General features: G+C 39.1%; 1 protein-coding gene across 1 annotated transcript; it reads left to right on the plus strand.

Moving 5' to 3' along the window:
* The first annotated feature begins 37150 nt into the window (after positions 1 to 37150).
* Positions 37151 to 49770, plus strand: LOC140821477 (uncharacterized). The gene is made up of 3 exons (XM_073181971.1): positions 37151 to 37562; positions 48600 to 49049; positions 49289 to 49770. Exons 1-3 carry the CDS (start codon positions 37151 to 37153, stop codon positions 49768 to 49770), a joined length of 1344 nt encoding a protein of 447 aa, XP_073038072.1.
* Positions 49771 to 72089: the final 22319 nt, after the last annotated feature.

The raw sequence follows: 72089 nt of genomic DNA on the forward strand, positions 1-72089 counted from the left end.
GCTAAAATCAAGCACTACAACTCTCATCATATCTTCCAATGTCTGAATAGTCCGCTCCGACTGTCCGTCAGTCTGTGGATAATATGCGGCGCTCAGATGTAATTTCGTACCTAGAGCCTGCTGCAAACTCTGCCAGAAGTGCAAAGTAAACCGAGGATCACGGTCTGAAACAATCGACTTCGGCACTCTGTGCAATCTAACCACTTTTCTAACATAAATATCGACCATCTGATCATGTCGGTACGTCATTTTGTATGGAATAAAGCATGCAGATTTTGTTAATCGATCAATCACGACCCAAATTGCATCACAAACTCTGGAGGATCTCGGCAATTGCGTCACAAAATCCATGGAAATGTGATCCCATTTCCATTCAGGAATAGAAAAACTCTGTAACAATCCTCCTAGTTTCTTTCTTTCAGCTCTCACCTGTTGGCAATTCAGATACTTTGCTACAAATTCAGTAACATCTGATTTCATCTGTTTCCACCAATACTGTGTCTTCAAAACAGTATACATTTTCTGCCACCAGGATGAATGCTAAAACAACTGTTGCGCGTTAATCCACATAAAGAACCGAGTTCTCATCATTCATAGAAGCCTGCATATAACACTTGGCTTTCAAGTCATGGTCACACCATTCCTTGTAAGTCTGCAATTTCTCAAGAGTGCAGTCAGTCGGAGCCTCAACAGGGGGCGACTCAATAAGTGTATACGCTATCCTTTCCGAATTCAAGACGATTTTCAGATTTCTTAGCCAATTGAGGTAATTAGGCCTGGTTAATACGTATTTGTCGAGTATTACAGATATCAGATAGCGAATCGAAGACATTGTCAAAAAGTATTGAAAAGTAAACAGATAAATGTTAATGACTATTTTAAAATATTTAGTAAGATATAAAGTATGGACTTTTACTTTATAAATATTTACTCCCACTGTTTTGACAACTTTCACTACACTCTAGTGAAAACAGAAAACTCCTTTCCTCAGTAGGTACGCAAGGTTCAATTAACGAATTATGATCCCGAATAATAAAAGGTAGTTTCCAATTGCATCTCCATGCAACCCTCTACGTAAACTTTTGTCTCTCGTTTGATTAGGACCCAATAATATGACTTCGTTCATCTTTACGCGTCAAGCCTTACCCATCGATGTTGAACCTTAATGGACGGTCACCATGAGTTCCCTCAAAATATGAGCCGAATTCATGGGAGTTCCATGTAGTTCACATCACCATGTCAATAGATGTCACAGCTTTCCGGCACCCAGGGCCCCCCCAATAATATGAGCCGAGCCCCGAGCACGGGTAGCGTTCATCATGCACCCATTGTCGATGGAAGACATGGAAATTATAAACAAATATATAATTCCCCTTTTCGGGCTTGATATTAATTTTGAAATCTTATTCAAAATGAGGGTTTTTAATTTTGAAAGGTCTCATCATTAATTTTATTTAAAAGCTCGCCATGTTTGATCATATGTTTTCCGGATTCATGCAACTTTGTTATTATCATAATAATAACGCACATACTCATTATTTATAACATATCATGCATATATTATAAACAGTAAACAAAACAAGGATGATCAATCGCCCCAAAACAAATGGCCCATGTTAGCTAAACACGGACCTAGGTCCAATCCTAGGGAAATGCATGGGATGCAAATGCAGCTATTACATTAGCTTCCAATATTTACATGTCTTTGGTCTTCATAATCATCATGGCCACCATCTTCCAATCTTGATCATCCACTATACTAATATTTACAAATAAATATCCATGGAAAATAGGGATACATCTCATGGGGGTGGGAACGGACCATAAACCAAGCCCACTTTAAATTTGATAATTATTACAATCATTCAACACAAAATATCCTAGCATACACCTAGCAAATTGGGCTTGGGCTTTTGATCATCCTTCATGCATAATATCACATATCATACACCATCAATTAATTATCACAATAATTAAATGATCCAACATTATATATCTTGATCCAATCACTAACCGCCACGATTATAAACTAAATTAACAAAGTATACAAATACCTTTGTCTACTTTCTAATTAATTTATTTATAACCGAATTTCTTGTAAATCGTCATTTACTATAAATAATTAAAGTCCAACTTAAATTATTTATTTCATGAGAAAATATTTGCAACTTTTGTAAATTTAAACTTAAGGGCCCAAAAAATAATTTTTCACCAAAAACATTTTGGCTCATTTAAATTTCACAAATATGTTAGCCATCTCATGGCCCAAAAACTTCAAGGCCCATGATACTTTGATAATCCAAAACACTTTTAGAAACCCTAGTCGTCATCACCGTCACCGGATTCCGGCCAAAAAATTTTTTGTTTATTTTAAATAAAGGGCTTCAGGCAGCCTCTCGGGCCGCCCTTGCTGCCCGAAATGGGCAGCCCCTCAGGCAGCCCGAGCTGCCCGAAATGCCCGATGTGTTGGCCTTGATTTTGTTGCAAAATTACATCTCATGCGGTTAGAAATCAACCTCAATATAATATCATGTATATGCTACAAAAACTAGTACCCTTAGCTCATGATACCACTTGAAAGGGATCGATTTTAGGTGCCCGAATGCACAACGGAAGTTCAAAATTTTCGATTTTTACAAGAAAAATTCGAGCACCTCTTGTACTAGCATGTAACATATACAAAACACAAAAATGACATTCATAGTGTGTTTAGAAATGTACCTATCAATCACAAAGGATTGATGTTGGCTCCAACCAAGTTGTAAACAACTTGGCTCTTGAAAGGATGAACATCTACAAGCTTTCCTTCTTTCTTTCAAAATCAAGCCCACCACCAAACTTAAAAGATCCACCTTACAATTGCACTAGAAAATGTAGGGTATTTTTCTTTGAGAAGAGAATTGTGTCTCCAACAATTGCAGACAAAAAATGAGGGAATAATGCTCTAGGAAATTTCGGTCATCTCAATGGGAATGGGGAGAGGGATGACTAGTCTTGGTAGTGTAAAAAGCTTAAACATCTTTTAGCATGCCAAGCCTTGAAAAGTAGTCTCCAACCCTTCACCTCCCATGCATGCAATGTTATTTGATTTTTAACAATTAAAAATCCATGGACTTAATTTAATTATCTCAAAAAAATTTGAGACTAATTAAGCATTACTTGAATTATTCAAGTTACTATTTGAATAATTATTTTACGATTGGGCTCTACAAGACCCAATATGATTTAATTAATTCAATACTTGAATTAATTAAATTATTTGGACTCTACTAAGCCCACTAGTGTTTAATTAATTCAACACTTGAATTAATTTAATTTAGTCCATAATAATGTTTATGAAAACCATAATTTTCAAATACATTATTTATTTGGCCAACTTTTAATTTAGGAACACTTCCACAAATTAAATTTACATTTCCCTCATAGAAGTCATGCTTCTATTTTTCCTTACGCTTATAAACTCCTTTATAAGCCGTTCAACACATGGAACTATTTTACTTCTCAACGAAATCTAGAAAGCTAGTACTTGTGTGGCCTCAATGGTTCATTGATACAACAAGCCGTGGATTCACATCTCTATGTGATTCGGACTAAACATGTCCTTATACGAGCATACCCCAATTGCTCCATTCTTAATTATCAACTCCTTGATAACAAGAACATCAGAACTCCAGTCTGATGGTACCCAACCAATCATGTTAAACTCCTAGCAGCATCGCTTACATGATTCCCTAGATTGTCTACAACAACCATTCAATTATGCTTAGCGTATAGTACGGTCACTTCAACTCATATATCCCGACCGATTCGACAACCATTGGTATATCGAGAGTTGTGAATGAATCGATACTATGTGTCATGTTGTAGTTGCATCGATGGTGTAATCTATGAAACCCCTTTCATAATTACCACCATAATACTCTGATCAGAGATTTGATACTACATACACATAGGATATCCATACCCAAAGGTAAGCGGTTAATCCCCGACTACAATGCATCGACTCCTGTATGTTTCGACAAAACACCCAACCTTGCCACCTGATGACCACTTGAGATTCGGTAAACAAGTCAAAGTGTAATGCTAGCACATAGAGTCTCAATGTTGTCCCGGGTCATAAGGACTAATGGTGTACAACCATAAACTAGTACGTTTCCACTCGATAAGTGAGAACCACTTGGAAAGTCCTTTATGGAGGGTTGTTCAGTGCACTCTACAAGGATCACCTATCTGCATGCTCGAACATCACAATGTCCCCTACCAATGAAACATGGTACTCACATCGCAGATACTAGTCTCGAACTAGAGCGGCCTATATCCTTCTTAGCGGCGGCTGAATCGACTAGGAACTGTTTAGAATATACAGTATTCCAAATATGAGTTTCATGATACTCATCATATGAGCATCTCATATTCTTTCTATTATTTGTATATTCAAGGACTTTATCTATGCAACTAGCATGGGTATACAGATAAAGATGTGCCAAAATAATAATTTCAAATATTATTAAAATAAAGATTGTTTATACATAGAGTTTCATTGTGAACACTCGGCCGACACTTGGCTCGACGTGCACCTACTCTAACATAAAGTAGCAGCGGAATAAAAGCTTTAAATGTCGAGATAGCAGCGGAAGTAAATATTTGTTTTAAAGCAACAACTTAAAATAATTCATCGCGATAAAATGAGTTTGCATAAAATAATAAATAAACTGATAAATGAGGTCCTCGGGTTCCTACTACTGCCGACCCAAGATGGCTCACTGGTCCCCGCCCTCGGTCCCGACCTCATCAGCACCTACAACAATAAAGTCTAGTGAGTCTAAAGACTCAACATGAATATATCGTGAATAAGGAGTAAAATATATCATAAAGTTTCATGCCGGGTAAAAATATCATGTCGTAAAGCATAACGTGAAAATATCTTTTCATTAGTAATTATAAATACGTGCATAACTTAACTAAAAATCGTAAGTGAAATGCTTGCTCGATAGAGCCTTGTCATGAAATATCATATAATAATTTTCTGTTGAGAATATGTTCTATGCAAGTGGCCCATAACGTGAAATGAATCGTCTAATCAGATTAAACCACAGTATACTGGGCGGTAGAGATCATCACATCCCTTGGACTAGATATTCGTACCCATACATGAACATGAACCGGTCAGTAGCCACCAGATGAAGTAATAATCCCATGATAAGCTGCAATCCCATGAACGTGAGGTGGCCACAAGCAATATCGCATATATCTCAAAAATGAACATTTTATATTTTTATGCACGTAATATAATTAAATATCCTGTTTTATTTTACCGAATGGGTTGGATCGTTCCCAGGCTCGCTGCGACCTAACTTTAACATGAAAAATATGCAAATGATTTAACTTGACTGCAACTTTGTAATTGAACCCAAAACGTGACGATTACGCCCAATGACTTAGTGTTTAATCATGACTCCGTGCCAACCCGAACCAACACCGAACCATCGTTTGGTCATGATTAAAATACACATAAAATGATGAAATAATGCTCCTAAAATTTCAGTGCTTCGAAATTTATGGAATGGAGGCCAAAAACATGAAACGCTCTTTCAAGAGTCATTTTGGCACATTGCACCGTAAATTCTCATACGACCTCTAAACTTAACCGAATCACAAACGGCCAAAAACACGACCTTCCTAACTCGATGTGGAACTGTCCAGTCCAAGGACATAGGCTAAAAGCCAACCAAGAACTCAAGTGAGCCTCTGAACCAAAGCACCAACTTGCTGTAAAAAAAATGCAGCAGCAGCGCTTTCGCTTGCATGCGTGGTTTGCAAGGCTAATGGCCATTGGGGCTTAAACCACTGACGAGAGCCTCTTCCCAACATCCTAGGATGTTTTTTGAAGCATGTATAAGGGCCCTAGGCCAGCCACAATTCAAACAACACCAGAAACGTGACCACGCTTCCGACCGAGAGCAAAAACTGCATGCGTGGGACGTTGCTATTGTTTGCTGTCGTGGATCATTCCAGTGGCCATTTAATTGACCATGACATGATCTAGACATCATGAGGTATTGTGTGAACCATGGCTAAGGGCCAAAAATCCAACCAAGATCAACACCACCCCTTAAATCGAAAGCTACACATGCAGGAAAAATAAAAGGGATCGAAGGGCACTTGTCTTGTTTTATTTAAAAACCGAGGGCACCATGGACCAAGCCTTGAAAGACCGACTTGGTCACGTCTTAGACATACCAAGGAGAGGTTATAACCATGGCTACAGCCTATAGGCCAGCCAAGATCAGAATCTTCACGTTAGACAATAATCATGCAAATCGAGACACAAAATGACATGCTGGGGAATTGTTGTCCAAAACGTGATGCAAGGGGGGGAAAGGGCTGAAACCAATGGACAAATCCCTACCTAACACACCATATATCATGTCTAATAGCACCCTTTTGTCCCTGGAAGTCGAGCCAACCCTGTAACCACAAAAACAACAAAGAACGTGAAGTGCATGTGGGAAGAGCCGAAAATTCTGTACAATGTTTTTCGAAATTTCTTGATATGATTTCGGTTTTGTCATAGATCAAGCACATGTAATGGTTTAAAATTAGATATATAACTTGATTTGTGACACCCTCACCCGTAACATTAAAAATACAGCGGAAATAAAATTTTCTTTTAAAATATGGAAGGAGTTTCAAAATACATTTCATAAAAATGTTTACAAAATAATCACATGATCATTCAAATGACATACAAAATACAAAACAATCATTCTTATGATCATGTCCCAAAATGGTACAAAACAATCTTCCTTCCAACGGTGTATGCATATGACTCCCATCCACGATCACTGTCCTGGTCGGTCACTCTTATCTGCATCACATGAATAAACTGAAATGAGAATAAATCTCAGCAAGTGGAACTCTAACATAGCAATGATACATAGTATACTCTGTAAAACATGACTTTGAAATCATAAATACCATCAACTCTGAAACATGAATACTGTAGCAATAACTGTAGCAATAGCATAGCAATAAGATAGCAATAAGATGGTATTTCTCTTTTCTCTGGTTGGATTGATATCAATAGTATCTCTGCTCTGGTGCTAATATCCCTATCGATATAAACCGATAACTCTGAGGGATAAAAGCCTATGGTCGATGATAATCTAATTGCATGCAATGCTCTGACTATGATTAATCAATCCAATAAAACATTTGAACTCTGAATATCATTTAAAGCCGTCGTTTCACAATCTCATATTTTCTCTTGTATTCCCTTTTTAACAATAGTGAGACATACAATGCCTCCAATAGGTAATCAATGAAATCAATACATAACAATGGATCAATGGAAGGGAATAACACTTTGAAACCTTTAAAACACAATACATATAATATCATGTGAGCAAAAAGGATGAAATTCCACTTACAAACCAATAGAACACCTCAAACTTAGCTCTTGGTCACCACCTACAACAATAATCCATAAACAACACCAAAATCAACTCTATATCCACAAATACAAGTCAAATAATCCATTAACCAACTCAAACATCAAGCCCAAGTCAACCCTTAACTCAAAACCTTAATAGAATCGCACCAAAAACTTACCTAAGCTTCCTTATACCACGGAGAACGACAATCTCAAGCCGGAATTCCAAATAACTCCAAGAATCAAAGGTAGGAAGCTAAAGAAATGGATGAAACCCTTAAGAAATGAGAGAATCTCGAAATGAAGAGGAAAGGATAAGATAAAGTATGGCCAACCACTCCCAAAAGCAACTAAATATCTCGCCCATACTTACACCTCGGGTGCGGTCTCACAAGCACCGCGGGTGCGCTAAGCTCACGGCATTCCAACAAAAATCCCATGCACGATCACCGCGGGTGCGGTGCTACAATTACCGCGGGTGCGGTCTCACCGCGGGTGCGGTGCTTACACTGCCGCGGGTGCGGTGATGCCACGGCCTTCAAATTCTAAAATGATGAATAGTACACCGCGGGGGCACTCCTCTAAGAGCGCGGGTGCACTCTTGCTTCGGCAATGAACAGTACACAACCAAATAAAATCGAACCGAAACACTGAAACGAACAACCAACAACATCTAATACATCAAGATAACATTAACCAACAATACTATAGCCCAAAACACAACTCTAAACATCCAAATCATAACCCAAATAACAAGTAAAGCTTAAACCGTACCGTACACCGGGCTCGGCTATTACATGATTGAAGAGAGAAGATAGACATGCCTTCGATTTGTTTGAAATGAAAACAAATCGATTACGACGAACGCGGCGCGGTGGAGATGGAGTTCTCTTTTCTTGCTTGTTTTCTCTCTTTTCTCTCTTGATGGCTCACGATTATTGGATGAGTTTTCTTCTGAATTTTCTTGCTAGGTGGAGTGAAGAATGTGGTGAAGGCTTGTGGTCAAATAAGGTGGTGCATGGAGGAGTAAATGATGTCAAGTTGGGGGGGAAACATGCATGATGAATGTGTGGCCTTTGTTTTGTTGTTGGGGGAGTTAAATGGTGTCAAGTTAGAATTGTGTGGTGTAGAATATGACCGAGAGTAGGCTTCCAATTAGTGTAGGATTTTGTTTAAGTTTTGCTAAGTAGAATCCTATGTTAGATAAGCTTGATTAAAAGGTTAATTAAGCATGATCTTGATGAATTAAGAAGCCTACAATTAAATTGGTGATTAATTAATTAAAGTACACTTAAATACACTTGATTTCATTAAAATAAATTATTTTTTAGCTCGTAATAAATTTAATAATATTTTTGGATCATAAAATTCATCTCTGATTTCCTATCTCCAGTCCGGTCTCTCCTATATATCTAAAAAGTTAAAATTTGAAATACGCGATTTAAAATCCGTAAAAATAACCTAAATGATTTAAATGAAATTTAATCAAAAAATTCCTAAAATAATAATTATTTAAAATTAAATAATAGATATTATGCACCTATTTACGAATATTGGTTTTTCGGCTACTACAACTAACATGCACAAATTTCCATGAATATTCTAAAGGAGTCTAGAATTAAATTAACCAAGCAGTTAGTGTATAAATTAAATAATGGTTATTTAATTTAATATACATATACATATATATATTTTATATGGTGATATAAAATATGTGTATATAATATTATTATATATTATATTATTAAAGGTTAATAAATACATTATATATTATTCATGCGGGAGTTTAAATATAATGAAATTATTAAAGTTCTTGTGGGAGATGGACTCCTAATTAGATTAGGAATCTCATTCTATAAATACAACATTAGGGCTCATTAATTGATAATGAAATTTTTGCACCCAAAACTCAAAAAAATCATCCCTTCCTTGATGGAAAAACCCACGGCCACTTTTCAAGATTGTTGGAGGAATTTTTTGTTTTTTTTTTGGCCACAAAAGCAAATTAGATTTGCTTGATTATTTGTATGATTATTGATTCAGAATCATTAATTATAACAAATCATGATTTAGAATCATGACTCACGGCCAACAAGAAATAAAAATTGAACAAGGATTTCGGCCAAGTTCTTTCTTCCATCGTCGCGCCTCCGTCGCCGCACCGTTTCTGGATTTTGGAAATTCAGAGGCTACAATTTCAACGCATAACTCGCTTTGATTTCTAGCGCAAACCAAACGAAGAAAACAGTCTTCGATCGTGGACATAGTTAGGCGATCGAAGGAGAAGAGCCTTTCGTAGGGATTTACAAGAAGGGCTATATCCGCCTAAATATCGGAATAGTTTGGAGTCCAAGGTTAAGAAGACAAAGGTATAATCCTAAATGTCCTATGAATCTTTTAAACAAACGACACTCAAGAAAAAAATTTTAAACTTCGTTGCATCTTGGGTGGGAGAATACCATGTCCCAACAGTGGTATCAGAGCCAGTAATTCTCAATCGTGTGTTTTAATTAAATTGTTTTGAGTTTATTATTTTAACCGCGTAAGATTTTTTATGAAAAACGCCCCTAAAAATTAATTTTGAAAAATCTTTTTTTGAATAAAAAAATTAAAAAACAAAATATTGTTCAGGGCAGCGTGAAAAGTGCCCTCAAATTACTGTTCAAAGGCAGCCGGTACTGTTCACAGGCAGTGTGAACAGTACCGCAGTGTAATGCCCGGAATTTGCTACATTATTAATCTGAAATTATTTGTTAATTAATTGAGGTGATTATGAGAGGATTAATCGGGACACGGTTTGAATTCAGCATGAAAAGATATTTCTGCGAGGATGAACTCTCGCGCATATGCGCGACTCAGCCGGACGCATATGCGCGAAATGTCCAGAGAACCTCGCGCATATGCGCGACATGAATCGGCGCATATGCGCGAGGGTACCCAAGAGTTGGGCAAACAGAACAATGGCCTCGCGCATATGCGCCCGTGGCGATCTTGCCACTATCAGGCACTTCTGTCACAAGATTACTCATCTAATACTCATCTAATACATGCACCCTACAAATCAATAGAACAAAATATAATAATCAATCAATGTATATAATAACAGTGATATTGGGAGATCGACTCAAGTAGGATATACTTGGGTTTCCCTAAATCACATACTTACTGTTATTATATGCATTGATTTGATTATTATATGTTGTTCTATTGATTTGTAGGGAGCATGTATTAGATGAGTATTAGATGATTAATCTTGTGACAGAAGTGCCTGATAGTGGCGGGATCGCCACGAGCACATTGCACGATGTCACAAGATAGTGTATTGGCGATAGTGCCAAAATCTGTCACCGGATGATTGGCTATCGATGTGGATAGAATTGGAGTTTCTTTTATTACTGGTGATCTTTACCATATCGATGTGGTTAGAATCAGAGTTTCTTCTATTACTAGTGATCGATATGGAATGCCAACGTCTGGAAACCGGGATCCCTAGGCTAGGATTGAGTCTAGTCTAAGTCGTGGAGTCACGAGCATTGTCGACAGTTTTATAATGATTATGTTTCCAAGTTTGATACGTATTGCTGTTACCTGTTCATGCTTTTATGTTTATCATATGATTGCATGTTTCATTGATTTATACTGGGATTATATTCTTACCGGAATTATCCGGCTGTTGTCATGTTTGTATGTGTGCATGACAACAGGTGGGACATGATCAGGGTTGAGAAGATGACGAGAGGTCAGGATTAGAGTGGAGACCGCGGACTTTGATGTTGCTGTAAATAGGGTTTGAACACTTGATAGCTAGTTGTTGAACCTTAGTTTTTATTGAATGTATGCTGTACAGGACTTGTACCTTATGTTATACGGATATGTATAATAGTATGTTTTCCATTGCGTTCTGCATTTAAAAAAAAATATTAAGACCCTGTTTATTATAATTGATTGAATTGTCCTAATAATTGATTAAGAGTATAATTAGTGTCAGGGTCCCCACAACAGGTGGTATCAGAGCGATAGATCCTTTAGATTGAGATAAGAGCTAGTGAGCGGGGTAGATTGAGTTTTCTTTCCTGCTTTGAATGCTATCATGTCTTACTGCTTTAATACATGTTACTTGCTTATCTGATTTGATATAGTAATATGTTTGATTGAGAATGAATCAGCACCAATTCTGGATCAGCAGTAAGATGATTGAAGGATGACTGAAATAAAATAGTGGTATTTTTTACTATCCCATTTGATTATCAGATATGCCTCCGAGAAGAATACTAGAACAGGGTAGCACGTCAAATCCTCCAATGGATGTTACAGCCACTCCGATGGAGACATTGTTAAAAATATTTCAGTCATTTCATCCACCGACTCTGAAAGATACCGAGAATGCAGTGGACTGCGACAGTTGGCTAGACGATATCGAGATGCTATTTGAGTCCCTGGATTATACTGATGAGCGGTGGGTGAAATTAATTGGACACCAGTTACACGATGTAGCAAAGAACTGGTGGATCACCACTAAGCGAGCGCTAGAACATCGAGGTACGACTATTACCAGGAATGTGTTTAGAACTGAATTTTATCAGAGGTTCTTTCCAGTGTCGTACAGGAAATACAAGGGAGCCAAGTTTGCTAACTTGAGACAGGGCCAGTTAAACATTGAGGAATATGTGGCCAAGTTCTCTACATTGTTGTGATTTGCTCCCCATGTGGCTGAACATGATGAGGCCGTTGCGGACCAATTTATTAATGGCCTAAAATCCTGAAATTTTTACATTGGTGAATAACGGGAGGCCAAACAATTTAACTGATGCCTTGAATCGGGCTAAGGGAGCTGAAGTCGGTCTGATGAGACAGAGAGGAGCTTCGTTTTTACCTCCAGCACCGGGACCACAGCAACCAGCTCCCCGGTTTGAGACTGGCAGCAGTAGTGGCGGAAAGAAGGACTTCTTGAAGGCTAGAGGGAAGCAGTTCAAGAAGTCAGGCAGCAGAGTCATCTGGATCAGTGGCTCAGACAGGGAGACGACCATCTGTTGTCCATTCTTTTCAGCCAGCACCATCTACTCAGTCACAGCCAAGGCTAGGAGGAAGCCAGACAGTGAGCTAGCCTCCGAGACAGCAGGCTAGAGTGTTCGCTCTGACTGTGGAGCAGGCACAGGATGAACCTGATGATGTCGTTGCAAGTAACTGTTCTATTTCTGGTTATCCTGCATATGTATTGATTGATACTGGTGCATAACATATATTTATATCTGAGCGATTTGCATTGAGTCATTGTCAACTGTAGTGTCTGTCTCTTCTCCGTTGGGGACATGATTGATATCAGTTAAGTCTGTTAGATCGTGTATACTGCAGTATGATGTGCATGAGATTGAATTAGATTGTATTGTGCTTGGGATATCTGACTTTGATTATATTATCGGTATCGATATGTTGACCAAGTACATGGCTACAGTCAATTGTTTCCACGAGATTGTAAGATTCAGACCTGAGATGGATGATGAGTGGAAATTTTATGGTAAGGGTTCTCGAGCTAGAATTCCTTTGATATCTGCAATAAATATGACTCGATTATTGCAGAAAGGGGCGGATGGATTCCTTGTTTATTCAGTGGATTTACTGAAATCGAGTCCATCATTGGCGGATTTGCCAGTGGTGTGTGAGTTTGCTGATGTCTTTCCAGATGAGATTCCTGGTCTGCCTCTGATTCGAGATATAGACTTCAGCATTGAGTTGATGCCAGGTACAGTTCCGATATCTAGAGCTCCATACCGAATGGCACCAATTGAGTTGAAAGAGTTGAAAGAACAGTTGGAGGATTTACTGGCCAAGGGGTATATCAGACAGAGTGTATATCCTTGGGGTTCTACCGTACTGTTCGCGAGGAAGAAAGACGGTTCAATGTGACTCTGCATTGACTACCGACAACTGAACAAGGCAACGGTAAAGAATAAATATCCCTTGCCTCGCATTGATGATCTGTTTGATCAGTTGCAGGGTTCATCTGTATATTCCAAGATCGATCTGAGATCTGGATATCATCAGTTGAGAGTCAAGGATTCTGATATCTGAAAGACAGCATTCAGAACCGGGTATGGACACTATGAATTTATTGTCATGCCATTTGGTTTGACGAATGCACCGGCCGTATTTATGGGATTGATGAACCGTGTTTTCCAGAAATATCTGGATGATTTTGTAATCATATTCATTGATGATATATTGATTTATTCGAAGAATATGATTGAGCATTTAGAGCATTTAAGAACTGTGTTGCGAATACTGAAGGCTGAGAAATTGTATGCCAAACTGTCCAAATGTGAGTTCAGGTTAGGACAGGTGGTATTTCTAGGCCATATTATATCCGGAGACGGTATGTCTGTAGATCCCATTAAGGTGGAGGAAGTGATTTCTTGTCCAAGACCGACTTCTGTACCAGAGATTCGCAGTTTTATGGGCTTGGCAGGATACTACCGTCGATATAACAAAGAATTCTCCAGTATTGCTAAACCTATTACACAGTTGACTCAGAAGAATGCTCCATTTGTTTGGTCAGAAAACTGTGAGTCCGGTTTTCTGGAATTGAAGAAGAGGTTAACCAGTGCTCCGGTGTTGACTATCCCGTCAGGTACTGGTGATTTTGTGGTTTATTGTGATGCATCTCACTGCAGATTGGGTTGTGTTTTGATGCAGCGAGGGCATGTTACTGCTTATGCCTCAAGACAGCTGAAACCCCATGAATCTCGTTATCCAATTCATGATCTTGAATTGGCAGCCATCGTCTTTGCGTTAAAGATATGGCGACATTACCTATACGGTGAGAAATTCGAAATATATTCTGATCATAAGAGCCTGAAATATCTGTTTTCACAATCAGAATTGAATATGAGGCAACGAAGATAGCTTGATTTATTAAAGGATTTTGATTGTGAAATCAAATATTATCCAGGAAAATCCAATGCAGCAGCTGATGCACTAAGTCGAAAGGTATGTTCTTTGTCCTTATCGACTATGGGTGTTTTCAATTTGATTGAAGATTGTTGTTTGTCTGGATTAGTATTTGAAATATATCGTCAGACTTTGAGATTATGTGCTATTCGGGCTGAACCAGAGTTGATCTTAAAGATTAAAGCGGCTCAGAAAGTTGATCAGAATTTTCAGAATTTGATTGCGATAGTCAGAGCAGGTAATCAATCAGAGTATCGGGTACGTGACAGTGTACTGTATGTGAATAATCGTCTAGTTGTGCCAAATGTTTCAGAGTTGAAACAACAGATACTGACTGAAGCGTACAATAGTCGATTCAGTATTCATCCTGATGGCAGAAAGATGTATAATTATTTGAAAGGACAGTTTTGGTGGAAACAAATGAAGACTGATATTGCAGATCGTTTCCAGATGTCTGGATTGCCAAAAGGTGAAGGCTGAAAGAAAGAAACCAAGAGGATTATTACAGAGTTTGTCGATTCCTGAATGGAAATGGGATCAAAGGACAGTTTTGGTGGAAACAAATGAAGACTGATATTGCAGAATTCGTTTCCAGATGTCTGAATTTCCAACAGGTGAAGGCTAAAAGAAAGAAACCAAGAGGATTGTTACAGAGTTTGTCAATTCCTGAATGGAAATGGGATCACATTTCCATTGATTCTGTGACACAGTTGCCGCGATCCTCCCGAGGTTGTGATGCGATTTGGGTTGTGATTGATCGATTAACCAAATCGGAATGCTTTATTCCATACAAAATGACGTACCGATATGATCAAATGGCAGATATTTACGTAAGAGAGGTAGTCAGATTGCACGGAGTGCCGAAGTCGATTGTTTAAGACCGTGATTCTCAGTTCACTTCGCACTTCTTGCAGAGTTTACAACAGGCTCTCGGTACGAAGTTACATCTGAGTTCCGCATATCATCCACAGACTGCCGGACAGTCAGAACGGACGATACAGACATTGGAAGATATGCTGAGAGCTGTAGTGCTTGATTTTAGCACTAGTTGGCAAGATGCATTGCCTCTCTTTGAATTTTCGTACAACAATAGCTATCAATCGAGTATTGAGATGGAACCTTTTTGAAGCGTTGTATGGAAAGAAGTGTCGATCCCCTCTTTATTGGGATGATATCTCTGAAGTTCCGGAGACTGGACCTGACATGATCGGAGATATGACGGAGAAAGTAAAATTAATTCAGAAGAAGATGAAGGCAGCTCAGGACCGACAGGCCAAAAACATCAGAAGACGACTGTTGGTATTTGAGACTGGTGAACGTGTATTCCTAAAGATTTCACCTTTCCGAGGAGTTGTTAGATTTGGCAAGAAAGGGAAATTGTCTCCATGATACGTTGGTCTATATGAGATTCTCGAGAAGATAGGAAATCGTGCCTATCGACTCGACTTGGCGTCTTCATTATCAAGAATACATGACGTCTTTCATGTATCGATGCTGAGAAAGTATCTCCCTGATGACTCTCATATTATCAAGCCAAACGAGGCTGAACTTGATGAATCTCTGAGTTATGTTGAAAATCCGATCCAGATTATCGATCGTAAAGAAAAGAGACTCAGAACGAACACGATTCCTCTTGTGAAAGTTCAATGGACCTGTCATGGCGTTGAGGAAGCCACCTGGGAGACTGAATCGGATATGAGACAGGAATTTCCAGCATTATTTCATTGATCTAAGTTTCTATTCAGTTTCTATTACATTCCTTCTTATTGATATGATTGATTGCCTGTGATTTTGGGGACAAAATCATATCTTAGGGGGGGAAAAATGTAATGCCCGGAATTTGCTACGTTATTAATCTGAAATGATGTGTTAATTAATTGAGGTGATTATGAGAGGATTAATCGGGACACGGTTTGAATTGAGCATGAAAAGATATTTGTGCTAGGATGAACTATCGCGCATATGCGCGACATGAATCCGCGCATATGCGCGAAAGTACCCGAGAGTTGGGCAAATAGAACAATGGCCTCGCGCATATGCGCGAAGAGCTGTGCGAGCTACGCACCGAGACATATTGTCTCGCGCATATGCGCATATATATATATTCAGCCTTCGACGGAAACAAAAAGGAAAAAGGGAAAACGAGGCCAACTTTACGATTTTGATTTTAGAATTCGAATTGTGAGAAATCTGTTTGTCTGATTTTGAATCCGACTTCGGTACTGTGTTTCTGTCAACGAAAGCTACAACTGGGCAAAAGTTTTGTTATGTTCTGACATGTTTTGAGATTATGATATTGTTGGAATCAAATACACTTCATATATGATGTTCTTGGCATGTTAGACATTGTAGAATTGAAATCATATTGAGAAACGAATTGATTATGAAATTGTTATGATTTTTCAGAATATATCGATTGAAATTGGACAGATTTGTATTATGGGTTGATTACTGATGGTATCGGATATGAGTTATGATTTGTAATTGATGTCAGTTGATATGGTATTGACGAGGATACTGAGATTGTGTCGTTATGCCGTGATTTGAATTAAATCCTGATTAATCAGATTCAGTGTTGAATTGAGAATGGAATATTGATATTATGATTCTCGATATGTCGTTTCAGATTTACAGAGACAGTCTTGAGTTCAGAACGGTTATTGCTTCAGACCGAGACTACAAACGAAAGGTATAAGTGTAGTGCCCAAATTCAGTACGCGTATAACCCATGAGTTCATTTAATTATTAAATCATTTTATTAAATTTTAAATGAGTCTTAGCTATGCATAATTTAATTAAATGCATTTTTTTTAATTATTTATGTTTATGTGATGCACGTTAAAATATTTTTCAAGTTTCATGTTTCAGGCGATTATTCGAGGCGGGATTGAGGAAAAGACCCGGTGACGATTTTGGAAATTTTATGCGATATTTTATTTAAAGTTGAGGATGGGGCGTTTTAAGTGACTTATCAAGTTTTAGTATTTTTAAAAGTCTAAATTTTATCACTAGGTGATTTAATGATTTTAAATTGTTAAGGGATTTGTTTGGGAGCATCTCATTTTAAAATTTGGAGATTTTATAAAAAGTTACAAGGAGCTAGCATTTTATTAGCATTCTAAATAACATGTTGAGGGGTATTTTAATTGGCCATTTTAATTACCATTTTAAAGGTTAATTAAGTATAATTTATTTCCTAATTACTAAAACACACGCAAACACACCTTTTTACTCACACTAATAACGTAAAACACAACACACACATACACAATTCTTTATACTCTTTCCCTTTCATTTTTTTAAGAAGAAAATCTTAGGGTTCTTGACACCATAGCAGCCGCCCCAACCCCTTCAAAACTTTTCAGAATTTTCGTGTGAATTCTTCAAGGATTTTGTGCCACGGTCGTCCCGGATCAAGCCTCGCACCGTTTCCGCTTTGATATCGCCGGTTCGGTAACGTTTATTATCAAAAGGAACGTATATTCTGTTCTTGATGCATCGATCAAGTCATATTATGCGTGCGTTGTTATTTATGTGTAAAACCATGTGTATGTTGTGTAGAAGTTTGAGCAATCAGGTTTAAATCGCTTTTGAAGCCCTTCTTAGATCTAAAATCCCGTTTTTACTGTTCCTCCTTAAACTGCGAATTTTCAGTCGAGATTTTGAGAAAACTTCAACTACAAAATTTTAGAAGTTTTCGATACCTTCTATTCGATATAAAATTCGAGATTTTTGGATGAAAATTGAGTGAGTTATGGCGTTTTTCGTGGGACTACTTAAACTGCGACTTTTACGAAAATTTGTGTTCTTGATGTTTAATGGTTGCAGGCTTCATTGGAGATCGACGGGCGATCCTAGTTGCACCTAGGTATGATTATTATGATGTTGGGTTGGTATATTGTATGTCGTTTAGTGTCGATAGGTACTCGAGCACTTTAGTAGTCGTAGGAATCGAGTTGGTGTTAATTACCACGTTTTTGACTTTTATGTACCATAGGGTGAACATCGTTGCTTGGGATGTTGTACGGAAGTGATTTGATGTTATAGTATGCTAGGAAGGGTCTCGGGGTGTCGATTCATAGTCCGTGCAACCGAGTCTAGAAAGTTGAGCAAAGCATGTACAAAATTTTCGTAAGTTCGCGATCACAGTAGGTACACGGACCCTGACACGGGGTCCGTGCCTTTGTTTCTCCTCGGTGTCTTTTTCCAGAGTCTACACGGACCCCCACACGGACCCTGACACGGGGTCCGTGTCCACCCTTCTTTCCGAACCTTTTCACCCTAGCCTACACGGACCCCTACACGGATGTAGGCACGGGGTCCGTGTCTTTCATATTTTGGGAAAAATACGATAACATGTTTGAGGTTTGATGTCAGGGTTTAGTACAAGGATTCACAAGGTCGAGTCATGGGAATTTTAGAAACGTCCTAAGGAATTGAACGAACTCGTAAGTAAGCATGATTATCTACGTCTAAGTTATGCAATTTAAGAAAGTGAATTCAAGTTAGTATGTGCAGCAGCGACGGACCCGATCGAAGTCTAATGAATCCCTCAATCCCAAGTAAGTATGTATGACGTGCAAGAAAATATTTTAAGTTTTTGAGGTATGCTAAATGTCTTGTGACCAAATTATGTTTAGGATTGGAAATCGTTAAATTATGAACGGGGACCAATCCGCCCGTTAAATTATGAACGGGGATCTCATGTATGTGGCAGTGAATACGTCCCTGTCAGCCCAGTACTGTGGTTTGTGTGATCAGGCATTTATTATGTTATGGGTCACTTGCTTTGAAACATGCCTCTACGCAAAATGATGAAGCTATGTATGTTCAAGTATGGAGTATGTTTATGAATGTTTATGTTGATGGCACGTCTAGTTATGTATGTACGTATGTTCAAGTTTATTATGCAAGTTCAAGTTATGTACGACCTATTTTAAAGTTGCATGCGATTTTATTACGTAGTACTCGTTATTCCAGTTTTTACGTGTTGAGTCTTTAGACTCACTAAACTTGATCGATGCAGGTGAGTATGTTGGTGAGGAGACAGGAGGTGGCGACCAAGGGGCAGGCTTGGACTGAGCGGGAGGCTAACCCGAGGACCGCAATGTTTAAGTTTTATGCAAAAGTTAAATTACTCTGATTTTATGTTTGATGCGAGATGTTTTGAGAAAACTTTTCTGTTAACAAAATCTTTATTGTGAATGGATGATGTAGTGACGACCGTATTGATTTATTTTCGTATTTAAGAAAATTTTTAATTTTTCCGCAAATTTTGAGTATGAAAAGTACGGTACGTTACAGTTGGTATCAGAGTGGTGTTCTTGTAAAGGGTTACGCCTACCGCCAGCCGCAAGATGCTCGCAAAGTCACACCTCAAGTCTGTAAGTTTTAAAGTTTCAAAACTTTATGCTATGTAATAAGCATTAAGCCATGATTTCAACATGTCCATGTTTAAGTTCAAATTTCGTGCATCGTATGTCATTTCTATCATGTTCATGCATGTTTGGTTTACTTGTTGGGAAATTTATTGGAACAGTATGCCTCCTAGACGGGTGATTAACCGGGAAGCCAGAGAGGAGGACAGAGAGCTTCGAGTTGAGGAGAGGGCCAATCCTCCGCCACCACCACCTCTAGACATGCAGGCACAGATGCTTGCAGGCATGACGCAGTTCTTCGCACAGTTTGCGGGGAACCAAGCTACAGCAGCAGGTGCAGGGGCGAGACTCCAACCGGAAGCAGTGTACGAAAGGTTTAGGAGGATGAGTCCTAAGGAGTTTTCGGGTACCACTGACCCGATGGTAGCCGAGGGATGGATTAAGTCCATGGAGGTAATCTTTGACTTTATGGAACTGACCGATGCAGATAGGGTCAGATGCACCACGTTCCTTCTGACAGGTGACGCCAGGTTATGGTGGGAGAGCGCATCAGTGGCAGTCAATCTGCAAGTATTGCCAAGGAATGGTTTCAAGGAGGTCTTTTACTCCAAGTACTTCACTGAGGAAGTACGATCCAGACTCACCAATGAGTTTATGACGCTGCGACAGGGAGACAGTAGCGTGGCAGAATTCGTGAGGAAGTTTGAAAGAGGGTGTCACTTCGTGCCCATCATTGCGAATGATGTACACGCAAAGTTGAGGCATTTTCTGAATGGTCTGCGGCCGATCCTGCGCCGCGATGTGAGAGTAGCTGGCCCTACTAGCTATGCGGTCGCCATATCTAGAGCATTGGCGGCAGAACAGGATCTGAAGAATATAGAGGCGGACATACAGGGCAAGAGGCCTTACCAGGCTCCACCGCATCATCAGTAGCAGCAGCATCAGAGGCCCCAGTTTAAGAAGTAGTATCAGGGGCCGCTAGGGAAGAAGCCGTATAATGGACCACCAAAGGGCAAGGGTCCAATTAAGCAGCAGGGGGCGCCTCAGAAGCCCGTTGCTTACCTAGTGTGTCCTAAATGCAACCGCCAGCACCCGGAGCAGTGCTTATATGGATCAGGCAAGTGCTTCAAGTGTGGAGCTAGCGACCACATGCTGAAAGAGTGCCCGCAGTGGAAGCAGCCAACCCAGGGCAGGGTATTCACCATGCATGCGCAGGAGGCGGACCCTGACACCACTTTACTGACTGGTAACCTTTTCTACCTAACCTCAGTATTATTTTGCCTTGCATGTGGAATTTTTACTTTGGATTATTAGCGTGCTAGTAATAGTTTGTGTGCCTTGGGATATTGAGTTCTATTATGCTTGAGGTATGTTAGTAAGTTTGGGGATATAAGTTTTTTGTTGTGCTAACGCATCTCAGGAAACATTTTTATTAAGAGATTATCCACAACTGCACTGATAGACTCAGGAGCCACTCACTCCTTCATATCGGAGACGTTTGCTAATCATTTGGACCTCAAGTCCATTGGTCTAGACTTGAACTTTTCAGTGACAGTCCCATCAGGGGAAGAGCTGTTAGCTACCAGGGTGGTCAGAGATATCGATCTAGAACTGAATGCCCACCTAGTATATGCAGATTTAATCCTATTGCCGATGCCAGAATTCGACATCATATTGGGAATGGACTGGCTGACTAAGAACAGAGTTCTTACTGACTTTCAAAAGAGATCAGTTCTAGTCAGACCATCGGGCATGGAGCAGTTTCTTTTTGAGCCAGCCAGATAGAGGAGTTTCCCGCGTATGATCTCTTGCATGCAGGCATGGAGACTCATTTCGAAGGGGTGTCAGGCCTTCTTGGCCAGCGTTATCGCAGCACCTGACATGCCCACTCCATTGCTATCAGATGTGCCAGTAGTCAGAGAATTCCCAGACGTCTTTCCTGAAGACGTAACAGGCCTTCCACCAGAGAGAGAGGTGGAGTTTGCAATCGATCTCATGCCAGGCACAGTGCCAATCTCTAAGTCACCGTACAGATTAGCCCCAGCAGAGATGTTAGAACTTAAGCAGCAGATTCAGGAGCTCTTAGACAAGGAGTTTATTCGCCCGAGTTTCTCACCGTGGGGCGCACCAGTACTGTTTGTAAAGAACAAGGATGGGAGCATGAGACTGTGCATCGATTACCGTGAGCTGAACAAGGTAACGATAAAGAATAAGTACTCGTTGTCTAGAATCGAAGACTTGTTTGATCAGTTGCAGGGAGCTATCGTGTTCTCTAAGATAGATCTTCGATCAAGGTACCATCAGCTGAAAGTGAAGGATGCAGATGTCCACAAGACAGCTTTCAGGACCAGATATGGGCATTACACGTTCTTGGTGATGCCATTTGGATTTACAAATGCTCCAGCAATTTTCATGGACCTCATGAGCCTAGTATTTCAGCCCTACCTTGACCAATTCGTCATAGTATTCATTGACGACATCCTTATATACTCGAAGAGCCATGAGGAGCATAACCAACACTTGAGGACAGTTTTACAGGTTCTGCAGAGTCGCAAGTTGTTTGCGAAGTTTAGTAAGTGCGAGTTTTGGCTGCAGAAAGTTGCATTTTTTGGGCATATAGTATCTAGCCGTGGAATCGAGGTGGATCCAGCGAAAGTAGCAGCTGTCAAGGAATGGGTTGAACCGAAGAATGCATCAGAGATCCTCTTGGGTTTAGCTGGTTACTACCGTAAGTTTATTAAGGGATTTTCGTCCATAGCAGTGCCACTTACTTCACTAACCAAGAAAAATGCCCAATTTCTGGGGAGTGATGAATGTCAGAAGAGCTTCGATACTTTGAAGCAAGCTCTTATTTCAGCGCCAGTCCTAGCCATGCCATCAGGGCAAGGAGACTTTGTGCTATATACCGATGCATCTAAGCTCGGGTTAGGCGCAGTATTGATGCAGCAGGGTCGGGTCATAGCTTATGCTTCCAGGCAGTTGAAAGTGTGCGAGAAGAACTACCCAATGCACGACCTTGAGTTAGCCGCCGTTGTCTTCGCACTGAAAATTTGGAGACACCACCTATACGGCGAGAAATGCCAGATTTTCACCGATCATAAGAGTCTCAAATATTTCTTCATGCAGAAATAGCTGAATATGAGACAGAGACGGTGGTTGGAACTTGTGAAAGATTACGACTGCGAAATTAGCTACCATCCGTGGAAGGCTAATGTTGTCGCGGACGCTTTGAGCAGAAAAGTGGCAGTTGTCGCTCAGTTGTCAGCACAGAGACCGCTTCAGTCTGAGATTCAGAAGTTTGGTCTAGAGATTTATCGTGAGGGCAAAGCTCCTAGGCTCTCTAATCTGACAGTCAAATCTGATTTGCTAGACCGTATTCGGGCAGGACAGTCTTCAGATGAGCAGCTACAGAAATGGAGACTGAAAGATGAAGCCAAGGGCAGTGTTTTGTACACAGTTTCAGACGGCATTGTGAGAAATAGAGGTAGAATGTGGGTGCCTAGTGGTAGTTCAATCAGACATGATATTTTGACAGAGGAACACGCATCTCCGTATTCTATCCACCCAGGAGGTACCAAGATGTATAAGGACTTGCAGATTCTGTATTGGTGGCCAGGGATGAAGAGAGACATCCGCAGGTTTGTGTCTGAATGCCTCACTTGTCAACAGGTGAAGGCAGAACATCAGAGGCCAGCGGGATTGGTTAAGCCACTCCCCATCCCAGAGTGGAAATGGGAGAACATCACGATGGACTTCGTCATTAGATTGCCTAGGTCAGTCAGAGGATTTAATGCCATTTGGGTTGTTGTAGACCGACTCACGAAGTCAACGCACTTTTTGCCAGTGAAGACGACTTTCTCCATAACGCAGTATGCAGAGTTTTATATCAAGGAGATATTCCGTTTGCATGGATTCCCAGTTTCAATTGTGTCCGACATGGACCCGAGATTCACATCGTCCTTCTGGAAGAGCTTACATGCAGCCATGGGGACGAAGTTGCTGTTCAGTACAGCCTTTCACCCGCAGACAGACGGCCAGTCTGAGCGAGTGATTCAGATTTTGGAGGATTTGCTAAGGGCCTGTATGATTGATTTTCAAGGAAGTTGGGAGTCTAAGCTACCTCTAGTGGAGTTCACATACAACAACAGTTTCCAAGCATCCATAGGTATGGCTCCCTATGAGGCGTTGTATGGAAGGAAGTGCAGGTCACCAGTTCATTGGGATGAAGTTGGTGAGAGAGCAGAACTTGGTCCAGAAATAATCAGCAGACCGCAGCCGTAGTAGCCAAGATTCGGGACAGAATGAAGACCGCCGAAAGCCGTCAGAAGAGCTATGCTGATAAGAGAAGGATAGATCTCGAGTTTGCCGTCGGAGATCACGTATTCGTCAAGATAGCACCCATGAAGGGTGTGATGAGATTTGGGAAAAAGGTCAAGCTGAGTCCGAGGTTCATTGGGCCGTTTGAGATTTTGGAAGCCTATCGTGTTGCCCTTCCGCCGAATCTGGCCGGGGTGCACAATGTGTTCCATTTCTCGATGCTAAGGAAATACCTAGCTAATCCTTCGCATATTCTGAGTTATGAGCCGTTGCAGCTTGCTTCAGTCCAAATCCTAGACAGGCAAGAGCGCACACTCCGGAACAAGGTGACTAAGCTAGTCAAAGTTCGGTGGTTAAACCAATCAGTGGAAGAGGCTACTTGAAAGTCAGAGGCAGATATGAGACTTCGCTACCCGGAGTTATTCGGTAAGACTTAATTTCGAGGACGAAATTTTTATAAGTAGGGGAGGAACTGTAGTGCCCAAATTCAGTACGTGTATAACCAATGAATTCATTTAATTATTAAATCATTTAATTAATTTTAAATGAGTCTTAGCTATGCTTAATTTAATTAAATGCATTTTTTTAAATTATTTATGTTTATGTGATGTACGTTAAAATATTTTTCAAGTTTCATGTTTCAGGCGATTATTCGAGGCGGGATTAAGGAAAAGACCCGGTGACGATTTTGGAAATTTTATGCGATATTTTATTTAAAGTTGAGGATGGGGTGTTTTAAGTGACTTATCAAGTTTTAGTATTTTTAAAAGTCTAAATTTTATCACTAGGTGATTTAATGATTTTAAATTGTTAAGGGATATGTTTGGGAGCATCTCATTTTAAAATTTGGAGATTTTATAAAAAGTTACAAGGAGCTAGCATTTTATTAGCATTCTAAATAACATGTTGAGGGGTATTTTAATTGGCCTTTTTAATTACCATGTTAAAGGTTAATTAAGTTTAATTTATTTCTTAATTACTAAAACACACGCAAACACACCTTTTTACACACACTAATAACGTAAAACACAACACACACATACACAATTCTTTATACTCTTTCCCTTTCATTTTTTTAAGAAGAAAATCTTAGGGTTCTTGACACCATAGCAGCCGCCCCAACCCCTTCAAAACTTTTCAGAATTTTCGTGTGAATTCTTCAAGGATTTTGTGCCACGGTCGTCCCGGATCAAGCCTCGCACCGTTTCCGCTTCGATATCGCCGGTTCGGTAACGTTTATTATCAAAAAGCACGTATATTATGTTCTTGATGCATCGATCATGTCATATTATGCGTGCATTGTTATTTATGCATAAAACCATGTGTATGTTTTGTAGAGGTTTGAGCAATCAGGTTTAAATCGCTTTTGGAGCCCTTCTTAGATCTAAAAATCCCGTTTTTACTGTTCCTCCTTAAACTGCGAATTTTCAGTCGAGATTTTGAGAAAACATTCCACTACAAAATTTTAGAACTTTTTGATACCTTCGATTCGATATAAAATTCGAGATTTTTGGATGAAAATTGAGTGAGTAATGGCGTTTTTCGTGGGACTGTTCAAACTGCGACTTTTACGAAAATTTGTGTTCTTGAAGTTTAATTGTTGCAGGCTTCATTGGAGATCGACGGCCGATCCTAGTTGCACCTACGTATGATTATTATGATGTTGGGTTGATATATTGTTTGTCGTTTAGTGTCGATAGGTACTCGAGCACTTTAGTAGTCGTAGGAATCGAGTTGGTGTCAATTACCACGTTTTTGACTTGTATGTACCATAGGGTGAACATCGTTGCTTGGGATGTTGTACGGAAGTGATTTGATGTTATAGTATGCTAGGATGGGTCTCGGGGTGTCGATTCATAGTCCGTGCAACCGAGTCTAGAAAGTTGATCAAAGCATGTACAAAATTTTCGTAAGTTCGCGATCACAGTAAGTACACGGACACGTACACGGACCCTGACACGGGGTCCGTGTCTTTGTTTCTCCTTGGAGTCTTTTTCTAGAGTCTACACGGACCCCCACACGGATCCTGACACAGGGTCCGTGTCCACCCTTCTTTCCGAACCTTTTCACCCGAGCCTACACGGACCCCTACACGGATGTAGGCACGAGGTCAGTGTCCTTCATATTTTGGGAAAAATACGATAATATGTTTGAGGTTTGATGTCAGGGTTTAGTACAAGGATTCACAAGGTCGAGTCATGGGAATTTTAGAAACGTCCTAAGGAATTGAACGAACTCGTAAGTAAGCATGATTATCTACGTCTAAGTTATGCAATTTAAGCAATTGAATTCAAGTTAGTATGTGCAGCAGCGACGGCCCCGATCGAAGTCCAATGAATCCCTCAATGCCAAGTAAGTATGTATGACGTGCAAGAAAATATTTTAAGTTTTTGAGGTATGCTAAATGTCTTGTGACCAAATTATGTTTAGGATTGGAAAGCGTTAAATTATGAACGGGGACCAATCCGCCCGTTAAATTATGAACGGGTTAGATCGTGGTTGGAAAGCGTTAAATTATGAACGGGGACCAACTAGCCCGTTAATTATGAACGGGGAACTCATGTATGTGGCAGTGGATACGTCCCTGTCAGCCCAGTACTGTGGTTTGTGTGATCAGGCATTTATTATGTTATGGGTCACTTGCTTTGAAACATGCCTCTACGCAAAATGATGAAGCTATGTATGTTCAAGTATGCAGTATGTTTATGAAAGTTTATGTTGATGGCATGTCTAGTTATGTATGTACGTATGTTCAAGTTTATTATGCAAGTTCAAGTTTCAAGTTATGTACGGCCTATTTTAAAGTTGCATGCGGTTTTATTACGTAGTACTCGTTATTCCAGTTTTTACGTGTTGAGTCTTTAGACTCACTAAACTTGATCGATGCAGGTGAGTATGTTGGTGAGGAGACAGGAGGTGGCGACCAAGTGGCAGGCTTGGACTGAGCGGGAGGCTAACCCGAGGACCGCAATGTTTAAGTTTTATGCAAAAGTTAAATTACTCTGATTTTATGTTTGATGCGAGATGTTTTGAGAAAACTTTTCTCACTACAAGAAAAAATGCTTATGGTGACATTCATAAATGTCATCATATTCAATATTTAGTGGCATTTAAGTTTTAGTGACACCTCCAACAAATTTCATCTATTCCAATGTCGTCTTAAACTTACTGACATTTTTTAATGTCATTATAAGATGTTAATGACAACTTCATACGTGTTACTAATAATTCATATAATGACAATTTTAAATGTCAGGAAAACTCATATTTAAATACATTTATAGATGCCTTGTTATTATAGAAATAATGACAAATTTATATGTCAGTTAAAATCATTTATAATGACAACTAAAAGTGTCGTATATGTTATTTATAGTGACAATAACAAATGTGGGAATATTTTGGGTTCGATAAATATAGGAGAAGTGAAATTAGATAAAATAAATGTGAGAATAAAAAAACATATTAGATTAGTTATCATGACATTTTTAATTGATGTCATTTTTTATATGGAGGGAGACAATTATTTTCCCTCCTCCAATATTTATCTAACCCAAATATTCACACACTTATTTATAGTGAAATTTTTTAGTTTTTAACGATTTTTTACGATGTGGGAAAAGTAATTGTTTTGCTTCATATAAAAGATGACATCAATTAAAAATGTCATGATAACTAATCTAATATGTTTTTTTATTTTACACATTATTAATTTTTTACAAGTGTCATTATTAAGTATTTGTAACAACATTTAATTAAAAGTGTCTACAAAAAAGTGTCACATTAGCCATTTATTGTTGTAGTGTCTTTTACCAAAATCTTTATTGTGAATGGATGATGTAGTGACGACCGTATTGATTTTATTTTCGTATTTAAGAAATTTTTTAATTTTTCCTCAAATTTTGAGTATGAAAAGTACGGTACGTTACAATAAGTCAATGTAGTATTGGGAGATCGGCTCAAGTAGGATATACTTGGATTTCCCTAAATCACATACTTACTGTTATTATATGCATTGATTTGATTATTATATGTTGTTCTATTGATTTGTAGGGAGCATGTATTAGATGAGTATTAGATGAGTAATTTTGTGACAGAAGTGCCTGATAGTGGCGGGATCGCCACGGGCACATTGCACGATGTCACAAGATAGTGTATTGGCGATAGTGCCAAAGTCTGTCACCGAATGATTGGCTATCGATGTGGATAAAATTGGAGTTTCTTCTATTACTGGTGATCGATACCATATCGATGTGGATAGAATCGGAGTTTCTTCAATTACTGGTGATCGATATGGAATGCCAACGTCTGGAAACCGAGATCCCTAGGCTAGAATTGATTCTAGTCTAAGTCGTGGAGTCACGAGCATTGTCAACAGTTTAATATTGATTATGTTTCCAAGTTTGATACGTATTGCTGTTACCTGTTCATGATTTTATGTTTATCATATGATTACATGTTTCATTGATTTATACTGGGATTATATTCTCACCGGAATTATCCGGCTGTTGTTGTGTTTGTATGTGTGCATGACAACAGGTGGGACCGGATCAGGGTTGAGAAGATGACGAGAGGTCAGGATTAGAGTGGAGACCGCGGACTTTGATGTTGATGTAAATTGGGTTTGAACACTTGATAGCTAGTTGTTGAAGCTTAGTTTGAATGTATGTTGTACAGGACTTGTTCCTTATGTTATACGGATATGTATAATAGTATGATTTCTATTACGTTCCGCATTTTAAAAAAAATTTAGACCTTGTTTATTATAATTGATTAAATTGTCCTAATAATTGATTAAGAGTATAATTAGCGTCCGGGTCCCCACACGCAGACAGGTGAGTTTTTTTTAAATAAATAAATAAATTTCGGGCAGCCCAGTCAGAGGGGGACCTGAAAAGTTCGGGTCCGGGGTGATTTTCTAATTTTTTAAAATTTTGGGTTAAATTGATATTTTGTGAAAATACAAACGATTTACCCTTACAATAATTTTGACAAAATCAATTTCTTACAACATAAATAATTACATATAATTTTATTTATGGTAAAAGGTTTTTTAGAAGAAGTTTAATTACTTGAAATTAAATAAAAGTATTTATTTAATTAGATAAATATGGTGGTTAGTGATAATTTATGAGATACACGATTTATTGATAATATGTAATATTATGGAATTTATATAATATATGATATTATATTTTAAAAGGATGATTGAGAGCCATGACCAATGTGGGGACTCGGACGCTAATCGAGTTCTTAATCATCATTGGGGTTAATTAATCAATTATAAAACAGGATCTAATTTTTTTTTTTAAAATACGGAACGTAGTGAAATCAACTAATATACATATCAGTATAAAATACAATACAAGTCCTGTACTGCATGCATTAAAACTAAACTAAGGTTTAAAAACTAATGTCAAGTGTTCAAACCCTATTATACATCATAATCAAAGTCTGTAGTCTCTATTCTAATCACGATCTCTCTCTTCATCTCCTGGACCCTGATCCTGCCCCACCTGTTGTCATGTACACATACAAACAAAACAACAGCCGGATAACTCCGGTGAGAATAAATCCCAGTATAAATCAACGAAACATGCAATCATATAAACAAATATAAAGCATGTAATCAGGTAACAAATATATGTATCAAAATCTGAAACATAAACAATCATAGACTATCGCCAATGCTCATAACTCTATCATTCAGACTAGACTCAATCCTAGTCTAGGGATCCCGGTTTCCAGATGTGGTATTCCTATATCGAATTCCGTAATAGAAGGAACTCTGATCCTAATACTCGATATAACCAAATATGGTGTTCCTATATCGAATTCCTTAATAGAAGAATTCCAATCCTATTTACTCGATATAACCAAACATCCGGTGTCCTGACCTAACCGTCATGGACTATAGCTCTATCGCTAATATTCTATCTTGAGACATCGTACAATGTGCCCGTAGCGATCCCGCCACTGTCAGGTACTTCCGTCCCAAGATTTCTATACTATCCTGTGACATCGTGCAATGTGCCCGTGGCGATCCCACCACTATCAGGCACTTCTGTCACAAGATTACTCGTCTAATACCTGCTATCTATAACTCAAGAGAACAAGTATATCAGTCAAATCAATGCAAATATCAATGCAGTAAAGTAAAGTATGTGATTTAGGGAAACTCAAGTCTGAACCGACTCAAGTCGATCTCCCAATACCACATTGACTTATACCTTTCTTTCGTCGGTTTCTGGCTCAGTCGAAGTCCTGAATTCACAGTCTGTCTGGCAATGACAATATCAATAATCTCATGTCAATATACCTTTCAAATCAATAACAATCTGATCAATCTGGATTTAATTCAAAATCAACGGCATAACGGTACAATTTCAATATCCCCGTTAATACAATAACCTCAGATCACAGTTACAATCCATAACCCATATTCAATACAATCCGTAATCCAATCACAATTCAAATCTGTCTGGTATAAATCAATATACCCTAAAAATTCATAACAATTCCATAATCAGTCCGTTTCTCAATCTGACTTCGATTCTACGATGTCTAACATGTCAAGAACATCATATATGAATTCCATTCAATTCTGAGAATATCATAATTTCAAAGCATGTCAAAACGTAGTAAAACTTACGTCCAGTTGTAGCCTACGTTTCTAGGAACTCGGTACCGAAGTCAGATTCAAAATCAGACGGACGGATTTCTCACAAAAGACGTAAGGATTTTCAGCAAATTCCCTCAGACCTTTTCTCGATTTCTTACTGAATTTCGAATGAATTTCAGTTTATATATATCAATGCATGTCATGAGGTGTCACAATTTTCGCAAAACACGTAGCACCGCGGGTGCGCTCATGCCTCGGCAGTATTTTCATTTTCTGAATTTCCACGACCGCGGGTGCGGTCTTGTTTGCACCGCGGGTGCGGTCCTGCACCGCGGGTGCAGTCTTGTTTCTTACCGTGGGTGCGGTGAGGCTACTGGAATTTGCCCCAACTTTCTGTCCATGCACCGCGGGTGCGGTGTCTTCCTGAGCGCGGGTGCGGTGTTGCTTCGGCAACACATTCTAAAATTCAGAATAAATGGCCGCACATTATCTTAAATCATGTCTCAATTGGCCCTTCAATAATCACGTTAAATTATAAGTCAATAATCTTTGATTGACAGTGATTAATTCTCGGGCATTACAACCAATGTGCTAGGTATATGTCAAGATATTTTACGTGTATTTTTGATTATTTGATAATTAAAAATGGACCTTGTTTATGGTCCATTCCCACACCCTAAATTTGTATCCCAATGTGCCATAGATATTTTATGTAAATATTAAAATTAGTGGGAGATCAAGATTTGAAGACGGTGGGCCCGATCCTCAGAAAGAGTTTTGAAGATCGAAGACATGTAAAATATTTGAAGCTTATGTAATTGTAATGCCCCAGAATTTGATCCTAATAATCTGTAATTATTGATTTATAATTTGACATGATTAATCGGGACACGGTTTAAATTCAGCATAAAAATATGTATGGGCGAGGACGAAGCTCTTGCGCATATGCGTGGCCTGGCAGGGCGGAGAGTTGGCAAGCATGAGCAGAAGCCTCGTGCATATGCGCCAAGATGTGTCGCGGATATGCGCTAGCCACCGTGTAGACACGTGCCGAGACATTATGTCTCGCGCATATGCGCCGAGATGGGTTGCGCATATGAGCGAGACGTGCAGCACAAAGACATCAGCCACGTTTTGGGAAAGCATGCACGGTATATATAAATATATATACATATGAAAGAAAATCGAGGAATCGGAGCAAAATCAAAACTTAGGGGAAAAAGTCGATTCTTGATTTTAGAATTCGATTCGTGAGAAATCCGTCCGTTAAATTTTAAATCCGACTTCGGTAATGTGTTCATATCAACGCAGGCTACTACATGACGTAAGTTTTATTACGTTTTGACATGTTTTCATATTATGATGTTGTTGGAATTGAATACACGTCATATATGTTGTTCTTGACATGTTAGACAGCATAGAATCGAAGTCAGATTAAGAAACGGACTGAATATGGAATTGTTATGATTTTCAGAATGAGATTGACTAGAATTGATGTCAGATTTGTACGGTGGTTGATTGTAAATTATTGGAATTAGTAGATACTGGTTTGGTATCACCGGTATCGCAGGATTGTTGTAATGACCTGAATTCCTATTTTGAATGAAGTATTAATTAAGACATAATTAATGAGTTGTTAATTAAGTATTATTAAGGAATTGATAATTCGAGATTAAGCTGTTGGTATCCACCGAATTTTAAATGGATAACCCGACCTACTTCGGATTACAGTATCTCGAGAAATCCAACTAGACCAATGAGATTCTGACACGTGGCAGATAAGATTGGTTCGGATTTTCTGGAATAGTGCGGATGCAGCCTATAAATGGAAGCCGATTCTTTTGTTTCCTTCACCGCATTCTTCAGAGAGAGTTCTAGTTGTACCTTAGGTTTTCTAGCCAGTTTCTAGGGCACTTTGGTGTCGGGAAGTTTCGGAGCTAGTGTCGACTCGAGGAGGGTCGGTGAACTGAGATCGAGACATCATCAACGGGCTAACGACGGACGCAGGTATAATCCTAAATCCTTAGATAGTGATTTAAGGATCATTAGGGAGATCTTTGTAGCATGTTTGATCTGGTTTGTTAGTGATTTCTTTATGTTGGTATTGTCTAGGTTCAGAGCTTTTTGTCAGATTGTTTTAGTGAGGTACGTGATGTACTGACTGTGTAACGTCTCGCTCATTTTTTAAATTAAAAATGCGGAATATTTTTTTTTTAAATTAAAGCTCGCATTTTCGAAATAACATTTAAAAATGATCTTAAATATTCGACCATAAAAATAGCGTCGTCACTCATCTTTTAAAATAATCATATTTATTTTAACATAAAAATATCGCAGTTTAAAATAGCCATAAACAAATAAAATCTTAAAATCATCAACATATTAAAATATTATCTCATCTCGTTCTCATAAATCGTAATGCGGAAAACATGTGGTCCTCGGGTCATGTCACCGCACCAGTTCTACCTACTCAGAGTTCGGCACCTCAAGTCTCCTCATCATGAAGCTCACCTGCATCACACACGCCTAGTGAGTCTAAAGACTCAACACGCCTGTACCAGGAATAACAAGTACATATACAGGCACATAACGGTGAAAAATATCATACTCAACATATCTTTCATGAACTTAAAAAGCTTAATGCCAACATACCTTTAAAGAACTTAAAAACATAATGTAAACGTGTCGTGTAAAATCGTATCGTCTTAAAAACATGTCATTTCATGTCATCATATGCGTATACGTGTCGTGTAAAATCATATCGTGTCAAAACATGTCATCTCATATCATGTTATCTCATATCATCATATACGTGTCAAAACAGCTCATCGTGTCAAAACATGTCATCTCATGTCATCATATACGTAAACATTTTTTTTTTTTTTTAATTGAATTCAGTTAATTAGTTGTGACTTTCGTATCAGCTCTATCGTATCAGCTCTATCGATGGATCCATCTACGTATAACCACAGTACTGGGCGGCGGGACACCAGCGACACTCTCACCCGTCAACTGGGCCTTGGCCTATCATATCATCATATCATGCCAATGGAAATACGATCGTCGGGCTCCCTCTGGGGCCTTCTCCCGTAAACGGGCTCCCTCTGGGGCCTTTTCCCTCACGATATCTCCAATCATATCATCGTATACATATACATCGTCAGTCACAACCAACTCCCATCCTTCAAAAACATCATCATATTCACCACTTAATAAAAAAATGCATATACGTAATTTTTCCCTTTAAACCAAGCATGCAACGTATATTTTCATAAAATCTTAAAAATCATGATCATGATGCATAAACATTTAAAACATGATAAAATGTGCTCAGGGCGCTGCTAGGACCAAAATCTTACCCGAGTGCAAAATGACTATTTTGCCCCTGGAAACCCAAAAATTACCGTTTTGCCCCTAGACGTAAAATTTCACGTTTTTGACATTTTCTTAATTCATTTGACTCTAACATGTCCCAAATAATTATTTAAGCCTACACGAATTTTCTCATATTTTTATTTGGCTTAAATCGATGACTTTTAAATAAATCTTTAACTATAACATATTAATGCGTTTTAATCCCGAATTAAAGCAAACCTTAGGATAAAATTCCCAAATTAAAAACTTAGACTTCTAATAATTATTTGAGCTTAAATATAATTTCCCATAATTTTATTAAGCTTAAATCTATGCGTTTCAATTAATTCTTTAATTAACCTTTCGTGAGGCGACTAAATCCCGGATAAATCCAAAACTCATTATTTTGATCCGAAGCTTACCAAACTCCTAAAAATATCCCAAAACATATTTATAAGCATTCCTAGACGTAAACTCGAGCCAAATTCACAACTTAACCAATTTGTTCTAAAACTTGAACCGGAGTCCCGATTTTAACCCGAATCAATTCGAAACTTAATCAAATCTTTCCCAACTTTTTACCATACCTTGAAAACATTATAATGGTCCTACAATCTTAATCTCAGACCCTTAAACCCAAGGCCTCTGGTCCAGCAAATGAATGAAGCTCTCGGTCCACCCCCATTTATCATTATCATACACTAGCACATGTTCCCCATTTCTTAACATTAAGGTCCCATTCTTACTCTCCAGCTACGCCCAATTGATCCAGCCACAATTCAACTTCTCCTATCCCACTTCGACACCTTCCTGGACACAAAGAACTCTCGGCTACAGCCCCATGCAAGCCATGAAGTGCAGCCACTCAAGAAACGCTAAAACGAGCCCACCCGAGACACACCTTCACCAAGCTCACTCGATCGGCTACCACACCACGCCCAGCAGTGTTCGGGCCATTCAAGGCCACGACTCAGGCCCACCAGGGTCTGGTACGAGGCTTGGGAGCAGCCCTTGCACCACCGTCTACCTCTAACCTCTCGACATCACCAACCCCAAAGTGAAAATTCGAGACAAGCGCACGGTTCCTCCCCGATGGCAGCTCCTACATACCACCAGCCTCTTGACAGCATAAATCCCAACATATTCTGTCCCTAAACAACCAAACACGCAGCCCCTTGCACCATAGTAATAAAAACGTGAGATGTATGCAACAACATACAGTTTTCGTGTCAAATCAAGAGCATAAAAGCTTTGTCATGCCAATACCGAAAAATGCATAAACATAACACACATGACAGCACATATATGACGTGAATGATGCAGAAATAATGATACAATGCGTGCCTTAAATTATGTAGAAGCGATGGAATCGAAGAACGAGCGCCAAAGACAATTTTTCTCTTCAAGAATGAAGCTTGGCCGATGGAACTTCAGCTGAGGAGGATGGAAATGGATAGAACCGAGAGATATTAAATAGGAATGAAGAGGGTGTCGGTTGGTGAGAGTGAAGTGTTGGCTGGACAATTATTGGGTTTAGGTTGAGAAGTGTTTAGGTGTTAATTATATAATAAACTAATAGATAATGGATCATAATTTGATAATTAAAAGTTTAAAAAGATAATTAAGCCCAATAAGTTTAAAAGTAGATCCATTAAATCCAAACACACTTCCGAAAAATATTTCGTGTTGGAAAGATTTTGAAAATATTAGCCGAACCCTCAAAAATTTCCCCGATTCGCTAAAATTTGCGTACCGGTAAAAATTAAAATCTTGCGAGTAAAAATGCCCAATAAAAATCTATTTCTTGAAAAATACCTTTAAAACATCTTAAATTAATATTTAAAAACAAATCATGTAATTAAAATAATTTTCCTGAAAATTCTCCGGTCTCCGATCCTCGCTCGAGTGCGAAATGAAACTTAAAAATCTTTAATGCATATTCCTTTAAAATTTCGTGAAATAAATTCTATCATGCAATAGTAATGCATAAAATGTATAAAAATAATTAAACACTAATTAATAAAATAAATATGCATTTTATGCTTTAAAAGAATTTAATAAAATACCAAAGAAATTTAATAACTTACGTGCATGTGGTTTACGTGACCCTTGAAATTCTCAGGACGTTACAGACTGAGATATCCAAGCGTAGTATACACACTTATATGCTGTATATTTATCTGTTGCATGATACATGTTTTACTGCTTTGGCATATTATGCATGACATATCATGTTGAGCCTGATATCTTTTGAGATATACCTCGTTTGTTGGGGCCGCTCAGCCCTATTATGTATTGTGGATGATAGGGCATCGAGAGCTACAGTGTCCGACGGGACCCGTGGGCTCTGATGACCTGGACATTGCAGGTCCACGTCTTGATGATGAGTGTGGGAGCCAAAACATGCCTAGGGCAGATCAGAGACTACACACTCAGGCGCCTCTAGACTGAGCATGAGATTCTTGACTTGATCCTTGATATCCGAGCACATTGCATTTTTCATGCATCATATCAGTTTGTATACTCGTACATTCTCGTATTTGGCGATTGTCGCTCACGTCCTTGTTTTCATCTTGGGCACCCCATTCCACGGGGCAGGTCTTAGGTTGGACGGTTCGGACAACCAGGGCAGTGGCTAGAGCAGTTGGGTTTTCGGTGGTGATCCAGTGGAGGTTTTCTGTGGTTTATCGTTTTCTCGTTCAGAATTATGTTATGGCTGTAATAATGTTTAAGACTGATGTTATTGCTCTGTTTTCGTTTGGGTTGTAAGATGATTAAGTATTTGGTTTCCGCTGTTTAACTGTTGGTATTAAGTTTAATGTTGCATGTTTATTAGTTTGTTTAGTAGTGGCTCGGGTAAGGGAGCTACATTTGGTGGTATCAGAGCATGCAAGATTTTTGGGACATTAGTAAATCTGTTTTGAGGATTTAGAAGTTGATTTTAGTTTCCTTTCAGATGTCAGGAGATGGAAGCAGTCAAGTAGTGTGGGACATGGCCGTTATGGCGACGATGAGGCTGGCCGAGAACATCGTCGTAGAGATCGTGACGGAAGGCGTCACCGAGATCATGATGAAAGGAGACGTTGGAACCGTGTCAACATTATGGATTTCATGAAGATTGGACCTCCACCGTTGACCGGAGATGAGAATGCTGATGTTGCTGAAGCTTGGGTTGATATCATGGAGCAGTGTTTTCGAGTGTTGCACTATGACGAGGATGAGAAGATGGAGGTAGCTGATTTCATGATCCAAGGAAAAGCTCGGAAATGGTGGAAACCTGTTTCTGTCATTCTAGTTCAGCAGCATGGGCGGATTCGTTGGGAACATTTCCGTCAGGCCTTCATCAATCATCACTTACCGCCAGCTCTTCGCCAGGCGAAGGAGATGGAACTGTTGACCATTAAGCAAGGAGATTCGAACATTGAGGATTATCATAAGCGTTTTACAGATCTGTTGTCGTACGCTCCTCACATCAGTGAGAATTCTGCAGCAAAATATTCTCACTTTTTGAATGGTTTGAACCAGGAGATTTTTGATCGGGTTTCTGTCTGTGATGATCCTACTTCGTACGAAGGATTAGTGAATCATTGTCGTCAAGCCGAGATCAGTATTGCTAGTGTTAGAGTAGGTGCCCGTCGAGCCAAGTGTTGGCCGAGGGTTCATGATTAAACTCTATGTATAAACAGTCTTTGTTTTAATAATATTTGAATTTATCGTTTTGGCACTTCTTTATCTGTATACCCATGCTAGTTTCATAGATAAAGTCCTTGAATATACAAATAGTAGAAAGAATATGAGATGCTCATATGATGAGTATCATGAAACTCGTATTTGAAATACTGTATATTCTAAACGGTTCCTAGTCGATTCAGCCGCCATTAAGAAGGATATAGGCCGCTCGAGTTAGAGACTAGTATCTGCGATGTGAGTAACATGTTTCATTGGTAGGGGACATTGTGATGTCCGAACATGCAGATAGGTGCTCCTTGTAGAGAGTGCACTGAACAACCCTCCATATAAGGACTTTCCAAGTGGTTCTCACTTATCGAGTGGAAAAGTCCTGGTTTATGGTTGTACACCATTAGTCCTTATGACCCGAGATAACATTGAGACTCTATGTGCTAGAATTACACTTTAACTTGTTTACCGACTCTCATGGGGTCATCAGGTGGCAAGGTTGGGTGTTCTGTCGAAACATATAGGAGTCGATGCATTGAAGTCGGGGATTCACCGCTTACCTTCGGGTATGGATATCCTATGTGTTCTCATGTATGTGTAGGTTGAAATCTCTGATCAGATTATGGTGGTAATTATGAAAGGAGTTTCATAGATTACACCATCGATGCAACTACGATAGAAACATAGTATCGATTCATTGACAACTCTCGATAAACCAATGGTTGTCGAATCGGTCGGGATATATGAGTTGAAGGGACCGTACTGTACGCTAACCATAATTGAATGGTTCTTGCAGGCACTATCATTTGATACCTAGGGAATCATGTAAGCGATGCTGCTAGGCGTTTAACATGATTGGTTGAGTATTATCAGACTTGAGTTCTGACGTTCTTATTATCAAGGAGTTGATAAGTAAGAATGGAGCAATTGGGGTATGCTCATATAAGGACATGTTTAGTCCGAATCACATGGAGATGTGAACCCACGGCTAGTTGTATCAATGAACCATTGAAGGCCACACAAGTGCTAGCTTTCTAGATCCCGTTGAGAAGTTAAAATATTTCAATGTGTTGAACGGCTTATAAATGAGTTTATAAGCGTAAGGAAAAGTAGAAGTATGACTTCTATGAGAGAAATGTAATTTTAATTTATGAATGTGTTCTTAAATTAAAAGTTGGCCAAATAAATAATGTATTTGAAAATTGTGATTTTCATAAACATTATTATGGACTAAATTAAATTAATTCAAGTGTTGAATTAATTAAACACTAGTGGACCTAGTAGAGTCCAAATAATTAAATTAATTCAAGAGTTGAATTAATTAAATCAAATTGAGTCTTGTAGAGCTCAATTTAAATAAATTATTTAAATAGTGGACTTGAGTAAATTCAAGTAATATTTAATTAGTCTCAAATATGTTTGAGATAATTAAATTTAGTCCATGCTTTTAATTTGTTAAAAAAAAAACCATATAATATATGCATGCATGGGATGTGAAGAGTTGGGAGACAACTTTCTCAATATTCAAGACATGTGTCACACATGCCAACAACAACTTTTTACACTACCAAGGCTAGTCTCCCTTCCCCCCATTGTAGCATGAAATGGCCGAAACTTGCAAGCAATATTCTCTCAAGTTTTCTCTCAATTTTTCTCTTCAAGTGTTGAGGAAGAAATGTAACGCCCCGAAAATTTTAAGGTCCACGTAAACCACATGCATGCAATTATTAAATTTTCTTGTATTTTGATTAAATGTTTTAATTGCATTAATTAATTATGTTGTGCATGTTTAGATGTTTAAAATATATTTTTCTACATTGTTGCATTAAAATGTATTTTTAAAAGGTTATTCGAGTTGCAATCGAGGAACGGAGACTGAGGGCTGAAAAATGTAAAATCTTTGTATTAAATAATTATTTTAAATTATTTAAAATATGGTCGATGCTTTTTAAGTATTTTTAAAAATAAAGGGCTTTGAGGTGATTTTATACGCCGGGACGTAAATTTTATCGGTGTTGGTTTTTCAACTAAAATACGAGCTTTTAGGCAACCCGGCTATTAAATTCACAATCTTATTTTAACAAAAATATTTTTAATATATTAACTAAATCCTAATCAAGCACTAGTGGGCATTGTGATACCCTTGTCCCACATCGAAAAAAATCAAGATTTAAAATGAGTTTATAATGGCTTACAATGGACTTCTATAGCAACTTGGGTTAATCATTTTCGTAAAAGCGAGGACGAATACGAAGTAGTTGCTATAGGGGCTCATTGTGCAGTTACGCAGTCGCCGGCCCGGGCTCGGGGCGCGACAGAATGGTATCAGAGCCGGTCACCGGCATGGAACACTGGGAAATAAGTGCTATGCAGGGCAAAGTGCTACGTGCATGGGAGCCACCTCTTGAACCTGCGGGGCAAAGTGCTACATGACGGGAGCCACCTCTTGAACCTGTAGGAGCCACATCTAGATTCTCGGTGCTGGTGGATCGAGGGGTCAGTCGCGACGAGGACGTCGCGTTCTGAAGGAGGGGTGATTGTGATACCCTTGTCCCACATCGAAAAAAATCAAGATTTAAAATGAGTTTATAATGGCTTACAGTGGACTTCTATAGCAACTTGGGTTAATCATTTTCGTAAAAGCGAGGACGAATACGAAGTAGTTGCTATAGGGGCTCATTGTGCAGTTACACAGCCGCGGGCCCGGGCTCGGGGCGTGACAAGAAAAATACTTGTCCTTGAAAAATCCTTTTATTTTTCTAGTGCAAAATAAGAGGGGTTCTAGTTTGCAAGTGGTGGGCCTAATTTGAAGGAAAGAAAAGGAGTCCAAGGAAGCTTGTAGATCTTCATTCCATTCAAGAGCCAAGTTGTTTACAACTTGGTTGGAGCCATCATCAACATTAAGAGGTTGATAGGTAACTATTTCTAAACACACTATGAATGTCATTTTGGTGTTTTATTGTATTTCCTACACAAACTCATGGTGGCCGAATTTTATATGCTAAAATCGAAAATTTTTGTGCTTCCGTTGCGTTTCCGGCCACCGTAACCGATCCTCTTTCAAGTGGTATCCGAGCTATGGTTACGATTTTGTGTAGCAAATACAAGATATTATATTGAGATTGATTTCTAACCGCAAGAGAATGAAATTTGCAACAAAATCAAGGCATGACAATGGGGAATTTCGGGCAGCTCGGGCTGCCCGAGAGGCTGCCCGTTTCGGGCAACAAGGGCAGCCCGAGGGGCTGCCCGAACAACCCCCTACTTTTAATAAAAAATAAATAAATAAATTTTGTTACCGGAATCCGGCGACGGAGCTCCGGCGACGGCGATGACGACTAGGGTTTTCCAAAAGTGTTTTGGATTATCAAAGTGTCATGGGCCTTGAGTTTTTGGGCCATTGGATGGCTAACATATTTGTGAATTTTAAATGGGCCAAAACGTTTTCGGTGAAAAATGAATTTTTTGGGCCCTTAAGTTTAAAATTACAAAAGTTGCAAACATTTTCTCATGAAATAAATATTTTAAGTTGGACTTTAAATATTTATAGTAAATGGTGATTTACAAGAAATTCGGTTATAAATAAATTAATTGGAAAGTAGACAAACGTGTTTGTACACTTTGTTAATTTAGTTTATAATCGTGGCGGTTAGTGATCGGATCAAGATATATAATATTGGATCAATTAATTATTGTGATAATTAATTGATGGTGTATGATATGTGATATTATGCATGAAGGATGATCAAAAGCCAAAACCCAATTTGTTAGGTGTATGCTAGGATATTTTGTGTTGAATGATTGTAATAATTATCAATTTATAAAGTGGGCTTGGTTTATAGCCCGTTCCCACCCCATGAGATGTATCCCTATTTGCCATGGATATTTATTTGTAAATATTAGTATAGTGGATGATCAAGATTGGAAGATGGTGGCCATGATGATTATGAAGATCGAAGACATGTAAATATTGGAAGCTTATGTAATAGTTGCATTTGCATCCCGTGCATTTCCCTAGGATTGGACATAGGCCCGTGTTTAGCTCACACGGTCCGTTAGTATTGAGGTGATTGATCATCCTTGTTTGTTTACTGTTTATAATATATGCATGATATGTTATAAATAATGAGTATGTGCGTTATTATTATGATAATAACAAAGTTGCATGAATCTGGCAAACATACGATCAAACATGGCGAGCTTTTAAAATATAATTAATGATGAGACCTTTCAAAATTAAAAACCCTCGTTTTGAATTAAATTCAAAATTAATATCAAGTCCGAAAAGGGGAATTATAAATTTGTTTATAATTTCCATGTCTTCCATCGAAAAATGGGTGCATGACGAATCGCTACCCGTACTCGGGGCTCGGCTCATATTATTGGGGGGCCCTTAGTACCGGAAAGCTGTGACATCCATTTGACATGGTGATGTGAACTACGTGGAACTCCCATGACTTCGGCACAGATAATTGAGGGAACTCATGGCGACCGTCCATCTAGGTTCAACATCGATGGGTAAGGCTTGACACGTAAAGATGAACGACGTCAATATTGGGTCCTAATCAAACGTGAGACAAAAATTTACGTTAAGGGTTGCATTGTGATGCAATTGGAAACTACCTTTTAGGAATTGTGATTGGCTGATATTATTCGGGATCATATTTTTCTAATTGGACCTTACGTACCTACTGAGGAAAGGAGTTTCCCGTTTTCACTAGAGGGTAGTGAAAGATGTCAAAACAGTGGGAGTAAATATTTATAAAGTTAAAGTCCATACTTTATATCTTATTAAATATTTTAAAATAGTCATTAACATTTATCTGTTTTACTTTTCAGTACAAAATTTGACAATGTCTTCAATTCGCAATCCACTTTCTGCCATACTCGAAAAACACGTTCTAACCGGACCTAACTGTATCACTTGGCTAAGAAATCTAAAGATCGTCTTGAACTCGGAGAAAATTGCATATACACTGACTGAGTCGCCCCCTGCTGAGGCTCCGACTAGCTGCACTCCTGAGGAATTGCAGACCTACAAGGATTGGTGTGACCATGACTTGAAGGCTAGGTGTTATATGCAGGCTTCTATGAACGATGAGCTGCAGAGGCGTTTCGAGGATGCAAAGAATGCTGCTGACATTCATATGCACCTCAAGGAGCACTTTGGTGAGCAGACTCGGCCTCTTAGGCATGCCACAGTCAAGGAGCTCATCACTTTACGCATGAGAGATGGGGCCTCGGTCCATGAGCATGGCCTAAAGTTGATTGGGCTCGTGGACAAACTCGTTGGCATGGATTTGATCTTGCCTTCGGAGTTGACCACCGACGTGTTGTTGTCCCTGCCTAGCTCGTTTGATCCTTTTGTGGTGAATTTCAATATGAACAAGATGGAGCCGACCCTTGAGGAGCTGGTGAATATGCTTGTGACTTTTGAGTCCACTATCAAGAAAGAGAAGTCGGTTCTTTATGTGGGTTCTTCATCTGGTACGAAGACCGATCCACGTGGGAAGGGAAAGAAGCGTTCTTTCCAACGTCCCAAGAAGAATGTGCCCTCGAAGAGGCAAGCTCCGAGTCCCGTTGTGGTAGCCACACCAGTGAAGGCTAACAAGACTGTCGACGTTTGTCATTACTGCAAGAAGCCTGGACATTGGAGGCGTAACTGCAGAGATAATCTTGCTCAGAAGAGTTCTGGAAACGGTATGTTCTATATTGAAGTAAACATTTCAAGTAACTCTACTTCTTGGGTATTGGATACCGGCTGTGGCTCACATCTCTGTAATGATTTGCAGGTGATGGGAAGAAGTAGAAGGCTTAGAAAAGGTGAGACCTTTTTGAGGATGGGCAATGGAGCAAGGGTTGCTGCCAAGGCCGTAGGAGATGTTTACTTGCTTTTGAACAATGATTTTAAGTTAATTTTGAGAGATGTTTTGTTTGTACCCGACTTGGTGAAAAACATTATTTCCATTTCTATGTTGGACAAAGATGGATTTTCTTGTTTATTTAGCAAAGGTGTTTGCAACATTTACAAGAATGAATGTTTAGTTGGTACCGGGGAACTTGAAAACGATCTCTATAACTTAAAATTGAAAGATATTCCACTAAACAATGTCCAAGCGATAACAACAACAAACAAGAGAAAACAAGATACTCTAAATTCGGCACAATTATGACATGCTCGATTAGGACATATTTCCTTAAGAAGGATGAACAAGCTAGTGGGAGTTGGCATGTTTGATATGTCTGATATTAATGCTCTCACGACTTGTGAATCCTGTCTAAAAGGAAAGATGACCAAAATTCCCTTTAAGGGCCATGAGGAGCGAGCCAAAGGGTTATTGGATTTGATCCAGACCGATGTGTGCGGTCCGCTTAGCATCACCACTAAGCATGGACATGCCTACTTCATCACCTTTACCGATGATTTCTCAAGGTATGGGTATGTGTATTTGATGAAATACAAATCTGAAGCTTTTGAAAGGTTCAAAGAATTCAGAAGTGAAGTAGAGAATCAGTTGGGACGAAGCATCAAGACACTTCGATCGGATCGAGGTGGCGAGTACTTGAGTGCCGAGTTCCAAGAGTATCTAAGGGAGAATGGGATTCTCTCGCAGTGGACTCTGCCCGCTACACCACAGTTGAATGGTGTTTCGGAGCGTCGTAACCGGACTTTGATGGACATGGTTCGGTCTATGATGGGGTTCACGGAGTTGCCGCCATCCTTTTGGGGATATGCGCTTGAGACAGCGGCACTGTTGTTGAACAATGTCCATACAAAAGCAGTTGATAAGACACCATATGAGATATGGATGGGTAAGCCACCCAAATATTCCTATTTTAGAATATGGGGGTGACCTGCTTATGTGAAGCAGGTAGTGGGAGATAAATTGGACTGTCGATCCATTTTATGTTACTTTGTGGGATATCCAAGGAATTCAGCTGGATATTATTTCTATTATCCCCAAGAAACAAAGGTGTTTGTTTCTAGGAATGCAACTTTTTTGGAAAGGGAATTTCTATTGAATAGAAAAGGAGAGATGATAGAAATCGAAGAAGTTCGAGAGACACCCACAATTGTAGAACCCACACCCGAAGAGCCAATGGAGGAGATACAAGCTCCTAGAAGATCCGAGAGAGTCTCGAGACCACCTATGAGGTATGGTCTGCTTCTTGAAAAGGGCCATGATGAGCCTAACCTTAAATGTGATCCAAGGACCTTCAAGGAAGCGTTATCTGATGCCGATTCATCCAAGTGGCTTGAAGCAATGGAATCTGAGATGAATTCCATGCATTCGAACCAAGTGTGGAATCTTGTGGATCCACCTGAGGGAACTGTTCCCATAGGGTGTAAATGGATTTACAAGAGGAAACTTGGGGCGGATGGGAAGGTATTGACCTTCAAGGCGCGATTGGTGGCAAAATGATATACTCAAAGACAAGGAGTTGACTTTGAGAAAACATTTTCCCCAGTCGCAATGTTCAAGTCCATAAGGATTTTGCTAGCCATAGCTGTATGGTATGACTATGAGATATGGCAGATGGATGTTAAGACAGCCTTTCTTAATGGGGATATTAAGGAAGAGATTTACATGTCTCAACCCGAAGGGTTTACATCTATCGGAAGTGAGCATATGGTATGCAAACTTCAAAGATCTATTTATGGTCTAAAGCAGGCATGTAGGAGTTGGAACCTCAGATTCGATAGTACAATCAAAGAGTTTGGTTTTGCTAAGAATCCTGAGGAACCATGTGTGTATAAGAAGGTTAGTGGGAGTGCTGTGACATTCCTAGTGTTGTATGTTGATGACATTCTACTCATTGGGAATGATGTAGGAATGTTGCAATCAACTAAGATATGGTTAGCGAGTAAGTTCTCGATGCAGGACTTTGGTGAAGCATCTTCTGTATTAGGAATACAGATCTATAGAGATAGATCAAAAAGATTGCTTGGTCTCACCCAGTCCACATACATTGATACCATCGTGATGCGGTTCTCGATGGATGAGTCCAAGAGACGACATCTACCAATGTGTCATGGCGTGTCCCTATCCAAGTCTATGTCTCCCAAGACTGATGCAGAGATAGCGGCGATGACCAGCATTCCTTATGCATCTGCGATTTGTAGCATCTTGTATGGGATGATATCTACACGTCCTGACGTGGCCTTTGCACTAAGTGTAGTGAGTTGATATCAATCCAACTCTGGTCTTCCACACTGGAAAGCTGTGAAAGACATCCTCAAGTATTTGAGAAGGACCAATAAATTGTTCTTGGTCTATGGGGGTGGAGAACTGAAATTGGAAGGCTATACCGACTCTAGCTTCCAAAGCGATATTGATGACTCGAAGTCAACCTCTGGATTCATATTCATGCTCAATGGCGCTGATGTCTCTTGGAAGAGTTCCAAGCAAGACAGCACTGCGGATTCCACCACTGAGGCAGAATATATTGCTGCATCAGCTGCAGCAAAGGAGGTAGTTTGGATAAGGAATTTCGTCCAAGAGTTGGGCGTCATTCCTAATGGAGTTGCTCCTGTCCCGGTGTTTTGTGACAACACGGGAGCCATTGCTCAAGAAAAGGAGCCAAGGTCTCATCAGAAGTCCAAACACGTATTGAGAAAGTACCACATCCTCAGAGAGTTCGTGGAAAGAGGAGATGTCACGATTGACAAAGTCGGCTCCGCAGATAATGTTGCTGATCCGCTTACTAAGCCTTTACCTGGAGCAGTATTCGAGAAGCATCGCGAATCAATGGGTTTGAATCATATGGGTATTTGGCTCTAGTGCAAGTGGGAGATTGTTAGAGTAGGTGCCCGTCGAGCCAAGTGTTGGCCGAGGGTTCATGATTAAACTCTATGTATAAACAGTCTTTATTTTAATAATATTTGAATTTATCGTTTTGGCACTTCTTTATCTGTATACCCATGCTAGTTGCATAGATAAAGCCCTTGAATATACAAATAGTAGAAAGAATATGAGATGCTCATATGATGAGTATCATGAAACTCGTATTTGCAATACTGTATATTCTAAACGGTTCCTAGTCGATTCAGCCGCCATTAAGAAAGATATAGGCCGCTCGAGTTAGAGACTAGTATCTGCGATGTGAGTACCATGTTTCATTGGTAGGGGACATTGTGATGTCCGAACATGCAGATAGGTGCTCCTTGTAGAGAGTGCACTGAACAACCCTCCATAAAAGGACTTTCCAAGTGGTTCTCACTTATCGAGTGGAAAAGTCCTGGTTTATGGTTGTACACCATTAGTCCTTATGACCCGGGACAACATTGAAACTCTATGTGCTAGAATTACACTTTGACTTGTTTACCGACTCTCATGAGGTCATCAGGTGGCAAGGTTGGGTATTCTGTCGAAACATATAGGAGTCGATGCATTGTAGTCGGGGATTCACTGCTTACCTTCGGGTATGGATATCCTATGTGTTCTCATGTATGTGTAGGTTGAAATCTCTGATCAGAGTATGGTGGTAATTATGAAAGGGGTTTCATAGATTACACCATTGATGCAACTACGGCATGACACATAGTATCGATTCATTGACAACTCTCGATAAACCAATGGTTGTCGAATCGGTCGGGATATATGAGTTGAAGGGACCGTACTGTACGCTAACCATAATTGAATGGTTCTTGCAGGCACTATCATTTGATACCTAGGGAATCATGTAAGCGATGCTGCTTGGCGTTTAACATGATTGGTTGGGTATTATCAGACTTGAGTTCTGACGTTCTTATTATCAAGGAGTTGATAAGTAAGAATGGAGCAATTGGGGTATGCTCATATAAGGACAAGTTTAGTTCGAATCACATGGAGATGTGAACCCACGGCTAGTTGTATCAATGAACCATTGAGGGCCACTCAAGTGCTAGCTTTCTAGATCCCGTTGAGAAGTTAAAATAGTTCAATGTGTTGAACGGCTTATAAATGAGTTTATAAGCGTAAGAAAAAATAGAAGTATGACTTCTATGAGAGAAATGTAATTTTAATTTATGAATGTGTTCTTAAATTAAAAGTTGGCCAAATAAATAATGTATTTGAAAATTGTGATTTTCATAAACATTATTATGGACTAAATTAAATTAATTCAAGTGTTGAATTAATTAAACACTAGTGGACCTAGTAGAGTCCAAATAATTAAATTAATTCAAGAGTAGAATTAATTAAATCAAATTGAGTCTTGTAGAGCTCAATTTAAATAAATTATTTAACTAGTGGACTTGAGTAAATTCAAGTAATATTTAATTAGTCTCAAATATGTTTGAGATAATTAAATTTAGTCCATGCTTTTAATTTGTTAAAAAAAAAAAACCATATAATATATGCATGCATGGGAGGTGAAGAGTTGGGAGACAACTTTCTCAATATTCAAGACATGTGTCACACATGCCAACAACAACTTTTTATACTACCAAGGCTAGTCTCCCTTCCCCCCATTGTAGCATGAAATGGCCGAAACTTGCAAGCAATATTCTCTCAAGTTTTCTCTCAATTTTTCTCTTCAAGTGTTGTGGAAGAAAAATACTTCTCATTGAAAAATCCTTTTATTTTTCTAGTGCAAAATAAGAGGGGTTCTAGTTTGCAAGTGGTGGGCCTAATTTGAAGGAAAGAAAAGGAGTCCAAGGAAGCTTGTAGATCTTCATTCCATTCAAGAGCCAAGTTGTTTACAACTTGGTTGGAGCCATCATCAACCTTAAGAGATTGATAGGTAACTATTTCTAAACACACTATGAATGTCATTTTGGTGTTTTATTGTATTTCCTACACAAACTCATGGTGGCCGAATTTTATATGCTAAAATCGAAATTTTTGTGCTTCCGTTGCGTTTCCGGCCACTGTAACCGATCCTCTTTCAGCTAGGAGGAAGGCTATGCAAGCTAGCAAAAGTTCTAGTTCGTTGGGACCAAGGGGTCAGTCTTTCAAGAAGTCTCCATCTTCTTCTTCTTCCGGTTCTAGAGGTGTACACAACTTTGGTAGGAAAAAGATGCAATGTGGCCACTGCGGAGGCAATCACCCGACGGAGAATTGTCGAAGAGCAACAGGTGCATGTTTCAATTGTGGTGGTTTTTGTCACATGAAGAGGGATTGCCCTAATTTGGAGAATCAGAGTGGAGGCGGAGGTTCTATGACAGGGTCTTATAGTGGAAAACAGTCTGAGGCCACTGTTCAACAGAAAGGTTTTCCTGCTCAAGGTTCTCGTCGTGGAGGAATGTCACAAGGATCTCAGCAACGCCCACGAGTTCAGGGGCAAGTGTTTGCCTTAAACCAAGAGCAAGATGAGGAGCATAACGAGAGAGTCATTGCAGGTAATTTTCTTTTATGTGGTATTCCTGCATATTTATTGATTGACACTGGGGCATCGCATTCATTCATAGCATCAACGTTTGTTAAGAAGCATAAACTACCCTACGTGTCATTAGATGTTTGTTGTCGGTGTCTACACCGATGGGACAAGAGTTTTTAGCTAAGCGACTTGTAGTAGACTGTTTGCTAGAGTTCGAGGGAATTTACTTGTCTGCCAATTTGATGATATTGGCTATGGAAGATTTCGATTGTATTATGGGAATCGACCCATTGACTAAGTATAGAGCGACGGTGGATTGTTATCAAGGTCTCGTTCAGTTTCGTCCAGAAGGAGACGAGAATTGGTTCTTCTTTGGTGAGGGAGCTCGACCTCCAATGCCAGTAGTGTCTGCTGTAAAGGCACAACGAGCTTTAGCAAAAGGAGGAGAAGGATACCTCATTTATGCTGTTGACGTATCAAAGGATGTAATCGACGTGAAGAACATTCCAGTTGTCGATGAATTTCCTGATGTTTTTCCCGATGAAATTCCTGGATTTCCTCCAGAGAGGGAAGTGGAAGCGAAGATAGAGTTGGTACCAGGAACCGCACCTATCTCCAGAGCGCCTTATAGATTGGCACCAACAGAGATGAAAAAGTTGAAACAACAGTTACAAGATCTTCTTGACAAAGGGTACATTAGACCCAGTGTGTCTCCCTGGGGAGCACCAGTGTTGTTCGTTTAAAAAAAGGATGGGTCTATGCGGTTTTGCATAGATTATCGGCAGTTGAACCGAGTAACAGTCAAGAATAAATATCCGTTACCACGGATTGATGATTTGTTTGATCAACTGTAAGGGACTTCAGTGTACTCGAAGATCGATTTACGGTCTGGATATCATCAACTTCTAGTTCATCAACGTGATATCCCTAAGACTGCATTTCGAACAAGGTATGGGCATTACGAGTTTCTAGTGATGCCGTTTGGTTTGACGAATGCTCCAGCAGTATTTATGGATTTGATGAACCGAGTATTCCAGTAGTATCTTGACAAGTTTGTCATTGTCTTTATTGATGACATACTGGTATACTCTCGTAGCCTTGAAGAGCATGCACAACATTTAAGGATTGTGTTGCTAACCTTAAGGAATCACCAAATGTATGCTAAGTTGAACAAGTGCGAGTTTTGGCTCGACAGAGTTGTCTTCTTGGGACATGTTATATCCAAAGATGGGATATCAGTGGATCCTAGCAAGATCGAAGCAGTGTTGAGTTGGGCACGACCGGAATCAGCTCAAGAGATAAGAAGTTTTCTAGGTTTGGCAGGTTATTAACGGAGATTCATTTCAGGATTTTCTCAGATTGCCAAACCATTGACTCAACTGACCTGTAATAATGTGCAGTTCGAATGGACTCATGATTGTGAAAATAGTTTCAATGAACTGCGTCAACGTTTGACAACTGCACCAGTTTTAGCTCTGCCATCTGGATCAGGAGGGTACATTGTGTACACTGACGCATCACTTCAAGGACTTGGGTGCGATTTAACCCAGAATGGTCATGTGATTGCATATGCATCCAGACAGTTGAAGAAGCATGAAGAGAATTATCCAGTTCATGATCTGGAATTGGCAGCGATTGTGTTTGCTTTAAAGATTTGGTGACATTATCTCTATGGAGAGAGATTTGAGATCTTTACAGATCACAAGAGTTTGAAGTATATCTTCACTCAAGCAGAGTTGAATATGCGCCAAAGAAGATGGATGGATTTGTTAAAGGATTATGATTGCGAAATCAAGTATCATCCAGGATAATCGAATATTACAGCTGATGCTCTTAGTCGCAAGGTGAGATTATCTGCACTTCAGACAAGTTTCATATCAAGTGTAATCCAAGATTGTTGTTCTCTGGGATTTCACTTCCGTCATAAGAAAGGAATGGAACACATTCGAGTAACGAGTATTTTATCTGAACCGATGTTGTATGCCAAAATCAGAGAAGTTCAGTTTTGTGATCCGAAGGTGGAAAAGTTAGCAAGGTTAGCTAACGGAGACAACACATCTGGCTTTGCGTTCCAAACAGATGGAACCTTATTTTGTCAGGAAGTATCGTAGTTCCAGAAGATTGTAAAGTGAGGGACGAGATTTTATCTCAAGCTCATAGGAGTAAGTTGAGTATCCACCCTGGAAGCATGAAAATGTATAAGGATTTGAAGACCAAGTTTTGGTGGAAAGGTATGAAGAGAAGTGTTTACCAATTTGTAGCCAAGTGTTTGGTTTGTCAGCAAGTGAAAGCTGAGCATCGACGACCAGGAGGATTACTTCATAATCTTCCTATTCCTGAGTGGAAGTGGGAGCATGTAACGATGGATTTTGTCACCCACTTGCCGCTGTCTTCTAAGAATTGTGATGCAATTTGGGTTGTTGTGGACCGACTGACTAAGTCAGCACATTTCATTCCGTATAGTCGGGAATATAGTTTCGATCGCATGGCAAGACTATACATTCAAGAGATTCGTAAATATCATGGTGTGCCAACAAGTATAGTCAGTGATAGAGATCCACGCTTTACCTCAAGGTTCTGGGGAAGTTTTCAAAAAGCGTTGGGAACGACATTGAGTCTGAGTACTGCCTATCATCCAGAGACCGATGGTCAGTCTGAGAGGACTATTCAGACACTTGAGGACATGTTGCGTGCTTGTGCTTTGGATTTTGGACCAGCATGGCATGATCATCTGCCGCTTGTGGAGTTTGCATATAACAATAGCTACCACAGTAGCATTGGTATGGCTCCGTTCGAAGCATTGTATGGTAGACGTTGTCGTACTCCATTGTTTTGTGACGAAGTAGGAGAACGACAAGTGCACGGACCTGAATTAGTGCAACAAGCGATTGACGTAGTGGAATTGATCAAGAAGAGAATTAAAACTGCAAAAGATCGTCAATCGAGTTATGCGAATACCAAGCGTAGACCTCTACAGTTTCAGTCAGGGGAAAAAGTTTTCCTTAAAGTTTCACCGTTCCGCAGGGTGATGAGATTTGGACTCAAGGGAAAATTAGCCCCAAGATTCATCGGACCTTTTGAGATCTTGGAATGTGTTGGAAATTTGGCGTACCGATTGGCTTTACCGCCGTATCTGTCCAGCATTCATAATGTCTTTCATGTATCGTTGCTACGACGGTATGTAGCAGATGAGTCGCACGTTCTTAGTCCGACAGATGTTCATCTTGAAGAAGAATTGACTTATGTCGAGCAGCCGCTTTTAATCCTGGGTAGGAAAGAGAAAAAGCTCAAAAACAAGACCATTCCACTTGTTCTAGTGCAATGGCAATGCCGAGGTACTGTAGAAGCGACTTGGGAGTTAGAGAGTCGTATGCGCTCAGAGTATCCTCATTTGTTTTGTGTTGTATTTTATTCAGTTGTATTGTTCTTCAGTTTTGATTTCGAGGACGAAATCTCTGTAAGGAGGGGAGGATGTAATGACCCGAATTTCTATTTTGAATGAAGTATTAATTAAGACATAATTAATGAGTTGTTAATTAAGTATTATTAAAGAATTGATAATTCGGGATTAAGCTATTGGTATCCACCGAATTTTAAATGGATAACCCGACCTACTTCGGATTACAGTATCTCAAGAAATCCAACTAGACCAATGAGATTCTGACACGTGGAAGATAAGATTGGTTCGGATTTTCTGGAATAGTGCGGATGCAGCCTATAAATGGAAGCCGATTCTTTTGTTTCCTTCACCGCATTCTTCAGAGAGAGTTCTAGTTGTACCTTAGGATTTCTAGCCAATTTCTAGGGCACTTTGGTGTCGGGAAGTTTCGGAGCTAGTGTCGACTCGAGGAGGGTCGGTGAACTGAGATCGAGACATCATCAGCGGGCTAACGACGGACGCAGGTATAATCATAAATCCTTAGATAGTGATTTAAGGATCATTAGGGAGATCTTTGTAGCATGTTTGATCTGGTTTGTTAGTGATTTCTTTATGTTGGTATTGTCTAGGTTCAGAGCTTTCTGTCAGATTGTTTTAGTGAGCTACGTGATGTACTGACTGAGATATCCAAGCGTAGTATAAACACTTATATGCTGCATATTTATCTGTTGCATGATACATGTTTTACTGCTTTGGCATATTATGCATGACATATCATGTTGAGCCTGATATCTTTAGAGATATACCTCGTTTGTTGGGGCCGCTCAACCCTATTATGTATTGTGGACGATAGGGCATCGAGAGCTACAGTGTCCGACGGGACCCGTGGGCTCTGATGACCTGGACATTGCAGGTCCACGTCTTGATGATGAGTGTTGGAGCCAAAACATGCCTAGGGCAGATCAGAGACTACACACTCAGGCGCCTCTAGACTGAGCATGAGATTCTTGACTTGATCCTTGATATCCGAGCAGATTGCATTTTGCATGCATCATATCAGTTTGTATACTCGTACATTCTCGTATTGGGCGATTGTCGCTCACGTCCTTGTTTTCATCTTGGGCACCCCATTCCACGGGGCAGGTCTTAGGTTGGACGGTTGTCGCTCACGTCCTTGTTTTCATCTTGGGCACCCCATTCCACGGGGCAGGTCTTAAGTTTAATGTTTCATGTTTATTAGTTTGTTTAGTAGTGGCTCGGGTAAGGGCGCTACAATTGTACTATTGTACTGTCAGAATTTGATAAAACAGAGATGTCGTGATTTGATTAGAATATTGATACAGTATTTTGATAATGTCATTGCCAGATTGAACAGTGACCGACTTTGAGTCAAGACTTCAATTGTATCAGAGCGACATCAAGAAACGTATAAATAAATGTTGATTCGGGATTGCACAACTCGAGTTATGTTTGACTTGAGTTTCCCAAAATCACATACTTTATTTTATTGCATTGATATTTGCAATTATCGGATTGATATGTTTAGTCTATTGAATTTATAGCAGAACGAGAATTTGAGTCTAGGGCAGATCAGCCTAGCTAGGGCAGAACCGCCGAGTCTTTGTCAGAACCGCTGAGACTCTAGACTTACTATGGGGACCCAGACGCTAATCATCTTCTTAATCATCTTTGGGATTTAATTATCAATTAAGATGTGCAGGGTCTAAAATTTTTTTTTAAAATGCGGAAGGTAATGGAATCATTCTATTATACAAACCAGTATAATAATACAAATCATGTACAACATGCATCTAGTTCAAATTAAGGTTCAATTACTACAATCAAGTAATGAAACCTATCTATATCCAAGTCCGGAATCACCGATCTAATCTAGATCTCTCATCATCTTCTATACCCTGATCCTGTCCCACCTGTTGTCATGCACACATACAAACAAGACAACGGCCGGATAACTCTGGTAAGAATAAATCCCAGTATAAACAATGTATACGGGCAATTAACTGAACTAACATAAGACCATGAATTATATCTTCTTGCATGTATCATAATCGAACAAAATGTATCAATATCAATCTGAAAATAAAACATGAATCGTAATCTACGAAACATAATTCAATACAGGTCTGTAAATCAGAATCTTGACTCAACATCTAAGACTAGACTCATCTCTCATTCTAATCTGGGGATCTCGGTGAATAAGAACGTAACAAGTCTCCCATCTACTACCACCAGTCGCGATGGCGGTACGTTATTATTTCTGGACATTGGTCTAGTCTATATCGAATAATCTAAAATAAGAACAATGTCTGTATCTTAAGCATATCGATATACCAAACGTCCAGCGCCTTGGCGTATCTACCAAGACTAAGCCTATTCTGACAATGTGCAATGGGTCAGTGACTATACTATCAAAATCTAACCTCTCTGTCAGTGACTCTCACTTAATAGTTATATACTCTCCACTTTCTGATTCAATAGAACAAACGTAATCATTTAAAAACACAAAGGTATATAAACAAAACAATACCATACAAGTATGTGGTTTAGGGAAACTTGAATAGAATCTAACTCAAGTCGATCTCCCAGTTAACATCGTTTTATACCTTTTGCTTCTCGTTCCGACGAAGTCGAAGTCTCGAAGTCAAATCTGTCCATATCAATCTGAAATACAATATCGCATAGGCACAATCTCAGTATGCAGCTCAATTCAAAATCTATTCTGCTCAATACTCAAATCAAAATACAATCTGATTAATATTGACTCAAGATATAATCTAATCCATATCAACGATATCACGATATAATCGAAGTCACTACTGAATCTTATCAATATCAATCCACTGATGTTTCGACGGTATAACAATACAATCTTAATAACCCCAGCAATATCAACATCATAGACATAATACCACGAGGCATAATCAGTGTCACTACAATATATAATCTTCAATAATACAAATCATGATACCCAATCAATACAATCTCAGTTATGTCATTTCTGAAAATCATAACAAATACATACACCGTTTGTTCTTCAATCTGACTTCAGTTATACGATGTCTACTATATCAGAAACACCATATATGATTCCTATCAAATTCTGACAATATCATAATTTCAAATCGTGTCTAAACGTGACAAAACTTACGTCCTGTTGTAGCCTGCGTTGATAGGAACACGGTACTGTGTCTGGATTCAAAATCTGACAGACAAATCGAAATATAAGGCGTAAGGATTTTCTAAGAACCTTTCTCGTTTCCATTCTTTCCTCTCCTTAACTTTGAAAGAAGAATCTTATATATACATATATATATATATATATATATATATATCTATATATATATATATATATATATATATATATATATAATATCACACGTTGCATGTAGAGAAACGTGTCCCATTTTCCATGAACTTCGGTCGGCAATCGGGTGGTGCTAAACTACCGCTCGGGCACGGCATTTTCTGTTGAGTGTTAGAGTAGGTGTCCGTCGAGCCAAGTGTTGACCGAGGGTTCATGATTAAACTCTATGTATAAACAGTCTTTATTTTAATAATATTTGAATTTATCGTTTTGGCACTTCTTTATCTGTATACCCATGCTAGTTGCATAGATAAAGCCCTTGAATATACAAATAGTAGAAAGAATATGAGATGCTCATATGATGAGTATCATGAAACTCATATTTGTAATACTGTATATTCTAAACGGTTCCTAGTCGATTCAGCCGCCACTAAGAAGGATATAGGCCGCTCGAGTTAGAGACTAGTATCTGCGATGTGAGTACCATGTTTCATTGGTAGGGGACATTGTGATGTCCGAACATGCAGATAGGTGCTCCTTGTAGAGTGCACTGAACAACCCTCCATAAAAGGACTTTCCAAGTGGTTCTCACTTATCGAGTGGAAAAGTCCTAGTTTATGGTTGTACACCATTAGTCCTTATGACCCGGGACAACATTGAGACTCTATGTGCTAGAATTTCACTTTGACTTGTTTACCGACTCTCATGGGGTCATCAGGTGGCAAGGTTGGGTGTTCTGTCGAAACATATAGGAGTCGATGCATTGTAGTCGGGGATTCACCGCTTACCTTCGGGTATGGATATCCTATGTGTTTTCATGTATATGTAGTTTGAAATCTCTGATCAGAGTATGGTGGTAATTATGAAAGGGGTTTCAGAGATTACACCATCGATGCAACTACGACATGACGCATAGTATCGATTCATTGACAACTCTCGATAAACCAATGGTTGTCGAATTGGTCGGGATATATTAGTTGAAGGGACCGTACTGTACGCTAACCATAATTGAATGGTTCTTGCAGGAACTATCATTTGATACCTAGGGAATCATGTAAGAGATGCTGCTAGGCATTTAACATGATTGGTTGGGTACTATCAGACTTGAGTTCTGACGTTCTTATTATCAAAGAGTTGGTAAGTTAGAATGGAGCGATTGGGGTATGCTCGAATAAGGACATGTTTAGTCCGAATCACATGGAGATGTGAACCCACGGCTAGTTGTATCAATGAACCATTGAGGGCCACACAAGTACTTGTTTTCTAAATCACGATGAGAAGTAAAATAGTTCAATGTGTTGAACGGCTTATAAATGAGTTTATAAGCGTAAAGAAAAATAGAAGTATGACTTCTATGAGAGAAATATATATTTTAATTAATGGAAGTGTTCCTAAATTAAAATTTGACCAAGTGAATAATGTGTTTGAAAATTGTGATTTTCATAAACATTATTATGGACTTAATTAAATTAATTCAAGTGTTGAATTAATTAAACACTAGTGGGCCTAGTAGAGTCCAAATAATTAAATTAATTCAAGTGTTGGATTAATTAAATAATATTGGGCCTTGTAGAGCCCAATTTGAAATAATTATTTAACTAGTGGGCTTGAGTAAAATCAAGTAAAGTCTAATTGGGCTCAAATATGTTTGAGACAATTAAAAAGTCCATGGGCCTTGTAAAAGTTACAAGCCTACTAGGGTTTGCATGCTTGGGAGGTGAAGGGTTGTAGAATACTTTTGATTAAAAAATTGCATGGCATGCAAGACAACTTTTTGCACTACCAAGACAACTTTTCCCTCCCTCATTCTATCTCACTTGGCCGAAACTTCTAAGCTTTTTTCTCTCAAACTTTTCTTTCACTTTTGTGTTCTTCAATTTGTTGAAAACACTATCTTCTCTTTGAAAAATCTTCTTGTTTTTCTAGTGCAAAACAAGAAGAGATTTACCTAGCTAGTGGTGGGCCTAATTCTTGAAGGAAAGGAGGTGAGCTTGTAGATATTCATCCACTCAAGAGCTAAAGTGTTTACACTTTAGTTGGTGCCATTCATCAACCTCAAGAGGTTGATAGGTAAAATTCTAAAACACCCAATGAATGTCATAATGTGTTTTTATTGTATTTGTTGCACAAAAACATGGTGGCCGAAATTTTAGCATGAAAAATAAAAATTTTTGACCTCCGTTGCGCTTCCGGTCACCGTAACCAATCAACTTTCAAGTGGTATCCGAGCTATGGTTACGATTTTGTGTAGCAAATACAAGATATTATATTGAGAATGATTTCTAACCGCATGAGATGAAAGTTTGCAACAAATTTCAAAGCCTTTGTGGGGATTTTTCAGGCAGCATGTTGCTGCCCGTGTCGGGCAGCCCGGGCTGCCCGTTTCGAGCAGCAAGGGCTTCAAAAATTAAAAAAAAAAAAATTTTGTTGCCGGAATCCGGCGACAGCGATGACGACTAGGGTTTCCAAAAGTGTTTTGGATTACCAAAGTATCATGGGCCTTGAGTTGTTGGGTCATTGGATGGCTAACATATTTGTGAATTTTAAATGGGCCAAAATATTTTTGGTGAAAAATAAGTTTTTGGGCCCTTAAGTTTAAAATTACAAAAGTTGCAAATTTTTCTCGTAAAATAAATAATTGAAGTTGGACTTTAATTATTTATAGTAAATTGTGATTTATAAGAAATTCGGTTATAAATAAATTAATTGGAAAGTAGACAAGGTGTTTGTATACTTTTTTAATTTAGTTTATAATTGTGCCGGTTAGTGATTGGTTCAAGATATATAATATTGGATCAATTAATTATTGTGATAATTAATTGATGGTGTATGATATGTGATATTATGCATGAAGGATGATCAAAAGCCCAAGCCCAATTTGCTAGGTGTATGCTAGGATATTTTGTGTTGAATGATTGTAATAATTATCAATTTATAAAGTGGGCTTGGTTTATGGCCCGTTCCCACCCCCATGAGATGTATCCCTATTTGCCATGGATATTTATTTTTAAATATTAGTATAGTGGATGATCAAGATTGGAAGATGGTGGCCATGATGATTATGAAGAACGAAGACATGTAAATATTGGAAGCTAATGTAATAGTTGCATTGCATCCCGTGCATTTACCCTAGGATTGGACCTAGGCCCGTGTTTACCTCACACAGGCCATTAGTTTTGGGGCGATTGATCATCCTTGTTTGTTTACTGTTTATAATATATGCATGATATGTTATAAATAATGAGTATGTGCGTTATTATTATGATAATAACAAGGTTGCATGAATCCGGAAAACATACGATCAAACATGGCGAGCTTTTAAAATATAATTAATGATGAGACCTTTCAAAATTAAAAACCCTCATTTTGAATAAGATTCAAAATTAATATCAAGTCCGAAAAGGGGAATTATAAATTTGTTTATAATTTCCTTGTCTTCCATCGACAATGGGTGCATGATGAACGCTACCCGTACTCGGGGCTCGGCTCATATTATTGAGGGAGCTTTGGGTGCCGGAAAGCTGTGACATCCATTGACATGGTGATGTGACCTACGTGGAACTCCCATGATTTCGGCTCATATTATTGAGGGAACTCATGGTAACCGTCCATTAAGGTTCAATATCGATGGGTTAGGCTTAACACGTAAAGATTGAACGACGTCATATTATTGGGCCCTAATCAAACGTGAGACAAAAGTTTACGTAGAGGGTTGCATGGCGATGCAATTGGAAACTACCTTTTAGGAATTATGATTGGCTGATATTATACGGGATCATAATTCGCTAATTGGACCTTACGTACCTACTGAGGAAAGGAGTTTCCCGTTTTCACTAGAGGGTAGTGAAAATGTCAAAACAGTGGGAGCAAAAATTTATAAAGTTAAAGTCCAAACCTTATATCTTATTAAATATTTTAAAATAGTCATTAACATTTATCTGTTTTACTTTTCAGTACAAAATTTGACAATGTCTTCAATTCGCAATCCCCTTTCTGCCATACTCGAAAAACACGTTCTAACCGGACCTAACTATATCACTTGGCTAAGAAATCTAAAGATCGTCTTGAACTTGGAGAAAATTGCATATACACTGACTGAGTCGCCCCCTGCTGAGGCTCCGACTAGCTGCACTCCTGAGGAATTGCAGACCTACAAGGATTGGTGTGACCATGACTTGAAGGCTAGGTGTTATATGCAGGCTTCTATGAACGATGAGCTGCAGAGGCGTTTTGAGGATGCAAAGAATGCTGCTGACATTCATATGCACCTCAAGGAGCTCTTTGGTGAGCAGAATCGGCCTCTTAGGCATGCCACAGTCAAGGAGCTCATCACTTTACGCATGCGAGTGAAAGGGGATCGGTTACGGTGACCGGAAGCGCAACACAAGCTCAATATTTTCGATTTTTACATAAAATTTTCGGCCACCTCATGATAATGTGTAGCAAATACAACAAACACCAAATAAGTCATACATAGGGTGTAAGAAAATCGTTACCTATCAACCTCTTGAGGTTGATGATGGCACCAACCAAGTTGTAAACAACTTGGCTCTTGAATGGAAGATAAATCTACAAGCTCTCCTCCTTTCTTCTTGAATCTTTCCTTCAAATTAGGCCCACCACCAACTAGGTAGATCCCCTCATATTTTGCACTAGAAAAATATGAGGATTTTTCAAAGAGAAGTGTGTGTATTCTTCAACAATTGAAGAACACAAAAATGAGAGAAAAATGGAGAGAAAAGATGGAGGAATTTCGGCCATAGTGTGTGCAAGAATGGGGAAGGGAGACTTGTCTTGGTCCTTGAAAAAGTTGAGGCATAAAGTTGCATGCCATGCCTTGAAAACTCAAAAAGTAGTCTCCCAACCTTTCACCTCCCATGCATGCATATTATAAGGTTTTTATCAAAATAAAAACCATGGACTAAATTTAATTATCTCAAACATATTTGAGACCAATTAAACATTACTTGAATTTACCCAAGTTCCACTAGTTAAATAATTAATTTAAATTGAGCTCTACAAGACTCAATATAATTTAATTAATTCAACACTTGAATTAATTTAATTATTTGGACTCTACTAGGTCCACTAGTGTTTAATTAATTCAACACTTGAATTAATTTAATTTAGTCCATAATAATGTTTATGAAAATCACAATTTTCAAATACATTATTCAATTGGCCAACTTTTAATTTAGGAACACTTCCATAAATTAAAATTTACATTTCTCTCATAGAAGTCATACTTCTATTTTCTTTACACTTATAAACTCATTTATAAGTCGTTCAACACATTGAACTATTTTCTCCTTTATAGAAGTCATACTTCTAATTTTCCTTTACACTTATAAACTCCTTTATAAGCCGTTCAACACATTGAACTATTTTTACTTCTCAACGGGATCTAGAAAGCTAGTACTTGTGTGGCCCTCAATAGTTCATTGATACAACTAGCCGTGGGTTCACATCTCCATGTGATTCGGACTAAACATGTCCTTATATGAGCATACCCCAATTGCTCCATTCTTACTTATCAACACCTTGATAAAAAGAATGTCAGAACTCAAGTCTGATAGTACCCAACCAACCATGTTAAACGCCTAGCAGCATTGCTTACATGATTCCCTGGGTATCAAATGATAGTGCCTGCAAGAACCATTCAATTATGGTTAGCGTACAGTACGGTCCCTTCAACTCATATATCCCGACCGATTCGACAACCATTGGTTTATCGAGAGTTGTCAATGAATCGATACTATGTGTCATGTCGTAGTTGCATCAATGGTGTAATCTATGAAACCCCTTTCATAATTACAACCATACTCTGGCCAGAGATTTCAACCTACATACACATGATAACACATAGGATATCCATACCCGAAGGTAAGCGGTGAATCCCCGACTACAATGCATCGACTCCTATATGTTTCGATATGACACCCAACCTTGCCACCTGATGACCCCATAAGAGTCGGTAAACAAGTCAAAGTGAAATGCTAGCACATAGAGTCTCAATTTTGTCCCGGGTCATAAAGACTAATGGTGTACAACCATAAACTAGGACGTTTCCACTCGATAAGTGAGAACCACTTGGAAAGTCCTTTAATGGAGGGTTGTTCAGTGCACTCTACCAGGAGCACCTATCTGCATGCTCGGACATCACAATGTCCCCTACCTATGAAACATGGTACTCACATCGCAGATACTAGTCTCTAACTCGAGCGGCCTATATCCTTCTTAGTGGCGGCTGAATCGACTAGGAACCGTTTAGAATATACAGTATTACAAATATGAGTTTCCTGATACTCATCATATGAGCATCTCATATTCTTTCTACTATTTGTATATTCAAGGGCTTTATCTATGCAACTAGCATGGGTATACAGATAAAGATGTGCCAAAATAATAATATCAAATATTACTAAAATAAAGATTGCTTATACATAGAGTTTCATTGTGAACACTCGGCCAACACTTGGCTCGACGGGCACCTACTCTAACAGCGAGATGGGGCCTCGGTCCATGAGCATGGCCTAAAGTTGATTGGGCTCGTGGATAAGCTCGTTGGCATGGATTTGATCTTGCCTTCCGAGTTGACCACCGATGTGTTGCTGTTGTCCCTGCCTAGCTCGTTTGATCTTTTTGTGGTGAATTTCAATATGAACAAAATGGAACCGACCCTTGAGGAGTTGGTGAACATGCTTGTGACTTTTGAGTCCACTATCAAGAAAGAGAAGCCGGTTCTTTTTGTGGGCTCTTCATCTGGTACGAAGACCGGTCCACCTGGGAAGGGAAGGAAGCGTTCTTTCCAGCGTCCCAAGAAGAACGTGCCCTTGAAGAGGCAGACTCCGGGTCCCGTAGTGGCAGCCACACCAGTGAAGGCTGACTAGACTGTTGACATCTGTCATCACTGCAAGAAGCCTGGACATTGGAGGCGTAACTGCAGGGAATATCTTGCCCAGAAGAGTTCTGGAAACGGTATGTTCTATATTGAAGTAAACATTTCAATTAACTCTACTTCTTGGGTATTGGATACCGGATGTGGCTCACATCTCTGTAATGATTTGCAGGTGATGGGAAGAAGTAGACGGCTCAGGGAAGGTGAGACCTTCTTTAGGATGGGCAATGGGGCAAGAGTTGCTGCCAAAGCTGTGGAGATGTTTCTTTAATTTTGAACAATGATTTTAAGTCGTTGTTAAGAGATGTTTTAGTTGTACCAGACTTGGTGAAAAACATTATTTCCATTTCTATGTTGGACAAAGATGGATTTTCTTGTTTATTTAGCAAAGGTGTTTGCAACATTTACAAGAATGAATGTTTAGTTGGTACCGGAGAACTTGAAAACGATCTCTATAACTTAAAATTGAAAGATATTCCACTTAACAATGTCCAAACAATAACAACAACAAACAAGCGCAAACAAGATACTCTTAATATGGCACAATTATGGCATGCTCGATTAGGACATATTTCCCTAAGAAGGATGAACAAGTTAGTGGGAGTTGGCATGTTTGATATGTCTGATATTAATGCTCTCACGACTTGTGAATCCTGTCTAAAAGGGAAGATGACCAAGATTCCCTTTAATGGCCATGTGGAGCGAGCCAAAGGGTTATTGGATTTGATCCATACCAATGTGTGCGGTCCGCTTAGCATCACCACTAAGCATGGACATGCCTACTTCATCACCTTTACCGATGACTTTTCGAGGTATGGGCATGTGTATTTGATGAAATACAAGTCTGAAGCCTTTGAAAGGATCAAAGAATTCAGAAGTGATGTAGAGAAGCAATTGGGACGAAGCATCATGACACTTCGATCGGATCGAGGTGGTGAGTACTTGAGTGCCGAGTTCCAAGAGTATCTTAGGGAGAATGGGATTCTCTCGCAGTGGACTCCGCCCGCTACACCACAGTTGAATGGTGTTTCGGAGCGTCGTAACCGGACTTTGATGGACATGGTTCGGTATATGATGGGGTTCACGGAGTTGCCGCCATCCTTTTGGGGATATGCGCTTGAGACAGCGGCAATGTTGTTGAACAATGTCCATACAAAGACAGTTGACAAGACACCATATGAGATATGGATGGGTAAGCCACCCAAATATTCTTATCTTAGAATATGGGGGTGCCCTGCTTATGTGAAGCAGGTAGTGGAAGATAAATTGGATAGTCGATCCATTTTATGCTACTTTGTGGGATATCCAAAGAATTCGGTTGGATACTACTTCTATCATCCCCAAGAAACAAAGGTGTTTGTTTCTAGGAATGCAACTTTTTTAGAAAAGGAATTTCTATTAGATAGAAAAGGCGAAATGATAGAACTCGAAGAGGTTCGAGAGACACCCACAATTGTAGAACCCACACCCGAAGAGCCAAGAGAGGAGATACAAGCTCCTAGAAGATCCGAGAGAGTCTCGAGACCACCTATGAGGTATGGTCTGCTTCTTGAAGAGGGCCATGATGAGCCTAACCATGGATGTAATCCAAGGACCTTCAAGGAAGCGTTATCTGATGCCGATTCATCCAAATGGCTTGAAGCTATGGAATCTGAGATGAATTCCATGCATTCGAACCAAGTGTGGAATCTCGTTGATCCACCTGAGAGAATTGTTCCCATATGGTGTAAATTGATTTACAAGAGGAAACTTGGGGCGGATGGGAAGGTACTGACCTTCAATGCGCGATTGGTGGCAAAAGGATATACTCAAAGACAAGGAGTTGACTTTGAGGAAACCTTTTCCCAGTCGCAATGTTCAAGTCCATAAGGATTTTTCTAGCCATAGCTGCATGGTATGACTATGAGATATGGCAGATGGATGTTAAGACAGCCTTTCTTAATGGGGATATTAAGGAAGAGATTTACATGTCTCAACCCGAAGGGTTTACATCTATCGGAAGTGAGCATATGGTATGCAAACTTCAAAGATCTATTTATGGTCTAAAGCAGGCATCGAGGAGTTGGAACCTCAGATTCGATAGTACAATCAAAGAGTTTGGTTTTGCTAAGAATCCTGAGGAACCCTGTGTGTATAAGAAGGTCAGTGGGAGTGCTGTGACATTCCTGGTGTTGTATGTTGATGACATTCTACTCATTGGGAATGATGTAGGAATGTTGCAATCAATTAAGATATGGTTAGCGAGTAAGTTCTCGATGCAGGACTTGGGTGAAGCATCTTTTGTATTAGGAATACAGATCTATAGAGATATATCAAAAAGATTGCTTGGTCTCACCCAGTCCACATACATTGATGCTATCGTGAAGCGGTTCTCGATGGATGAGTCCAAGAGAGGACATCTACCAATGTGTCATGGCGTGTCCCTATCCAAGTCTATGTCTCCCAAGACTGATGCAGAGATAGCGGCAATGACCAGCATTCCTTATGCATTTGCGATTGGTAGCATCATGTATGGGATGATATCAATCCAACCCTGGTCTTCCACACTGGAAAGCTGTGAAAGACATCCTCAAGTATTTGAGAAGGACCAATAAATTGTTCTTGGTCTATGGGGGTGGAGAACTGAAATTGGAAGGCTATACCGACTCTAGCTTCCAAAGCGATATTGATGACTCGAAGTCAACCTCTGGATTCATATTCATGCTCAATGGTGCTGTTGTCTCTTGGAAGAGTTCCAAGCAAGACAGCACTGCTGATTCCACCACTGAGGCAGAATATATTGCTGCATCAGCTGCAGCAAAGGAGGCAGTTTGGATTAGGAATTTCGTCCAAGAGTTGGGCGTCATTCCTAATGGAGTTGCTTCTGTCCCGGGTGTTTGTGACAACACGGGAGCCATTGCTCAAGCAAAGGAGCCAAGGTCTCATCAGAAGTCCAAACACGTATTGAGAAAGTACCACATCCTCAGAGAGATCGTGGAGAGAGGAGATGTCACGATTGACAAAGTCGGCTCCGCAGATAATGTTGCTGATCCGCTAACTAAGCCTTTACCTGGACCATTGTTCGAGAAGCATCGCGAATCGATGGGTTTGAAGCATATGGGTAGTTGGCTCTAGTGCAAGTGGGAGATTGTTAGAGTAGGTGCCCGTCGAGCCAAGTGTTGACCGAGGGTTCATGATTAAACTCTATGTATAAACAGTCTTTATTTTAATAATATTTGAATTTATCGTTTTGGCACTTCTTTATCTGTATACCCATGCTAGTTGCATAGATAAAGCCCTTGAATATACAAATAGTAGAAAGAATATGAGATGCTCTGTAATGGCCAAGAATTATAGAATTGATAAACCAAGATTGTTAATCTTCGTTAATGTAAGACTCGAAAGATATGAGAATGCATGACATGCAATGAGGGAAGAAAGATTTGAGAAACCAGGTGTTGCATGATCAGAAAGCTAGAATTTAGAAGTTTGCACGACCGCACCCGCGGTGCTAGCACGACCGCACCCGCGGTGCATGTGCAGAAAATGAAGTACAAATCCCGTAGACACACCGCACCCACCCGTGGTATTAGACGGAGCGCACCCGCGCTGATGACACCGCACCCGCGGTCTTGCAAGAAGCGCACCCGCGGTATGAGCTGCCGAGAGAATGGCTAGGATCACCGCTTGAGCGCACCCGCGCTCCTTACACTCACCGCACCCGCGGTCATGCGTGTTGCATGAGAAATGATGCCACGTTTTCCAGCCTTGCATGTAGTATATATATTAGGATTGCACGTGGTTTCTCTCCAAATTTCAGAAAAGGGTCGAAGGTTTGAAAGGAAAATCCTTACGCCTTTTCGATTGGTGATTTCGAAGAATCCAGGTATCAGAATTCAAATCCGACTTCAGTTCTGTGCTCCTCTCGACTCGAGCTACACAAGGACGTAAGTTTTGTTACGTTTTGAGATGTTTTGAAAGTATGATGTTACTAGAATTGCATGGGATTCAGATATGGCGTTTCTGCTACCGTAGACATTGTATAATCGAAGTCAGATTTCAGATTAGAATGGTTATGCATTTGTTATGAATGAGGAAAGATATTGATTAATATCTTGATATCAGAATGGTGTATCATTGATTGTGAACATACCGGTATTGAGAGTTTGAGTTCTGGTATTATATATAGGATGTTCAGATTGACAGGTTTATTCAGATTGTATTGCTATGCCGTCAAAACATCAGTTGAGTTAGATTGATCAGATTCAGATATGATTTTGATTAGATTTTGATATTATTGATATGACTCAGATTGTATCTTGTTCAGATATTGATCAGATTGTATACTGAATTGAGTATTGATCAGAACAGATTGTGAATTGAATTATTCACTGATACTATGTATTCGATATTGTCTTTTCAGATTTGATATGGACAGAGTTGAATACAGGTCATCGTCTTCGTCAGATCGGGACGACAAAGGTATAATTCATGTGATATTCGGGAAGAAACAACTCAATCGAGACCATCCTTGAGTTGCCCAATAAATCACATACTATATTCTTGTTTATGTTTTATCTTATTATGCTTGGTTTGCAGATTTTGTATTCATGCATTAAGATAGGAAAGTCTGCGAGATCATCCAGACTTCTAGATGTTCGGCGATATCCCAGCTTAGGGGAAGATCACCGCCCCTTTGTAGATGCGGATACAGATCAGGCCGAAGTCTAGGAATAAGACGTACAGCACCTCGATTGGGAGGGTAGGTGACAGACAGTGACGTCTTATTCACAACGGGATCCCTAGAGTTATAGATCGAGTCAAGTCTAGACATGATTTGATTAGAACTGCATGCTTATATGGATGTGGCTCCTAGATCATGGGACCATCATTACTGCTTTCAGTTGGATTAGCATGTTTTATGATTAAGATTGTTTATATGCATGTTTATCTGAATTGAGTTGCATGCTTATTTGATTAATTTCATAGACTATGAAATAGATTGTTTCTATACATGATAGCATGTTTTACGATTTAGTTTGTTTATATACATGCTTACCATGTTTTATACTGGGATTTATTCTCACCGGAGTTATCCGGCTGTTGTCTTGTTTTGTATGTGTGCATGACAACAGGTGGGGCTGGATCAGGGTCGAGATGACGATGAGAGAAGACGAGTTAGCGTGGTGATTCCGGACTTGTAGCAGATTTGGTTTATTACTTGAATTTAGTAATTGAACCTTAGACTTAGGTTGTACAGTATTGTACTTTTCTACTGAATTGTAGTTGTTATACAGAAATGTATATATATTGTTTAGATTACATTACCTTCCGCAGTTACATTTTAAAAAAAGAAAATTTTTTTAGATCCTGTTTTATCTTAATTGATAATTAAATCCCAAAGATGATTAAGCAGAAAGATCAGCGTCCGGGTCCCCACAACAGGTGGTATCAGAGCGATAGATCCTTTAGATTGAGATAGTCAGAGTTGATAGATTCTTTAGACTGAGATAGAAGAGAATGAACGGGGTAGATTGAATTTTCTTTCCTTGCATGTGATTGCTAGCATGAGAATTATGTTAATGTTGACTTACATGATATGTGCTAGCATGATTTATCGCTTTCCCTATTACATATTGTTTGTTATCTGAGTTGATTGCAGCATGTAATGGTTAAGCCTGAATCAGAACCGAGTCTGGATCAGAGGTATATGATCAGAAGAGGGCTGAGACAGACTGTATAGATTGGGTACTAATCTGTTTGATATTCAGATATACCGCCTCGGAGATTTCCAGAAAGGGGTAGCACTTCGTCTGAACAGATGGATGTATCAGAAGCTCAGCTAGAAGAAAAGATGAAAGAGTTTGAGTTATTACACCCGCCGATTCTGAGTGGTACCGAGACATCTGAAGATTGTCAGAACTGGTTTGATGATATAGAAATCTTGTTTGATTTGCTTGATTGTACAGATGAACAGAGGGTTAAAATGGTGCTTTATCAGTTACGAGAAGCCGCCAGGAGTTGGTGAATTACCAGTAGAAGAATGTGGGAACAGAGAGGTACAGTGATTTCGTGGGAAATATTCAGAACTGAATTTTATCGAAGATTTTTCCCAGTCTCGTACCGAGAGGACAAGAAATTAGAGTTTGAGAATTTGAGCCAAGGGCAGTTGAATATTGACCAATATGCTGCTAAATTCTCGATTCTACTGCGTTTTGCCCCTCAGATAGCTGGAAATGATGAAGCTGTAGTGAATCAGTTCATCAGAGGACTGAATTCGGAGGTAGTTGCATTTATGAATTTGCAACGACCTTACCATTTTGCTGACATCCTGAGTAGAGCAAAGAGAGCTGAGGCGAGTCTGACTAGACAGCTAGGGAGGTTGTGCATGAAGCCATCCCAAACCCAGCAATCCCCTCTTCGATTCGATCGAGGCAGTACGAGTGGAAAGCAAGATTTACTGAAAGCTCGAAAGAAGTCATTCAAGAAGTTGGGAAGTGGTTCCTCTAGCTCGAGTGGTTCTAGCTCAAGTTATATTGGAGTGTATTGCAGCACTTGCGAAGGAAGACATCCCACGGAGCTATGCCAGGGAGTTACTGGTAGTTGTCGTATCTGTCGACAGCCGGGGCACTTTGCTAGAGTTTGTCCCCAGAGAGGTTCCCGAAGATTTCAGGGAGCAGGACCATCTGGATATAGTGATCGAAGAACAGCCCCAGGAGACACTTGATGATATAGTGACAGGTACTGTTACTCTATGATTGTGTGGCATATGTATTGATGTATACTAATGCATTCATTATGAGTATCTTTGAAAGAATTGCATTGATATATGCTGTACCTGTTGAGTCTGGTTGTACTGTGGTATTGATGTCCTTACTTGTTGAGGAGATGTTGATATCAGAACTTTCTGTAGAATATTCTATATTACAGTAAGATAAGAATGAGATAGAGATAGATTATGATGTACTTGTGTTTTCTGCTTTGGACGCATTATTGATATGTATATGCTGAACAATTACAGACATACTGTAGAAATTTTCCAGAAATGGTAAGAGTCAGACCAGAGATGATTGATCAGTGGAGATACCACAATAAGGATTCTAGATTTAGAATTCCTGTGATATTTAGATGGTCTATGACTCGATTAATACAGAAAGGAACAGATGGTATCCTTATGTATTCAGTAGATCTACTGAAATCGAGCCTAACATTGGCAGATCTGCCAATGATGTATGAGTTGGCTGATAATTGCCTAGATAAGATTTCAGACTTGTTTTATATCAGACAGATAGATTTTAGAATTGAATTCAGATCAGATATTGATTGTTGTTTTAGAATTCAGAACAGAATGATATTGAGTGTACAGAATGTTACAGAATGAATTGAAAGATCAATAGAAGAATATCGACCAGGAGTTACATCCGATTTTGTGTGGCTCTTTGGCATGTTTCAGAATATTCAGAGATGTTCTGACGATTTTATGCTTATTATATCTATGATATTTGATATGTTAACAGCATCTGATTGATTAAATGGAATATTTGAAGATTTTATTAAATATTCAGAGAATCGTGATTATTGTATACAGAAATTATTCAGATAAGAATCATAATTGAAACAGATGGTATTCAGAATATGTAATATCTGCAGTTTGTATACCGATTCCTTTGCACAGTTGAGACAGAAATCAGTGACTGTAAACGACACAGGTAACAGATATATCAGAACTAGCAGAAATGTCAGAAAGTCAGAATTGCTGAGTTTTACAGATTTTCTTATTCTTTTATTCCCTTATTATGTTATATCTGCTTGCGTATTGTGATTACTCTAAATCAGTATGTGAGACATCTTATATTGTTTGGAAGCATATTCTATTTGCAGATGAGATATGGCAGATGATTTGGGCACTGTGAAGATTGATCAGTAGTCAGAATTATCAGTATTGCCAGCAATCGTTATTTTATGAGTTTTATTAAACTCACTAGATCTGTATAGGCTGTTTTTATCTCGAATCTGATTTATATTACTGTAGTTTGCATGTATGTTTGATACAGAATATTGTAAACAGTTGGGAGTTGCAACAGTTCAGAAATGTAATCAGAATGCTCAGAATTGTATTTCGATAATCAGAACAGAGTTTCGATTAGAGCAACCGATATGTGATTTGTGTTTGTATAAGATTAATTACTTTGTGATATCAGAATGTTTTAGACTTGTATAACAGAACTGATATTTATAATCAGAGCCGAATACCAGGTAGGTATTTTTTTTCTTTATCTTATATTATTACTGATTTGTTTATACAGGATAGTTCGAATTTGAAAGCACAGATAGTGTCAGAAATGCACAGTAGTGAGTTCGGTTTTCATTCAAGTGATTGTGAATGTATGATATTCGAACAGATAGTTATGATATAGACAGAGTAAATCAGTTATGGCAGAATTTGTACCGAAATGTTGGCAGCAATTGTACTGATATGTCTGAATTGCTAACAGAAGAGGACAGAAAGATAGGAATCAGAAGTTTACTATAGATTTTGTATATTTCTGAATAGAAATGGGAGTACATTTCTATGGCTTTCGTAATGAAATTACCATCAATTTCTTTAGATTGAGATATGATATGATTATGACTGAAAGATTACTCAATCTAAATCTATCAGTTTGTACCCGACTACGTACAAACAGAACTAAATGACATAGATCGATGTCAAAGAAATGTTCAGTTAGAACAGAACATTTAAATAGATTATATCAGATTGTGATTATGATTGAGTTTGTACTTATTATAGAAGATATCATGAGCTCTCTCTCGCAGATTTTTCACAGATTGACAGACAGTCAGAATGTACTAGCCAGATATTGGAAGATATCCAGAGAGTGGTAGTGCTGGATGCTAGCACTATTTGGCATAAAGTTTTGTTACCTTATGGGTGATTGTGTGGTGATAGCTATCAAAAGAGTACGGAGATCATTACAGATGACACATTGTACAGTAAGTACTACAGAGTCCATATAACGAAGATTCAGACAGAAATAAAGATAGCTCAGAAATGACAGATTTGATAAACCAACATCGGATGATGATGCTTGGTATTGAGAGTGGAAGATTGAGTATATCCTTGATTGGGATAAACAGGTTGATCAATGACTGTTGGTATTGGTTACTGAACTGTAATTGGTTTATACAGATGTTGTATAACCCGCATGGCAAGATTGATTCTGTCAGAGTTAGTTTAAGAAGTATTATGATAGGATACTTCATGAATTCTTATTCAAGACTAGAATCAGAAAGTTGAGTTCGAGTTGAACTCGAGTATACGTTTCTTCTCGTATAGCTGAATTGATTACTTGAGAGTTCGAGGACGAACTCAGATCTAAGAGGGGGAGAAATGTAATGCCCAAGAATTATAGAATTGATAAACCAAGATTGTTAATCTTCGTTAATGTAAGACTCGAAAGATATGAGAATGCATGACATG

The sequence above is a fragment of the Primulina eburnea genome, unplaced genomic scaffold (assembly GCF_022965805.1).
Source record: "Primulina eburnea isolate SZY01 unplaced genomic scaffold, ASM2296580v1 ctg579_ERROPOS2970300, whole genome shotgun sequence".
NCBI classification, from domain to species: domain Eukaryota; kingdom Viridiplantae; phylum Streptophyta; class Magnoliopsida; order Lamiales; family Gesneriaceae; genus Primulina; species Primulina eburnea.

What these genes read in the sequence shown, in the direction of transcription:
- LOC140821477 (XM_073181971.1), top strand. Translation starts at nt 37,151, where the DNA reads ATGGATTTCATGAAGATTGGACCTCCACCGTTGACCGGAGATGAGAAT. An exon ending in ATATTCTCACTTTTTGAATG is followed by an intron (nt 37,563 to 48,599) that starts GTTTGAACCAGG and finishes ATCCTCTTTCAG; the next exon opens with CTAGGAGGAAGGCTATGCAA. An exon ending in TAACGAGAGAGTCATTGCAG is followed by an intron (nt 49,050 to 49,288) that starts GTAATTTTCTTT and finishes TGGCTATGGAAG; the next exon opens with ATTTCGATTGTATTATGGGA.